This window comes from Eulemur rufifrons, chromosome 11 (assembly GCF_041146395.1).
Source record: "Eulemur rufifrons isolate Redbay chromosome 11, OSU_ERuf_1, whole genome shotgun sequence".
Taxonomy (NCBI): Eukaryota; Metazoa; Chordata; class Mammalia; order Primates; family Lemuridae; genus Eulemur; species Eulemur rufifrons.
Genome location: NC_090993.1, coordinates 13,980,741 through 14,051,345, shown reverse-complemented (window position 1 = coordinate 14,051,345; position 70,605 = coordinate 13,980,741). Strand labels below are relative to the sequence as shown.

Below are 70,605 nucleotides of genomic sequence, written 5' to 3'. Positions count from 1 at the left end.
TGGGAGGGACGCCGGGTGGTGGCTCATGCCTGTAATCCTAGCACTCTGGGAGGTGGAGGCGGGAGGATCGTTTGGGCTCAGGACTTGGAGACCAGCCTGAGCAGGAGTCAGACCCCGTCTCTACTAAATTAGAAAGAAATTAGCTGGACAACTAAAAATATATATAGAAAAAGCTGGCCAGGCATAGTGGCACATGCCTGTATTCCCAGCTACTCAGGAGGCTGAGGCAGTAGGATCGCTTGAGCCCAGGAGTTTGAGGTTGCTGTGAGCTAGGCTGACGCCACTGCACTCACTCTAGCCCAGGCAATAGACCGAGAATCTGTCTCACAAAAAAAAAAAAAAAAAAAAAAAACTCAGGGAAGGAGGCGGCCCTGCCTGCTTCATTGCGGGCCCGGCCTGCTGGCAGGTTCTCCACAGCAAGGAAGGTAACTAGAGGAAAGGAAAGTTCACGTCAAGAAGGCACAGCACCTAGGCCCACGATGCCCCGGATATAAACCTGCCTTTGCAGACATTTCAGAAAAACCGCTGCACATTCAGCAAACGTGTTGCAGGATCCGTTGAAGAGCTGCCTGGGGCCGTAGTCACAGCGTCTCTTTCAAAGTCCTTCCCTGTCCTTGTCCCCTTTCCACTCTGACGCTTCCCTTCCACCCACCTTAGGAAACATCTCGTCCTGCTTCAGGACCAGGCGCGAGAGCTGACCCGGCTTTGCCAGAAGCTTCGGGACGGGAGAGAGGCCTCCTCCTCCCTCAGTCAGCCCCTCCAGGCCCTCCTCACCCAGGAGGACGGTGACAACCACCAGGAGGGGCTGGAGGAGGGGTTGGAGGAGGGGCGCAGGCTGGCAGAGCATCTCACCCTTGCCATCAGCCCAGGTGAGGCGGCTGCAGGCCCTGGTCACACACAGTCCCAGGGAAGGGGAGACTGCAGACCTCCACCGGCAACATGGGGACCAGCGTGTCCTTTCACGTCACATCTGGGACCGTGAACAGCTCAGGACTTCCTGGCTGGGAAGATAGGACAAAGGCCCTGCTGAGAGCCCAAGGTAGGAGGACAGGAGGCAGCTTGTCAGAGTGAAACGCTCTGGACTTCATGAGAGTGTCCCAGGCTGTGTCCCAGTGCTGTCCTCACTGCACACGAGCAAGTGTTTGATTTCTCCTTCTGGGAAATTGGCTTCTTCACCTGTAAAATGGTGACCGAGCCTTGCATGGCAGCCGTAGCGATGCAAAGTGGGAACATTTACAACTGCTCTTCCGAGAAGGGTAAAGCCCTTAGCGTGTGGGGTTGGATGAGGCCCGTGGGGCAGAGGAACTTGCTGCGGGACTGTAGGTTGACACTGAAATCCTCTCCGAACAGAGAATGTTCTGGCATAGAACAGCAGAAGCCGACTCGGCAGTCCCTGTGGGGTCCCCGGGTGCACAGAGGGACTTGGGACAGGGGTGTCTGTCCTCTCCGGAGAGAAAGGAGCTGGTTCTAGAACACAGCTGTGCTGGGACCAGCCCTGTGGCAGGAGGGTGGGTAGAGGCCAGAAGAACCTGGACAAGCATCTGGTCACCTGGGGAACAGAAGAGGTTTTTAACCCTTCCCCCAACGTCAGACAGTACATGCCACGGAGGTGACACATCGGATCAAAGAGACTTTGTGTGCTGGGTCATAAAACCCAGCCAGGCCATTTCTTCATAAAAAGACAAGAACTTTCAGTGTGTCAAAAAATCAGACATAGATGTTTATGTCCCCACGCCCAGACAGGCCACTGTGTCGGTAATGAGTGACAAAGAACTGTGTTATGTCTCACTGGACATTTCTGAATTTGCAGAAAATCCTGAAGATGAGGAGGGTAAGGAAGGACAAGGACCACTGCCCAGAACTGACCACCAGGGCAGGTAAATATGGAGAGGGTTCTAGAAAGAGCCAAGGGGACTGTAGCCACATACACGACGCCAGGGGAAATACAAACGCTGATTGTACCGACTCCATTCACCCAGCCGGCAGTGCCGCAGCCCCGAACACACGGCCGTGGATTCTGGTTCTGGAGCTTTGAGTTTAGTCTGAGCCGAGGTGAACGAGCCAGGTAGGGCCTTCCTGTCCCCACAGACGCCACCTGGTCCCCGTGTACGGCGGACGGGCAGGTGCGGGTCCCACTCGCTGTCCACTCAGTGCATCTTAGGTCACCGCAGGGATGTCACAGCAGGAAAGGTCAGGAGACAGCAGACATGGCCTGTCACTGTATTGATACGAGAGGACGTAGAAAGTTCCGAACCTGGGAGTCCACAGTTTCTCAGCAGCCGCAATGGCCTCCGTAGCTAACAGTTTAAAACATTGTGCACAGTTGCCAAAAATGTTCCAGAATTCTCTTTGGAAGTCTTTAAAGGCATATCTGCAATGAAATCATTGTCAAATCCCTAATAACTTATCATTCACTGACTTCTCATTATACGTTTTTCTTTTTGTCCCCCCTTAGTGACTTGGACTTCCTCCTGGAAGTGCAGGCGCGGGAGGCGACCCAGCTCTGCCGCCTGCTACGGAAAGGGAGAGCGGCTTCCTGCGTCCTCAGGGGGCATCTCCAGGCCCCCCTCACCCGCCATCGCCCTGAGGACGCCCAGGGGCAGGGCCCCCGAGAGCGCCTGGCAGAGGGGCGCAGGCTGGCAGAGGCTCGCCCGCTGGCTCAGCCCAGGTGAGTGGCCACAGCCCTGGGGACTCTGAGCTGCTCCCAGGTGCCGGGTCGCCAGAGACTCCAACCATCCTGGGTTCCATGTCAAATGTGTGGCCGTGTCAGGGTCCGTAGGGCCTGGGGGGGGGACAGAGGAGAGAAACTCACTGGGCGGGAGGTCGTGGCCTTCCAACTGCCACTGTCGTCCCTGCGGAATGTGGCCGCTGGGGCAGGAGGCAGAGTGGTAGAGAGCAACGAGCCCTGCACTAGAGTGACAGTCCCTCGAGCTCTTGCCTGTGCACTGGCCGTCACAGCTGCAGGGGAGGGTGGCTTTATCCTGCGGGGACGTCCCTTCCCGCATCTGTGATGGTCACACAATGTGCCGCTTGGTAGCTGTGACTGTTGGATGAGCAGATGCCCAGGGACGCACTTGCAGAGGGGAGAGAAGCTCTCACTGCCTGGGGCTGATCTAGTCAGAGCCGGGTCCCTGTGAGAGTTGTGAGGGGACAGAGAGCCCCAGCCTCCTTGTAGAGAGACCAGGCAGGTAGCTGGAGAAATCCGGAAGAAACCGTGCAAGTATCTAGTGATCTTGAGACCAAAATACGTTTTAACCTTTCCCAGTTAAATTCAGAGCTCACCATGACAATGACCTGCCACGTTGGGGACACTGACAGGACGGATCAGCATGTGGTCCCTCCCCACTGTGTCAACATCTGCAGACGAGACGGGCACAGCTCTCTAAGGGTGTCCGAGGTCACTCGGGTCATCTGTCTCCAGGCCCAGATGGGCCCAGCGTGCGTCATGGTGGGAATGGCACTATTTAATGTCTGGACATTTCTGAATTTGTTTGCAGAGAACTATGAAGATGAGGAAGATGAGGAAGATCTAGAATCACTGGCCTCCTGATGACAATGAATTCTCAGGGGCTAGAAGCAAGGGTACGGCCTGGCAGGTCAGGGTGGTGTCTAAGGACAGAATGTGAGGCCAAAGTCACCAAGATTTCACACTCGAGGCAAACCCAGCCCACTGGTTGTACTGACGCATTCACTGCCCGGAGCTGGCAGGGCCCTGCAGCAAGGGCGTCACCTCCCCGTGGTCCGTCTCCTTTGTGGCACTAGTAGCGCGAGTCTGACCAAGGGAACTGACCAGTCTCAGGGGCGTCTTGCCCTTGGATAGATCCTGTGGTCTCCTGTGTGAGGCTGTGACCAGCACGGTGTGCGTGTCTGCTGTCTACACTGTGGCCTTGGTCATTGACAGGAATGTCCTCGCAGGCAATGTCACCAGCGCAGTCTCCCATGGCACAATGTGGAAACACGTGACCTAGAACACACAAGATCTCAGGGAGTCTATAGCGCCGCAGGCCCCGTGTTCCCTGCACTGCTGCGTGTGAAATTCACCGTCATCTGTCCCCAGGGGTGACGCAGGGTTATGGGTCCCTGTGTGCTGTGTGTCCTGCCTGCACCTGACAGGGCGTCTGGGGTCTCTTCCTCCTTAGCTCCTCATCTTGTCAGTGCACTTTGCACTGCTGTGTGGCCTCTGTGTCTCTCTCTGACTCTCTCTGTGTCTCTGTCTCTCTCTGTCTGTCACCCCCATGCCCAAGGCAGCCGAGCTGTGCCCAAGGCAGAGGAGGGGGTGTCCTGTGTCCTTTGCGAAGGGAGGCCACACGCCATTGGACCCCACCCTTCTGCTTCCTGTCAGGCCCCGCGGGGTGCCCAGGGGTCTCATCCGTCCTGCCTTCATCTTTGGTTCTTCCTCTCCCCAGTGTGCCCAGTGGGCTGCAGGAGGACGCAGGGACTGCAGAACTGTCACAGGCACTGATGGAGCAGGATTTCCCTCCCGGTGGTGCTGACCTGTCTGACTGCCAAGAGCTGATCAGAAGCGCCGCCTCCCGGTCTGCTGAGCATGAGGTCGGCTCTGTTCTGGATGGAGCGGGTGAGTCCTCCTGCGATAAAGCTGGTCAGTCTCACTGGCGTCCCAGGTGGCCTCGCTGTGCTCAGTCCTCTGCCTGGGCTGAGCGATGTCCCTGTAGGGCGACCCAGGAGACGTCGTTGGTTCCTGTCAGGTGCTTGGGCAGAGTTTTCCGCACAGAGGGGAGGTGGGTCTGGGAGCTTTGCCGTCTGCCCAGCGCCTGGCCATGTTTCTGCCAGCCTGGGCACCCGGGATCTCTGCTTCCCCAGGCACACACCTGAGAAGTGACATCTCCTTCATGTACTCGATGTCTGTCTGTGTTGCCACGGTCACTGGGTGGTCTCACTGACCCGCAGGGACATCAGAGATGGGTGTTCTAGGAGGACGTAGCAAAGAGAGCACTAGGATTGTTCCCACTGAAGCCTCTTCTCCTTTCAGCCCCCACGCAGGAGGCCTGTCCCCAAGGGCCTTGGAATGGAGACTTGAGCCCCTGCGTGTCACAGGTGCAAGCTGCAAACACACAGCTGCAGCCAAGCGCCCTGGTGACCGACTGTCTGCGGCTGCAGCTGGACCAGCAGTGGAGTCGTGGCTGTGGCTTTGCCACGTGGAGCCTCCCCTGCGCCCCCTGGATCCTCGCAGCCAGCGCTGACTCTGGGCACCAGTGGCTGCTCCTCCCAGGTGGGCAGGACAGGGGAGCAGGAGGCTCTGATGTGGGGGTTGCTGTCACCATGCAGAGGGTGGAGGGGACAGTGGGGCCCAATTGTTCAATGAAAGCTGTGACCATGTCATGTCTAGTCCTTATATCTTTCGGTGATTTATCACTTACATAGCGATTTCACAGGGATTTTTTTAACAATGTTGATCCTGGGCCCACAGGTCAGTCTCCTGACATATCCGGCTTTTATTCCTGTTCTTTAATCTTCTTTTTGAAATAAAGGGCAGGCTTTTTTTGTAAACTGTCCAAATCAGTCTCCCCTGTGACCGTCCCTCTTGTTCATCACCTGCAGGCATGGCAGGGCCATGTCCTCAGTTTCCTTCTCAGAAGGACCCACTTCTGCTCAGACTGTCTTACCACAGAGCTCCCAGCCCCCACATCCTGTCCTGCCCCTCCTTCCCCTCTGTCCCTCTCCATCTCCTCCTGGAGCCTGTGGGGCTGCCTGGGGCTCCTCTGTCGGGCGATGCCGTCATCGGAGAGGTGACAAGCCCCAGGAACCCAGGACGAGATGAGGGTCACGAGAGGTCAGGAGCCCCAGTCTGGCCCCATAGGGAGGGCTCGTGGAAATTTCTCAGTGCTCACAGGATGCGAATCCCAGACTCGTGTCCTGGTAACTTGTATCATCTAAGCCTCTGCCCTTCCCTCTGGTCTGTCTTCTAGTTCTTGGATTCCCAGGAGCCCAGCCAAGACTCCCCCCACTGGCGCAGGCAGTCTGCCCCCTGCTCGCTGGCCCGAGTGCCCTGAAGCCGAGGAGGAGCGAGAGAAAGTTGCTGTTGAGCAAGTGGAGAGTGGCGTGCAGTGTCCCAGGCCTGCGGCTGCGGGTGCAGAGGTAACCCCACCTGCGGTCGGTCCCACACACACGCACCCCTGCTGCTCTCTGTGCGAGGGGACAGCTCCTCTCCCGCTGCTCGTTCTCTGCCACATGTGTTCCCTCCAACAGCCACTGTAACCTCCGTCTGGCCTCGATGGTCAAGTTGATCATTGACTTGCAAGGCCGGCCAGGTGCCTGGAATGCGCCTGCCAGGACTCAAGAGTTTTCCTTCATTCCCAACCTTGGGAACCTGTAGCTCCCTAGGAGCGGTCCCTGCTGTGACTCACTGGTACCTCTGAATGAGAACAGTTAAAAGTGAGCACATTTTTTGCTCATGGCAAAAACTAACGTAGAACCTGGTCCCAGGCAGGAGACCTGCAGTGGCCTTGTCAGCTTTGTGTCCAGCCCCAGAGGTGCAGGGCTGTGTGACGGGGGTGGCGTTTCCAGGGACTCAGTGTCCAGGTACTGTGGACTCATTTGAGCTGACACTAGCTGAAGGACACTCAAGGGACCCTAAAGTGACGTCAGTGCAGAAGTAGTTGCACAGGGCAGGACATCAGTCCTCACAGACCATGGGGTGCTGAGGCATCTGCTCTCTGTCCATTTCATTCCCGTTTCTGCCTCCACAAGTCCAGGCAAGAGTCCCTGCTCTCTCTGTGCAATTCCACTTGGAATCTCTCCTTCTTCCTTTCTTTGCCGACCCTCTCTAGGAAAATACTTTTACTGTTTCTAAATCCTGATCCCTGTCCCAGCCAGGGTGACCCACAGCCTCCAGTGGCTTGTTCGTTTCTCCATTGGACCCTTTCTCTCCTCCTCTAAACAGTGTGGAAAGGGCCTGAGGCCTGGGTTCTAGTGCAGGGGTTGTTAGCAACAGGTCACATGGCTTTAGCGGAGTCTCAGCCCTTTGGCACCACGCTCTCCCAGTCAGTCCAAGGGGGACTGGACGTGGATGAGTCCGAGGTCCCTGCTGGCTCTCGCAGCCAGGGCTCTGCCCACAGCCGCCCACCCCTCCCTGAAAGTCTGGGACGTGGGGTTATAAGAGGGCCTGTTTCTCTGCAAAGGGCCTCTCCCCTGCAGGTGTCTGTCTCTGAGTGTGGTGGTTGACACAGAGCTTGTCCCTCACCAGCAGGTGTGAAAAGCCATCACTTTTCTGCAAACAAAGGTGGAAAGTGGCTGCTAGAACCAGGTCCTGGTTGGACAGGGACAGGGTCCCTACATCCTGTCCCTCAGGGTGACCTTAAGTTCAGGGAGGTTTTCTTCTCCCCTGTGGCTGTCACTGTCCACTTCAGCCCAGCCTCCCACAGGAGCCCAGTGTGGCCCTGGGTCCGTCCCTCTCAGCCACCCCTCCCGACTCAGCTACCAGCAGGACTGACAGACTCTCATTGGATATTTTTTCTTTTTTCAGATACCAAGTTCTGCTGGAACCATGAATAAGCTAAAAGTGTTTCACAAAAAGTAGCATTTCTACTTGGAAAAAAAAAAACTACAACAGTTGACATGGATATAATTCAGAATAAATATTTTTATTTCCCTATTTATTTCTATACAGTACCCTTTCCCATATTTTACCCTGTATTTATCATAAAGAGAAAGCATAATATTTTATGTTAAAACATTTTCTTTGGCCTAAAATAAAGTTATTTAAAATACATTACAATGTGCCTGTGAGCCGACCGTGCCCGTCCCTGTGGCCCCGGCCTAGCTCATTCCGGCTCCTGCGACAAAATACCATGAACCAGGGGCTCATGATCAACAGAAATTCGTTCTCTCCCAGGTCGGAGGCTGACAGGTCCAAGAGGGACCAGCAGGCTCGCTGTCTGGCAAGGACCCCTTTCCTGATTCGTCCATGGCCCTTCCTCTCTCTGTCCCCACGTGTTAGAAGGCAGCTCTCTGGGGTCTTCTATGCGGGCACTCGTCCCATTCAAGAGGGCTCTGCCCTTAAGAACGAATCATTTCCCAAAGGTCCCACCTTCTATTAACATTACCATCACATTGTGGGTTAGGATTTCAACATAAGATTGGGGGGACCTGGGCCTTCAGACCATGGCACCCCCGTGTGGCATCCTGAGATGGAGGGGGAGCCAGAGGGGGATGGGCAGGGAGGGTTTGGGCATAGGAGGCGGAGGGGGCGAGGCAGAGGAGGACGGGCCAGGAGTTTGGGATCAGCCCGTGCAATACAGCAAGATCCTACTGCTACAAAAACAAAATTTTTTTTTAATTAGCTGGGTTTGGTGGCATGTGCCTGTAGTCCCAGTTCCTCTGGAAAGGGAAGCAGGAAGATCATCACGTGAGCCGAGGTGAGCTATGATCACACCACTGCACCTGCACTCCAGCCTGGGCAACAGAACAAGACCTCATGTCTAAACAAACAAACAAAAACTTACCTTATAAACCCTAAAACTCACAAGAAGTTATTTCTAAAAAGTAACAAAGAATATAAAACAGAACCACAAAAATGCCTCTGTCCACTGAAAAGGCCTAGAAACAGTGGCACCCCATAGCAGCAAAGTATACACATATATTAACAATTGTCAAAGTGTATGCTTTAAATACCTGCACTTCTGTGTACAAAGTTTTTCCATTAAAAGCAGACTGAGCTGCCTGGACAGGTGCAAACTCTGGCAGTAGCCGAAATGTCTTTTCACATATGTTCTCTTCTCTTTCTTTTAGGGACCAAATATCACACTTCTTGTCCCCTTTGAAATGTGGCCACATGACTTGCTTTGGCCCATGAAATGGAAATGGAAATGATGCTACCAATTCCTGGTGAGATCTTCCCTAGATAAAGCAAAATTGGTCCTATATCCTTCTACCTGAGTGATCCTGGGAGATGTGTTGAGATAAAAGTTTGGTCAGCCTGGTCCATGAGGGTCCCTGATGAGCTGAAGTCTTTCTGCCAGCGGGAGAGGGCAGCTAGTCTGAGAGGAATGACCTTGCTTTGCAAATCACAGGTGTGCTGGGAGCTCTTTATCACTGTAGCTAATCTAGCCCATTCTGACTAAATATTCCCTGATCACAGATGGGTCCCATCATAGTACTTTTGTTTGCCAGGGGAAGGCAAACTGGCCCAGTGGCCTCTGAGGCCTCTTCCAACTTGAAGATGTGAGCTATAAGACATAGGCTTCACCAGCTTGGGTCACTAATTGAGTTTACATTTTCAAGCCTCCACCTGTATGTGCGGAACGTGGCTCCTTCTCAAGGTAAACTCAGGTATTTCTGAGTCCCCAAGAGCTCAGATATCAGTCTACGCATGTTCTTCAACTCCAGCTACCAAGGAAAGTCACCATGCCACCGAGGCTGTGAGCAGTGCCCTCTGCCAAGCCCCACTCCATGGATCCAAGTTGCCAAGCCCCAAGTCTCCTCCTTGGTCATGGAATGTAAGGTCCTGCCACATCCTTAAGCGTTGTCAGGGACCAGGGAGCAAAGCACCCAATACTTGAAGGACTCATTGACTTGGGAAGGAATGGGTAGGACCCAATTTCAGCTGAAATAAATCCTTCTCCCTTTATTTTTTCCTTAGACAAATCTCCAGCGTGCCTAGATTTCTGGATACCTATCTTCACTTTGCCACAAACCTCCCCAAAAAGAGAAAGAAGGTAACGGGAGAAAACAAATTAATTTTGCAACAAGTTTTCCTTACATGCAATCAGCAATACCTCAGGATCAAAGCAGTCTCTAAGAATATTTAAAAGAAATGTATTTTTTTCCAAAGAGCCAAAGTTACTGGCATGCAATGAATCTTTCACAGCATTATATAATACTATGTTCGGCTCCTTCAAACCTTAGCTCTTTCTTTTTCCGTTTCTGATATTGACTTTACAATTGCAAACTAAATGCATGATCTCTTTGGGTGGTTTTCCTAAAACAGTCTTTCCCAAAGGCCTATCTAAGTCTTCATTTTCCACAAAATAGAAAACTGCTCACAGCTTTGAAATGGCAGTGTACTTTTTATTGCTACCACGCTGTCTGGTTTCAGGGAGCTCAGTCCGTTTTCAGTCAGTAATGCCAACTACCACTGCACCCCAGTGGCTTCCTCTTATCCACAGCAGTTTCTGGCAGGAAGAAAACTTCGATCTACAGAATGGGAACAGTCTTCAGGTGATGCCGTTTTTCTCCCCCTCTCCTGGGATCACTGTCTTTCCTCTGAAATGGTTTCAGTCAGAATCAATCTGCTACACTCGGGAACCTAAATCAAACGGAACATACAGAAAGCCATAAAGAAGGCAACAACGTGTCTGAGCCATTGAACAAAAAACATATACAAAATAATTCCAGGAAATTTCAACTCTCACAGTATTTCAGCATGGGGCCTTCTCTGTGATTTAGAAGCAAGGACTTCTTTTTGTTATTAGGATCAGAGAAAAGACCACAGTGTGGAGCCAAGGAGCCCCTGGGGAAGAGGGAAGGTCTCGTGGAAAATGGAGCCGAATGGACTCAGCAAAAACAATGTATGTACTGGCATTTTCCACACAGTCCAGGCCTCTCGGGAGCTTAGCCAAGGATATTTTTAGCATTGTACTAGGTATTATGAACAAGGTTGGGTCCTGTCAGATGCGACGTGGCCCTGGTCATGCTCAGGTGGACCAAACTTCCAATCCAAATCCTCTTTCCCATGAATGTTTATCTCTGTGTTTCCCACAGAAGGGGATTCTGAACTTGGTCCCGATTCCTAACCTGGGGAAACACATCCCCAGCTCCGGGCCGGGAAATGCTTCTCGCCCACAAGCCACATGGCCCTAAAAGGGGATAGAGAGAGACCGTGTCTACGTCTTGCCAGGACTCTCCATTACCTTGCCATCTTACGTTTCTGTCATTTTGTCCCAGACACCCGCCCAGCCCCACCGAGGGCCTGGCAGGTGTGCGGTGGAAGCTCGGCGGCCCCGCAGGGAGGGGGCCTCGGCGGGCGCCCGGGCCTACGCAGTCGCCCATTAGCCGAGTTCTGGCGTGGAGCCCAACAGCGTAAAGGAAGGTTTTTCCTGGCTTAGGGCCACAAATGACCACCGAAGACAAGGTCTTTACCGAGGCGGGCCGATGTGGCAAGAGGACTGCCTTCCTCCCAGGTGCAGGCACTTGGTCTCCTCTTTCCGAGGGCGGACCCCACTGTTCGCTGTCCTCCGTCACCCCCAAACCTGACGCCCGCCCGCCTCGCTGCGCCCCGGATATCCTGGCTTGGCCAGCCGCGCCCTGCGGCTCTCTGCGGCGCGCCCCCGCCCCGGCTTCCCGTGCGCGTGCGCGCCTCCCCTCCCCGGCTTCCCGTGCGCGCGCGCGCGCCCCCGCCCCGGCTTCCCCGTGCCCCGGCCCCGGCTTCCCGTGCGCACGCGCGCGCCCCCCGCCCCGGCTTCCCCGTGCCCCCACCCCGGCTTCCCGTGCGCACGCGCGGCCGCGGGCTGCCGGGCCTCCTGGGCACCGTCTCCGCCTCCCGGCCGGCCGGACGGGGGGCGGAGGGCCGTGCGCCTGCGCGGAGCCGGAGTCCGGCGGGGCCGCAGCCGCGGGAGGCCGGCGGTTGCCGTGGGGACCGGCTGGATCCCTCCCTCCTCCGGTCCCCCGCCCCACGCCTTTCCCCACGGAGACGCGGCTCGCGGTGCCGGGCCGAGCTGCAGCCGGTGCCCGGCGAGAGGCGGCCGCTCCCAAGATGTCGCAGACGGCCATGTCCGAAACCTACGGTAGGGGCCCGGCGGGCGGGGTCGCGAGGGTGTCGGGGACGCGGGCCGGAGCGGGGGGGCGTCTCGGCGCGGGGGTCGCGGGGTCCGGGGACGGGACGGGACGCGGAGTGCGCGGGCCGGGCCGTGCGCGGCCCGTCGCCGTGATCTGCTTTTGCAAGTTTCCTCCTGCTTTTTCTCCGCGCTTGCATTCTTGGCGTTTCTCCTTTCTGAGTTTAATTTAAATAGCTCAAGGTGGGGAAGCCGGAGTGATGCTCGGTTTCAGCTGCGATATATCCGCCCCCCACTCCCCCCCGGGCGATGTGAAGGGCTCAGGGCGACGCCTGTATTTCAGTGTGTTCTGCAAATATTCGGGCTTGACCTTTCCTGGTTTGGAATTCCTTTCTTTGCACTGGGATTACAATAAGGAGTTACCGACAGACTAATCCGTCTCTTCCTCGAGACCTCTTGTTTCGTTTATTTCTCTCTCTTTCAGGGGTGTTCAGCCTTTTCTAGGTTGCATTGTGGCTCTTTATAACGGTGTCTTTTCTCTTTGTAAGACCGTAAACACCTTGAAAGCAGAGCCCGGTCTGTTTAATCTTTGTTTCCCTTACAGCACCCAGACCTGGAGGGGCTGAACTATTTTTTGCATAAATGAAAGCTTTTCCACCCAATTCATATACGGTGTTGCCTTTTTTTTTTTTTTTTTTTTTTTTACCTGCGTGGTAAAAATAAACAACTTGTACTTTGTTATTTGTTATCAGGGTTGAGTAGATGTTTGCGTACCAGCCCGTAATCACTCTTTGGAATCCGATTTGGAGTTTTATAGTCCCAGAGAGAGGCTCAAGTTCAAAAGTATATAGCTCCAGCCAAATCAATCTTGTCTCCATCTGTCCTGGCGTGCTGCTTTCTTCCCTTCAACAAACAGTGGCATGGCATTAGGAGAGCAGGCACCATGCTAGCAGGGCTTTAAATACTGCAGGAACACAACAGCTGTGTCTCTGGTCTCCAGTGGGGAATACAGGATTAACCCAATTATGACACTAATGAATGAATAGTTAAAGACCAGGCAAGAGTTCTGAAGGAATGTGGTCTGTGAGAGTATGTAGAAAGAAAGTTGATTGGGTGCTTAGGGAGGCACAAACAAGGCAGCACGCGAACAGCTCAGGCCTGTGGAAAAGGCAGTTCAAGAAAGGGAGTGTGGTTGAGCACCAGGCTGGGGGGGGGGAGGCAGGGAGGAGAGGGCCTTCAGGAGGGTGTCAGCGTGTCTCCTGAGAAAAATGGGAGCTCTTGGAAGGGTTGGCCCGTGTTCAGGGACTCCTGTGACTGGTACTGCCCTGTTCTTGGTGACACTGGGCATGTCTGTTCCTAGAAGGCTTAGGAAACCCTCCAGTAAGTCACTGGCTTTGTCAGGACAAGTGTTGCAAATGCTCCTGTGAGATGCTAATGCTCTGGTTCTTCCTGTAGAGAACCACAGTCAGAAATGTTGTAAAGAAAATATGTTCGTTAGTAATTTTTGTCAGTTTTGCACTTCATTTCCAGGTGCCCCTTAGTCCACGCTTACTTCCTTTAACCTAGGCAGGAGCACAAGGGAGGGACGAAAAATCCAAATAAGAAAACCAAGTGGAGGTCGTGAATTAGGAAGAAAGGACTGGAAGAGTTCGGGAGAGAGGGCTTTTACATCTCATTTTTCTTATATGAAATTATAACAGCTGATAGAATAAAGCATACCTTTGGTATCGCCAAGTCAGTTTAGACACAGTTAATTGAACTTTTGAGCATCAAAGATTAATTCACTAAACTCTGGTCATAAGGCTTTGGCCATTAGTATTCTTATTTCATGGTACCTTCCAACTGTGTTTTTACTTTTTATTAACTGAGAATTTAGTCTTTTCTTTCAACAAAGGAAATTAGAGGAAACTTATTGAAAACTAAGGAACTAATAAATTAAAAAATTAGTTTTAGAAGGAGCAAGTGTGGCAGTTGAAGTTGCCAACCTAAAATCAAAATCACCAAAAACCAACTTCTAGGCTGTCACCTTCACTTATCACTGGGCTACTTGCACAGCATTGCTTCCTAAAAGTCAAACAATCAGGTTCCCTCCTCTGGACACTTGCCTCTTAGCTGGGGAAGGAGTGTTTGTCTAACCTTTAAACTTTTTTGTACTCTGTGCTCATTTTCTCTTCTGTAAAAGGAGGCTCTGTGTATCGTGCCAGAAGTATGATGAGAAATAGAGCCAGTGCATAAAACGTGCTGTTGATGAGCTACATCTACCTGCCTTTTAGCATATGAGGCGTTATTTCATCTGCCCGAGACTGAGTAGTGTTCATCATTTCGTGCTCCACTAACCACATGAATACTATATGTAATAATGTAATTCAAAATTGAAATCTTAAGCAGATAGATTTCTGATTGAAACCCTTAATCTAAATATTAGTAACCTGAAACAAGGTTCTCCCAAATGTTATTAAATTCAGAACATTCTTAAAGCCCTGGCCAGTTAGTACGGCATGGCACTTGCCAAGGAACTCATTTCAGCCCTCTGAGACCTGGGAGATCACAAACTGGCTGTAATTCTTCATGCCAGGCAACAGTGTTGAGAGAGGAGCTAAAAAGTGTATGTGATAGAGAAATGCCAGAAATTGTTTAAAAATGTAAGTGCCTAGGCAGTTTGAGAGTGAGAAAAAAATCTAAAACAAATCTTTACACATTAGAGTTTATGCCATCCACGATGGGAACAATGTACAAAACCGAAGAACACAACTCAAATTGCTAATTTTTATTACAATGTACTCTTTTTCAATGTTGACTTTGTGCTTCGTTTTGAAAACAGCACAGTATTATGGTATTTATCATATAATTTTGAGGATTATCACAGTATTTTCTTTTAAAAATATATTGTAAGCTGTGAGTGCCAGCCTCCACCTGCCCCTCATTTAGAAATAGCATCCTTGCAGATGTAATCAAGGTAAGATGAGGGCATGCTGGATTAAGGTGGGCCTCATCAGTGACTGGCATCCTTACAAGATGAGGGAAGCTCGGACACAGAAATGCAGGGAGAATGGGATATGAAGGTGGAAGCCAAGATTGGAGCGGAATGCCAAGGATGGCTGGCAACCACCAGGAACGAGGAAGAGGCAGGGAAGGACCCTTCCCTAGAGCCTTCAGAGAGAGCTTGACACTGCCAACACCTTGATTTTGTACTTCAAGCCTTCAGAACTATGAGACAATCAACGTTGTTTTGATCCACCTAGTTTGTGGTCCTTTGGGATGCCAGTCGTAGGAAACTAATACATAAGCTTTGATCATCAAAATACAATTCATGGAGAAATTTAGGCTTGATAAGGCAAGATGGAGTAAGGAGGTAGGTAAAGGAAATAACATTTTCAAAGTCACTTGGTTCCAATAAAGTGTGAAATAACTTGCTGTTAGGGAAATCACCCAAATTGCCTTTACCTTAATTTCATCAAAGACTGGACATGTAAACAGTGTCAGCAAAGGAAGTGTATAACAGCAAAATAAAAGACATTTCTTTAACTTGAATAAATTTTCGATTGTAAATGTTTGTATTTTTCTTTTTCTCCTTCACCAAAAACTGGTGAACATTTCAAGGACCAAAGTTTGGGAAACACTGTACCAGTGCTTCTCAAACTAATGTGCACACAAGTCCCCTGGTGTGTTAAGATACGGATCCTAATCCAGTGGGGGTGTGGAAGGGGGTTCTGTATGTGACCAGCTCCCAGGCCATGTGGGTGCTGTTACCGTAAGAGCTCCAGGCTCCTGGTCCATCCTCCCCCCTCCTTTCCAGGCGGTGAGCTGCTCCCTCTCCAGGTATGACAGCCACGACCTTTCCTCCACCTCTCTCTTCTGTGTCCTTCAACTGCACACACTTTGCCCGGCCCCAGCCCAGCTACCCTGCCTTGCCCGCTGCTATGCAGACAGAGCTCTTTGTAAATTGAGATCACTACAGATACATGGTCTCAGCTTCCAGCCGGGTGCACAGTGGTCTGCACTTAGCCATCCCTTTTCTGATCCTGGCCGCCTGTGCCTTTCTCCACATCAGCTGTTTTAAACCTTCACACATCTCCTCAGTCCCGTTATCTCACTCTCAGTAGATGACTCCCCAGGAGATAGAAGAAAAAGATGCCATGATAAGGAGACTGCTCTCTTCCTGTCCCCTCTCCAGCCTGCAAACTTGCTTATGTGCACACTCATCCTTGGCCCTTTCCCTGTTGCCCGAGAAGAACGCAGGTCTCTGTTCTTGTTTGAGTCTAACCCCATCCCTGGAATGTCGTGCCCTTCCCCCTGCTGCCCCTTTCTGCTGGCGTCTCCCCAGCCGTGCCTTCCGCTCGCACCCTCTCTTCACCCTGCCTCTCCCTGGAGGCCAGGCTGCTTGTGAGAGCTGTCAGTACTTTCTGTCTCACGCCTCCATTCCTGGCAGACTGTAACAAGGATTTTGCCCCTACCTCGAGTGGCATCGATGTCACCAGGGATGCTGGTGGTCAGGCCCAGGGGACACTTTGTGACCGTTATGTTACTTAGCTTCTCTTTTCATATTCAACCCTCATGAGAACTTCCTGCAAACAACGTGCTAGTTTAGATTCAGTTTAATGTGTGAATCTGCAATTCGTTATTTTGCCCTAAAATGTACTCCTCCGAACCTCCAGCATTTCTGATCTCAGCTCCTGCAATCGCAAACCTGAGCCAGAAACCAAGGAACCCTTCTCAGAGTGACTGCATTCTGCCCACCCCGCCCCCCAGCGCTGGCCTGGTCTGGGGGAAGCGGGACACGTGGAACGGATCCCGCAGCCAGGGGCCCCGCGTCCTCGCTTCCTTGCTTAGTTTTGGAAATCTCACAGGCAAAACCTTTGCTCGTGGGGCTGGGGGACTAGGAGGGCGGAGGTCGTCTTGTATACAGAGTATGACTTAATTTTCCTGAAGACTCACGGCCATCATCAGCCATCAACTGCTGAGCAGACGTGCTGTGCTGTCCCCAATGCCTCTGTGCTTGCGGCTCCCAGCCCTGCTTGAGGACATGCTTTGGGCTGCTGTGGTCCAGGAACTGGGTGACAGAGGCTGCTCCAGTGAATGTGGAACAGGTCGGTCAATTCCAAACAAGCTTTCTCCTCTGAAGCTGATCCTTTGGCTTTGCGGTCGCTGTTTCAGTGGCGTGGAGGCCATTTTCCCCTGATGTATATTGTGTCTGTGTTCCTGAATGGCTGATTGATGGCCCAAGACTGATTTCTAATTATTTGATAATCTTTCCCGTGATCTCACTTAACATTTTTCATATGAAAAGTTAAAAGTACATCAGTAGGATGTATCTCAGATTGTCTGTGGTGGAATGTGGTCTCTGCCCTGCCTTCGAGCTTCTCCGGTTCCCGAGGAACCCTCATCGAGTGACTGTAATTATCATAAACTGGATGAGAACATTTTTTTGTGATTTTGAGCCAAGTTAACACTCATTATGATAAACATCGAGTCTAATGAAAACGGACATAATTATTTAACTAGTTCACATTTAGTTATCTTATATAACCTACCTAGGCACTCTCTTCCATTAATTACTCATTGATTACATTAATTACTTCCTTAAATGTGGTTATTTAATTGCTCCTGTTAAGCCTTTTTGTAGTTGCAAAGCATCATGCACTTAACATATAAAACATTTACGTGATATGCAGCATTTATATCATCTACCCTCAAGCAAGGAAAAAGAAAAAGAAAAAAAATCGCCTTATAAATACAAGATAAATCCATAAAACCAATGCAAATTCTACCATACTCTGGTATGGGGGCATGATGTGTGAGCCTGTCATTGCTGTAAACCAGCGAACCTTGGAGAGAGCAGAGAATATGATGCTGTACACTTGGCCAGAATGATGTGTGCGAAATCCAGGTTGTTCTGCATTAACTGAAACTTCTGATAAAGTTGCATTCTTATCACCTACTGAGGAATAATTCATTGCTCCTTGTGATACTTAGTTTTATCTCTATTAGCCAAAAACATACATCTTTAGACAGAAAGTAAACTGTTAGACAACTTGGCTTCTTACCTGCCTGCCTTCTGGCACTTTCCTTCTTAAAGCACATCCTTTGGTAGTTCTTTCAGTTTGGGGACTGTGCGTAGTAAACTCACAGAGTCATTGTCTGATAATATCACCTATTCTTTTGTTTTTTATTAAAGTTTCTATTTTGAGATCATTATAAATTCATGTACAGTTTTAAGAAAAAATACAGAGATCTCCTTTACCCTTTACCCGGTTTTCCCCCATAGGGACAATGTGCAAAACTATTGCACAATATGGCAACCAGGATATTGTTCGTACCGATACAGGACATTTTCATCACCACAAAGATCTCTCCTGTTGCCCTTTTCTAGGCACACACTCTTCCCTCCTGCCACCACCCCCTCCCTTGCCCCTGGCAACCATTAATTTGTTCTCCATTTCTATAATTTTCTCATTCTGAGGATGTTATATAAATGGAATTTTGTAATTGTAATTTTGGGGGATTGACTTTTTCACAGTATAATTCTTTGGAGAGTCATCCAGATTATTGCATGTATTAAAAGTTCAGTACTTTTTTTATTGCTAAGTAGTCCTTGGTATGAATGTACCACAGATTGCTTAACCATTTACCTGTTAAAGAACATCTGGGTTGTTTCCAGTTTGGGGCTATTACAAATAAAGCTGCCAGAAACATTCATATACAGGGTTTTATACGAATTTAAGTCTGTATTTCTCTGGGATGGATAAATGCCTGCGAGTGCCCTTGCTGAGTGATGCGGTAAACATTTTGTTTTATGAGAAGCTGCCAAATATACAGCTAACATTTTACTTAGTGGTGACATCTCCAGCTAAAATTGTGGGTTTGTCCGTTTGTCCTTTTATCTCTGTTTTTGCTTAACATTTTATAGCTGTTTGGTGTGCACACATTTAGGATTCCTATATCTTATTGGTGGATTTGCCCTTTTGTTGTTACATAATGGTCCTTTCTGTCTCTTTGCTCTGAAGTCTATTTTATCTGATGTTAATATAGCCAGTCCTACTTTCCTTTGATTATTGTTTGCATGGTATATCTTTTTCCATCCTTTCACTTTCAACCTGCCTATATTATTACAATTGAAGTGGGTTTCTTGTAGACAGCATATTGTTGGGTCATATTTTCTAGTCCAGTCTGCCAATCTGTTTTATTTCTGCCCTTATGAGCAAAAGTCTGCCAATCTTTATCATTTAATTGGTATATTTATTCAAGTTATGCAATTTTTGATGTAGTAAGACTGAGGTTCATCATTTCATTTCTTTGTTTTCTGTTCTGTTTTTTATTTCTCTGTTTTCTTTTTCTAGCCTGCCTTGATTGGCCCTTTTTTTTTTTTTTAAAGAATTCCATTTGATTTACCTAGAGTGTTTTTGAATGTATCTCTGATAATAACTTTTTTTAGTGGTTGCTCTAGGTATTACATTGTGTATACATAACTTATCGCAGTTTACTATTGTCATTATTTTACCAGTGAAATATAGAAACCTTGATTTCTTTTACAACTCTTTACCCTCCCTCATTTATAATTGTCTTAAATATTTTCTTGACATATTTTAGAATCATATCAGGTAATGAAATAATTTTTTCTTAAACAGCTAAACATAATTTAGAAAACTCAAGAGACGAAATCCTAGTGTATTTACCCATATTTTTGCTTTGCATGTTTTTTTTGCCTTCCTAATATTCCAAGATTCCTCTTTTGTCATTTCCTTTCTGTTTAGAGAACTTCTTTTAGCCATTCTTTTGGGGTTGGTGATAAATTCTTTTAATTTTTTTTATCTGAGAATTTCTTGGTTTACCCTTTATTCCAGAAGGATATTTTTATTGGATGGAGGATCCTGGGTTGAGAGGGTTTTTTTGGTTTTTGGTTTTTGTTTTTCTTTCAGCACTTGAAAAATACTGCATCACTCCCTTCTGGCCTCCATGGTTTCTGATGAGAAATCTGCCATCATTTGGATTCTTTTTCCCCTATAGATAGGGCATCTATCATTTTTCTCTGGCTGCTTATCCCATTTAGTGTTGATTCAGTTTTTTAAATCTGTAGTTTTATATCTCTTACCAAATTTAAGAAGTTTTCAGCTGTTATTAGTTTGAATGCTTTCTTCAGCCCCATTCTCTTTCTCCTCTCCTTCTAGGACTCCAATGACACACATGTTAGATCTTTTGTAACTGTTCCATAGGTCCCTAAGGCTATGTTTATTTATTTCAATCTTCTTTCTAAATTGTTCAGACTGGATACTTTCTATCATTTTGTCATCTAGTTCACTGATTCTTTCCTCTGTCCCTTTCATTCTGCTGTCGAGCCTATCCACTGGGCTTTTTATTTTGATTGTTTTATTTTTCAATTCTAAAATTTCTATTTGGTTCCTCCTCAAATCTTCTGTTTCTTTGCTGAAGATTTCTAATTTTTCATTTGTTTCAAGCATGTTTGTATTGATTGTTGATGCATTTTTATGATAGCTGTTTTAAAATCTTTGTCAGGTAATTCTAACATTTCTGTCAACTGATGTTGGAATCTGTTGATTATCTTTTTTCTTTCATTTTGAGATCTTCCTAGTTCTTGGTATAGTGAGGGATTTTCAACCGAAACGCGGACATTTTTGTATTACATTACAAGACTTGGATCTTTTTTAGCTTTTAATTGGCTTCCTTTCTTGGGTACTACCTCATCACCAGCAGGTGGGGGTAGAAGTCCAGATTCCTCACTCGGCCTCCGCTGACACATGAGAGGGATTCTTGTTACTGCTGGGTGGGGATGAAAATGTCTAGTGCCCCTTCCCCCTGATCTCCCCTGACACAGCAGCAGGGGCAGGAGAAGAGCTCATTACCCGTCAGCAGAAAGCCCCAGCGCCCTACTTGGTCTTCTCTGACACCACCTCTGTGGGGGATTCGTGTGCCTTGTTAAAGCCTTGCCAGGGTGGAAGTTTAGGCTCCCCATTTGGCCTTTACTGGTGTGGGCCATGGTTTTTGCTGTGGTGCTTGGGTAGAGGAGAGTGGTTATTGTGTAAGAGTTTTCTCTCTTGTTCAGCTGCCCCTTTCCTGGTCCTGTAGCTTCCAGAGAGAGCAGGCTGTTGGGACTTTGTTGGGACTTTTTTCATCCGTACCCATTGGCATTTCTCAGTTACCAGCTTGTTCTCCTTCAAGTCTGAGATATATGAGGCAAAAGGAAAACCCAGGGAACTCAGCATCATAGCATCCCTCAGGCTGTGAAGTCCCCGGCCCGTCTGCCTTTTTCTCTCTCCCGCGCAGGGTCGTCTTTTTATGTATATGTGCAATCCGCCACGTCTCTTACGCTCTCTTTCACATGTTCTGTCTTCAACTCTCTATAATATATAAACACACACACATATATAGTGTCTAGGGTTTCTAGTTGTACTTAATGAGCGAACCAGGGAAAAGTACTTCTCCATCGTCCTGGAAGCAGAGTCCACCTTGGCTTTAAGGGTAGTTTTGGTGCATCAAATGCTCCATTAGGTTGTTTTCGTGCCCCCACCCCCCAGCCTGTGCATATAGGACCCCACTGCTTCTGACCTTTGGAGTCTACACACCGAGTTTCTTTGTGGGGAATTTTTCCTTTCTTTTTAATTGCTTTTACAGCCTTTGTCTTTGGTCTGCAGTTTCACAATTACGTGTTTATGTATGGATTCTTATGTATTCACATGGTTCAAAGTTATTGTTTATTCTAATAATCCTTTAATTTTCATTCTATAAAATTCTCAGCCATTAATTCTTTTAATGTTGTCTCTCTACCCCCATTCTCCTATTTTTTTTTTTAATTCCAAAATGCCTTTTAGACCTATGTTAGACCCTTCCCTTCAATCCTCCACATCTCTTAAGTTCTCTTTCATATGTTCTGTCTTCAGCTCTCTAAACTGCTGGTTGGTAATTTCCTCCAGTTTCTACTCTAGTTCACTAATTCTCTCCTCAGTCTTGCCCACTTTGCTTTCTAACCTATCCATTGAGTAATTTTAATTACTATAATTTTTATTTCTGGATATTATAGATTCTATTAATAGAAATCTATTAATTCTTTCAAGACATCCTATTTTTTTTTTTAAGGATTCACTTCTTTTTTATGGTATTGATCATATTGAAGATACTTTATCAGGTTGTTCTTTTTTGTGTGTTTTGCTTTGTTTTGAGGCAAGGTCTTTGTCACCCAAGCTGAAGTGTGGTGCCACTATTGTAGCTCACTACAGCCCCCAATGCCTGGTCTCGAGCAGTCCTCCTGCCTCAGCCTCCCAAATTGCTGACATTACAGGTGTGAACCAGCACACCCAACCTGTGGATTTGTTCTTTTATTGAAATCTTGAAGGTCTAAAGTACTGTCTGGCTGATTCACTCCTGGTGGCTTGTTTCCTTGAGTGTTTTGTGATCTTACGTTTATTTTTGAAGCAGCTGTGCGTGGGGGGATCGTGTGTGTGCTGGGTGAGGATGTGTCCTTCCAGAGTGATCTGCGTTTGCTTCTTCTGGGCATCTCAGTGATGCTCCTTTCTAGAGCCGCCTTTGTTTTTGCTAATTTCCTAACTTGGGGGTTCATTGTCCACATGGTTGTTTAAATTTGAATCCCAAGCCTACTTGTGGTGCCAGCCCATAATTAATTTTCAAAGGGGAATGTTTATCCCATTCTGCTGAGAGAGCAGGCAGAGTCAGGGAAGATTCCGTGCCTGCCTGAGCTAGTGAGTGTGCTTTTGTTTTTCATCTTACCCTTTCACTTGGGCCTAGCCCTGAAGAAAACTCGGATTCAGTTCCGTGCTCTCTCCGTCACGTGGACACCAGCTCTTGTCCCGTCCCACACTGACACTAAAGCCAATCCCAGACTAGCAGCCCCCACCCAAGGCCCTCATTGCTTTTCTCAGTTTCTTCTCTGTTCTAAGCATCTGAAGATTTCCTAAAAGCTCAGCGATGCATTTTTAAAGTGTGATATACTTTATCTAGCATTTTTATGTATTAATATTTGATCCCAAAAGGTTTTCAAAGAAAAAGATTTTATATTTACTATAAATAATCTTTTTGTTTGCTTATTAGTTTTTATTTTTAATTATTACGGATATATAATAAGAAGTTGCACATATTTATGGGGTACATGTGATGGTTTGATACAAACATATGATGTGTAACATTTGAGCTACAACTGCAGTCTCCACCCCCTGGGCCACGGACTGGCGCTGGAATGTGGCCTGTCACTAACCAGGCTACACGGCAGGAGGTGATGGGCCGGAGGGTGAGCGAGCAAAGCTCCCTCTGTATTTGCAGCAGCAAACCATCACTCCCCAGTGCCCGCGTCACCGCCTGGGCTCTGCCTCCTGTCAGATCACTGGGACGTTAGAGTCCTACAGGAGCACAAACTCTAGTGTAAACTGCGCGTGCGAGGGATCTGGGTTGCACACTCCTTGTGAGAATCTGATGCCTGGTGATCTGAGGTGGAGCTGAGGCAGCGATGCTGGCACTGGGGAGTGGCTGCGAATACAGATTACCATTAGCAGAGAGAGGTTGCATTGTGGTGAGTTGTGTAATTGTTATATATTACAGTGTAATAATAATAGGAATAAAGTACACAATGAATGTAATGCTCTTGAATCATCCGAAACCATACCCACCCCATCCATGGAAAAATTGTCTTCCATGAAACTGTTCCTTGCTAACAAAAAGGTTGGGAACCACTGAGCTACAAGATTCAGAATATGAAATATTTGTTGGAGTCATGACATATTTGTAAATATGGAAATTATGTATCTTTTGTCCAGCAAGTTGCAGTGCTTCACTGCAACCTCAAATCCCTGGGCTCAAGTGATCCTCCTGCATCAGCCTCCTACAGTTCAATAGATATATTACCCTTTGGCTAGTTGAGACTATGATGCAATCTAGATAGTAATAATAATAGAGTATATTTAAGCAAAATTACCATAGCAGAAAATGATGATGATTTGATTTTTTTTTTTTTTTTTTTATGAGACAGAGTTTTGCTCTGTCACCCAGGCTAGAGTGCCGTGGCATCAGCCTAGCTCACAGCAACCTCAAACTCCTGGGCTCAAGCAATCCTTCTGCCTCAGCCTCCCAAGTAGCTGGGACTACAGGCATGTGCCACCATGCCTGGCTAATTTTTTTCTCTATATTTTTAGCTGTCTAGATAATTTCTTTCTATTTTTAGTAGAGATGGGGTCTCGCTCTTGCTCAGGCTGGTCTCGAACTCCTGACCTCGAGCGATCCTCCTGCCTTGGCCTCCCAGAGTGCTAGGATTACAGGCATGAGCCACCGCACCCGGCTCAAATATTGGAATTTCTGAGTCTTGTTCAATATCCTCTTCTATTTAAGAAATAAAGCCCAATACGTTGTATAAGTTGTAAAGAGAAGAAGAAAACCAGGTAAAGAAGCTGGCAATGTGTAGGCAATGGTAAGTCTTAAGAGAGAAAAAGAATGTATAACACAGTTTAAAGATTCAAATGTTTCTGTACATAGGTACATAGAAAAACGAATTTCACAAATCCGTGTAATCCTGGAACTTAAACTATTCATATAGCTAAGCATGGACTTTAAGAAATATTTGTTCCAGGCCAGGTGTGGTAGCTCATGCCTGTAAATCCTAGCACTCTGGGAGGCTGAGGTGGGAGGATTGCTGGAGCTCAGGAGTTGGAGACCAGCCTGAGCAAGAGTGAGACCCCATCTCTACTAAAAATAGAAAAAATAAGCCAAGTGTCATGGTACAAGCCTGTAGTCCCAGCTACCTGGGAGGCTGAGGCAGGAGGATCGCTTAGGCCCAGGAGTTTGAGGTTGCTGTGAGCTAGGCTGACGCCATGGCACTCTAACACAGGCAACAGAGAGAGACTCTGTCTCAAAAAAAAAAAAAAAAAAAAATTCCAATATTCTTTTTAGCCTGGTGAGCTTAACCATTTTCTCTTCAATTTCTTGGGTTGTAAAAGTATTCAATGAAAATGATTAAGCCTGGCATGCATTATTTATTTGTTTGTTTATTTTTATTATGGCAAAATACAGGTAACATAAAGTATACATTTTATGTGTGCAGTTCATTGGCATTAAGTACAGTCGCTTTGTTGTGCAGACGTCACCACCGTCCACTCTAGAGCTTTTTCATCTGCCAAACTGCTGCTCATCCCCATTGGGCAACAGTTTTCCACTCTCCCTCCTCCTGCTCCTGGCAACCACAGTTCTTCTTTGTGTCTCTGTGAATTTGACTCTCATTTAAGTATTTGTCCTTTTGTGACTGGCTTATTTCACTTAGCACAGTGTCTTCAGGGTTCATCCATGTTGTAGCATGTGTCAGAATTTCCTTTTTAGAGCTGAATAATACTCTGTGGTGTGTATGTACCACATATTGTTTATCCATTCATCCCTCGGTGGACCTTCTGCCTATTGTGAATAATGCTGCTGTGAACACCGGTGTGGCATGCAGTGAGAAACTAAAACCATTGGCATTTTTAACTGCCCACATAATCTAATAGCGCTATTCTTTGAGTTCAGTTGTGTGTAACCATCTGAATATCATGAGAAGTTGAATAGGCTTCACCTCTGAGTGATGATGAATATAGTTCTTAAGAAACAGGCAGGGCACAGTGGCTTACGCCTGAAATCTCAGCACTTTGGGAGGCCAAGGCAGGAGGATTGCTTGAGGTCAGGAGTTCAAGAACAGCCTGAACATCATAGCAAGACCCCACCCCCATCCCCTACAAAAAATAAAAAAAATTAGCCAGGTGCGATGACATGCACCTGTAATCCCAGCTTCTCAGGAGGCTGAGTGAGGCAGGAAGATCACTTGAGCCCAGGAATTTGAGGTTGCAGTGAACCACTGCATTCTAGCCTGGGCAGCAGAGCCAGACACTGTCCCAGAGTGACAGGACTAGGCCAAATGTCAGGAAAGAAACAGACTATTGGAGCTTAATGTGGGGAGGGAAGGTAGCCAAGGTTAGGGAGTGTTTGATCTGGAAAAGGAGGTGCGAACAAGGGAGCCAGGACTACGGAGCAGGATGTTCCAGGCCACACGATGAGCTGGGCAGCAGTGGGGCTTGGTGGTGGTGAGTCAGGACCGTGGGTGAGGGGTGGGCTCGGCAGTGGAGTGAAAGGGAGAGGGAGTTGGTGTCCTCCTAAACTCTTAGGTTACTGTGCTAAGCAGAACTCAAGTTCTTTGCTAACCAGAAAAAGGGAAGTGACTCACCAAGGGCAGTATGGGGCCACTGATGCTACATCGGGCTAATTAACAAATTCCATTTTGGAAATCCTGTAAGTCCACTTCATAGAAAATAATACCCCAAATTAAATATATTACTCTGTGTAAGGAAGAAATGAAGAGCACTCTCTACCTTGAACCAGACAGATTTTACCCTTGAAGTACTGACCCAAACGTGGGTTAAGCTGTCCTTCTCACGAGCCGCAAATTACAGGTGAAGGAATAGAAATAAGACCATACAAATCTGCAAGTGCAGGTGAAACTTATACCTATTAGTTTTTTTAAGAGACAGGATCTTGCTCTGTCACCCAAGGTTAGAAATACCCATTTTTAAAAAGAAAGAAGTGGACTCCTCTGATTCTACCAGGCTTATTGTTTTGTACAAAAAAAAAAAAACACTTAAAATTTCTAGACAAATTTTCTTACAACTGAGTATGCATATTTCTTTGAATAGCGCTAGCAAAGGAACAAGTTTCATTCATTACAAGAATTTTTAAACTTCCAACTTCAAAAGAAATTGTCCAGAAAGCAGAGTTTGGAAACCCACTGAATTAGCATGTAAGCCAAATATCAAAATGCTCAAGTGTAAAAAAGGTAAGTCAAAATTTTATTGTCATTTCACAAGATACTTAGTTACCTCTTTTTTTGTTATATTAACAGCTAAGATTTCATTAAATTTTATGATCATAGCCTAAGAATAAATTCACAGTACCCATTTTGAGGTTATTTTTCATAGTATCTTTTTGTCTTGCAGATTTTTTGTTTAAGTTCTTGGTTATTGGAAATGCCGGAACTGGCAAATCTTGCTTACTTCATCAGTTTATTGAAAAAAAATGTAAGTGACATCAGTCATTCTTTTGTGCATGTCTTCTGAGAGTGCTCTCTTGCTCAGATTCCTTTACAGCTAGAAACTCTGATTTTGTTTTCCAGAGGAAAAAAGCCATAATTTAAAAGTACTTTAAGAGATTGTATTATTAAATTTTTAGTAATGTGACTGAGTTTTTATTGTGAGCATTTCTACTTAGTAATGGTTCAGTGTACAGTTACTCATGCTGTAAGTTTTCCTGATGCCAACAGATAACATGGTGACGGGGAAAGTAGCAGAGAGATTCTCTGGCAGGGACCCTGTTCCTGACGGAGTAGCTAAAGACGCCCTGGGCGTACACTGTAGATAAAATACTAGCATTGGGTCCTCACTGTGGCCAGCAGTGAAGGGAGTGACTGTCATCAGCACTGCTTTGCAGGCCAGGAAACAGGTTCAGAGAGGCTGGTGTGTGCTCTGGGGCAGTCACCTTGTGACCGCAGGCTCTTGACCACACTGCTGTCCTTTGCCATCGACTCTCACTGCTTTGCTGAAGGAAGTTGAATTTTTTATTCCAAACTCTGGAGGCCTTGAAAGATTGTAGAAGACTGTAGGTTTGAAAGGCCCTTAAAATAAATAGTGCTTTTATAATGAAAGAATTGTGGAGAAAGACCTGTTTATTTAATGGCAGTCTGGTGAAGGTCCAAAAATAGAAGTAATTTAATGAAGTGCATCTTAAGCAAATATGCACGAGCTACTATAAGTAGAGGGTGAAGAGGGGAGAGAGCCGGTATGAGATGTCTTGGCGGAGAGCTTTGAAGAAGAATAAAATTCTAAGAACTTACTCTGCTACTTCCTTTTCACCAATCTAGAGCTTGTTGGAGCCTGTGTTTAGTGACATGGACGCAGCGTGGGTTAGTCACAGATCCTGTCCTTACTGAATTTAACAAGTATTCATTCCCCGGGGGTTCCAGGTTTCTGTGCAGGTTGCCAAGATTTCGCATTGTACGGCCTTAGAAAAGAATATCCCAGAAGGTATTGGGCCACGTACCAAGTTTATGTAATCATTCTCTCCTGGGAGGAGAGCTCCCCCGAAGGTCCTTCCCAGCTCCTCACACGGAGTGATTCCGGGAAGGTCTGATATTATTTCTCTCATGGCCGTGTTGGAATCAGGGTGCTCCTGGCCTTTATTTGTGGCCTTCTGAAGGCTCCTGCCCGGTGTCCTGCCTGGGAGCTTACTCCTGGTGGGATGCCCACGCTCGCTCTGTGCCGTGTGGGCGTGAGACAGGCTGGCAGCGTGCAGCCAGCCACCCCCTCCTCCAGGAAACAACACATCCAATTGCCAAGTGGCGTCCCTGATTTCTGGAACAATTAGATTTTGTTCTATAGTTAAAAAATATAAATTAGTCAATGGACTGCATAGCCCTGATATTTGATTGTAGTTTATCCTTTCATCATCACCAAAATCTTCTTTTACAGGCAGTGTATTCCAGTTGGGTTTAGCGAAATACTTATTTTGCCTGTCTCCTGCCCATTCAAACAGTTAGTATTGATTTCACCAGCAAATTCTTTCCAAATTATTGCCCTGTAAGAGTAAAATTAATGAAAATTCTAACATCTGTAATATGCATAGAGTTTTGGTTTTTAGGTTTGTTTAAGAGATTTTTTTTGGTTCAACTTGTTCCTTAATCTTTGGTGTCTTCTCACATTTCCTTTGTGGGCTACGGTGCTTTTCCTTCCTTTGACTTTTATTTTTTTTAGAATATCTGTCTATTCAAATACAGTAGTTGAAACTATCACCACCTCATTACCAACTGAGTTCCAGACCTGACCCTGGGCAGAACACCCTTCTGAACAGCATGCTGGTGTTCAGACAGGCACCGTCTGTGAGCACCTTGATGGTGCCCAGCTGGGTATGATTCTGATATGGCATGGCCACCTCTAAGCCTAAGCTTGCAAATGTGTGATTTGTTTAGGGATTTCCAGAAAAAGCTTTATCATCTCTTTGAGAGTAGGGACTGTATGTATTGTATTTAAAACAGTGAATGCTTCTTATCAGTGACCTATCTGAGGAATGAATGGCTAAAGTAATTTCCATTTTCCATTGACAGATTAACCGTTGACTTTAGTGTTACTTGTTTCAATCTATAAGCCTATTACCTTAATGTTCTAAAATTAAATATCTTGTTTTTGTTTTTCTTTTTTAGTCAAAGATGACTCAAATCATACAATAGGAGTGGAATTTGGTTCAAAGATAATAAATGTTGGTGGTAAATATGTAAAGTTACAAATATGGGATACAGCAGGACAAGAACGATTCAGGTAGCTTTTTCTCTAACTTAAAAAAATATTTGAATATTGGATTTGAAATAATTATATTTTCTCAATATATAAGGTTAAGACCCTCTCCTAACCCCCCACCTTCCTTGTGCTGATTTCAGAAACGTCACCTCTGGAAACTGATTGATGAGATAGCTAAAATTCAGTTTAGCTCCATACACCATTGATTTACTAAAGCACATAGTAGAATCTCAGAGTGCATCGTAGTTTAGAACATCATTCTCAGGAGGATGTGGCACTGTGTGTTCTGCAGTATGCTTTTAAGTTAAAATCAAGGCAAACTAATGGTGCAATTTTTTTCTGTATTTCACTTTTAAAGGAGAATTTTTAAAAGCCTCTTGTGAGGGTTTTGTTTTGTTTTATATTAACTAGAGCATGTTCTCGTGGTTGATATACACAACCCACAAAATATTCGTTCCTCCACTCTTTTATTACAATACAATCACAATAGATGCTCAGAATGATGACTTCAGATCACTGCAAATGAGGTTATCTATTTAGTATTTTAATTGTTTTTTGCACAGATGCACAAAGTCAGAACAGATATCCACCATTTCAAAATTCAGTGAAATAAAACTCAACCCACTGTAAACATTTCACTTAATTAAAGTTGGGTATATATTATATACTAAATGCTCAATAATTGCTTATAAAATATTTTAACCATCATTAATCCCAGTCATTCTTCTGGAAGCACTGATTAAACATGGTGGATTCAATCAGACATTTATGTCTTTCCCTCTCTGAACCCCCCTGAAATGACTATAAAACAACTGAAATAGCATGTACTCAAATAGGCCAAAATGGGGAGAGTACACAACTATGATTGACAGGTTTCTAACAAAACAGTAAACATAGGAAGTGGCTGGTACACAGCAAGATGGAGGGAGCTCCGTCTTAACCACTGGGATGGAGGAAACCATTTCTCCCTGCTGAGTCCCAGAAAAGGTCAGGATTTGGAAGCATCAAGTTCTGGGGTGGGGGTGGGGGTAAAAGTGCTCATGCACACGCAGAATAAAAGGTTCAGTCTCTAAGTTGAAATACGGTCTAGACTCAAGGTCATACGACAGCGCAGGGTGGGGGCGGGGTGAGATCTGAAAAGAGGGAAGCTAAGTGAAAGTCTCTGAATCCTAACCCTCTGCTCCCACCTCTCCCCTAGTTGCTGGTAGCCAGGTGTATCCATCCCAGGCAGGAGACAGGATTCTTATCTGTAGAAAAATGAATAGCCCAAAAGGAAAGGCTTGAAGATACTGACATTTTGGTTTCCCAGTGAAACAGTCTCCATCCAGTCATCTGACAGTGAAGCCCTCCAAGCCCACCAGCTCCACCCAGACATAAAGAGCTTGTTTTAGGCTTTTTCATTCCTTGCTCTTAATATAAGTGATCAGACAGAAATTTGAAGGAAAGTTTCTATAATAAAGAGAAGGCCCAAAGTAAAGAAAGCTGGAACTTTCAGAAAACAGGAAAAAATACACTAAAAAAACTACAATATTCTCAGAAATAAGAGCAGAGATTGCATTCAAGTACATAATAAGAACAAAATGATATTTTAAAAGATCAACCAGAATAATATTTTAAGCAGGGTAGTGATCTCCCAGAAAGTAAAACAAGAAACTCAAGGTGACAAGTGAAAGAGACAACACAAAGAATCCGACAGAATTAATCCAGGAGCTGTAAAGCCTGCATGTTAGGAGTTCCAGAAGAGAGGAGAGCAGAGGAAACAATAGAGGAAAAAAACTATTCCCTGAAGGAATGAGATTCCAGATGGATTGGCAAATGCAAATGAGTGGGAAGGTCCAGACCAGGGCATGTCATGTGAAATTTCAGAATGCCAGGGATGAAGTAAAGATCCAAAAAGGCTCCAGGAGGGAAAGCAGTCACATATAAAGTACTGGAAATTGGGATTGCGTTGGCATTTCCATTGAGCACCAATGTTGGAAGCTGACACAGATTGGCACATTGCCTTCAAAACTCAGTGCAAAAAATTTTTTTCAACCTAAAATTCTAATCTTAGCTGAACTATAAGTGTGAGAATAAAATCTGAATGCCTTCAAATATGCAAGAATGGGGAGGAAACAAAGGTTACCTTTCTCAGAAGTGTACTTTCTTAGAAAGTTCAGAAGGGTATGCTTCACCGGTGTGAGTGCAGATAGGGGACCGTGAGGCCAGCAGGGGGCCAGCCCAGGAGGACAGCACAGGTCTGGGGACAGTGGAGGCAGAGCGAGAGGGCACTCAGGGTGTGGCAGTGCTGCCTTCCTGGGAGACGAGAGTGACAGGAAAGGAAGGCTGGTTGGCTGTAAGTGGGCTAACCCTGTTAGCGAATCAGAGAAGCAATAAGCTCTAATATTAAAAACTCCAATAGTTGCCGAAGCATTCTGTAGAAATAAGGACGCAAATACCAGAAGAAAGAAAACTGTAAGAGAGTAGAGGTTTTTGTGGCTTTTGTTCGTTTTTTTCTATGCTCAAAATAGTGTCTAGCATGTTATGGGCTCAATATGTTTTCTTTAAATGACTTGGTCAATTGAAGAGGAAAAATCACACACCTGAAGGAGGTGCTCACCTCGGGAGAGGCCTCGGGAGGAACGAAGCAGGTGGCTGTGTTTTGTTTCAAGACTTTTAGTAACATTTTACTTTAAAACTATCTACATGTGTTACATTGGTTGAAATTACTTTTGCAAAAAAAATTTAACACCTCAAGGAAGTATTCTTAAATTTTTAAATTTATATACCTGAATAACTTATACAAGAATCCTTATGTCAAGACAGTTGTGAGGACATTGGTACTTTAAGACAGGAGTCTGCCAACCTCCTCATTTGCCGGCAAATTAATAAAATTCTGCTTTCTGTCCTCAAAAAAAAAAAAAAAAAAGTAGTGTTGTAAAATAAATTCTAGAATAAATTTTTAAGCAGGAGCTGTGATACAGCTCACCTGGGTGCCTGCTGAGCTGGAAGAGCAGAGCTGGCTCTTCCCGTGTGCGGGACGCGCGGCCTCCCCCTGCCCTCGCGGCCACGGCCGGGCTGCGGTTCCTGAGACGGGCGCCCCGGGCAGCAGTCGCGAGGTGGGAAGGGCAAGCTCCCCGGCCTACCTGCCTGGGAGTCTAAGGGCGGGGCCCTTCCCAAGGAGCAAAGCAAGGATGGGTAGTTTTGTTTGTTTTCTGCAAGCCCACAGTTTTCTTTATTGCCCGAGGAGAGGCACTGTTCCTTTCTGTGGCGGCGTCTTTTCCTGCCACCAAGCCTGAGGGGCTTTCTTCACACCAGCCACCCTGACTCTCTGACGCCAGCTGGGCGTCCAAGCACTAAACTCAATTCTGATGCCACCAGAGTTAACAGAGACCCTACAGGTCAAGGACGCGGTCCCACAAGACTGTCCCCTGCTACAGATGCTGGTCACAAATGGGGAGCCCGGACACCTGCACTTCTGCCTGGCCATCTCCAAACTGGGCGGTTCCCACAGCCCCCCCACACCCCCTCTTCAGGTTTGAGGGTTCACTGCGATGACTCACAGACCTCAGGGAGACACTTCCACTGCCCGGTGTGTTACGTGGGAGTCAGTGCAGGGACAGCCAGGGAAGAGATGCACGGGGCAGGGGGCGGGGGGGCGTCCACAGAGCTGCCGTGCCCTCTCGGGGCACTGCCTTCCAGGACCCCCGTGTGTTCACCAACCCAGAGGCGCTCTGACCACCTCCTTGTGGCTTTTGTGGCGGCCTCATGACGCAGGCCTGGTTGTCAACTCAGCCTCCAGCTCCTTGTCCCTCCCCAGAGTTTGGGGGGCGGGGGCCAGAAGTTCTACCCTCTGATCACAGGTTGGTTCCCTGGACACCATCCCCCAGTCAACTCATTAGCTACAAAAAACATTCTTATCTCTGAGAAAATCACCGAAGTTCTAGGAGCTCTGTGCCCAGAACCTGGGACAAAGACCCCAAATATGTTTCTTGTTTTATGATTATTATGCTGTAGTTATTTTTTGTTCTGCCAACATTGTGGGGTGTTTACTGGTTACCTAGTGGTGCCCTGGGCCCTGTGCCAGCACCAGGATACTCCGGTGAGCGGCCGCGGAGCCTGCCTGCTGGAAGGGCAGACGGCCGGTGCGGAAACACACAAAACCACGTGTTACCAAGTGGGACGGGTGCAGCAGAGGGGACAGCACAGGAGTTGGAGGGTGGGATCCTGCTCGGATGACCTCACTGAGGATATGGTGTTTGATGGGACCCAAAGGACAAGGAAAACCAGCCTTGTGACAAGGCCAGACGGGTGGAGGGGCTGGGAGCAGGGAAGAGTGGGACCGGGGGCCTGGGACAGTGGGCGGGGGGACGGCCTGAGCACAGGGCTGGCTTTGAGGACTTGGGCTGCCCTGGAGAAGGACTGAGGCCCTCGTGGCAGCGGGGTGGCTGCCAGGTGACCGCAGCGTGGGGGCAGAGGGTGACAGGGGACTGCAGGTGACAGGGGAAGGCGTGCCTGGAGCAGGACGTGTGGGGTGCGAGGGATAGGACTTGGCCGGAGGATCGAACGTGGAGGTGGACGAAAAGGAGTCGAGGATACACGTGGAGGTGATTTGCTTTGGAGCCTGGGTGGGGAGTGATGCCCCTTCCGAGGCCAGCGTGGGCCTGGGGGAGGGACCAAAAGGAATTCTATCTTGTAACTGTGAAGTTTGCCGTGTTATGAGGCAGTCTCATGGCCCTGTGGGGGCATCAGTGGGGTCTCAGTGAAGCAGTCTGAGCTGGAGATACAATGTGAGTCGAATGTCACCAGGAAAGAGAGCCCAGGACCCACGCGGGGGAGCTGCAGTCCCCGCAGGGCAGATTGAAGAGGGTCCGGCGCTGGGGCGACCGTGGCCGGCGACAGGAGCGAGACCCGAGACGGCGGGCCGCAGAGGCAGGGGTGGACGAGGACAGAAGTGCCCACTAGTTTTGGGTGCACGGAGCTGGGGGACCTCGGCAGGCTGCTGCGGGGAGTGTCGGAGACACACGCCAGGGCGGGCGCAGCAGAGAAGGCGGCGAAGGCAGGCTGAGGACTCCGGGAGGCCCGAGGGAGAGTGGCCGACAGGACCGCCAGCATGTTTTTGGTTTGGTGTGTTAGGATGGGAGGTGCCAGGGCCACCTTTATTTTGCTAGTAGAAAAAAGATACAGCAAAGGGGGAGAGGTTGATAATGCGGGGGAGAAAGTGTGTTACTGAGAGAGAACAGTCCCGAGAATGTGCGCAGGGCGCGGGACGGGGCTCGGTCTCCTGTCTGGTGACGGGCAGCGGTGACTGGATCCTGGCTGGGAGATGAGGCTGTTCCCATCTGAGGACATCCCTGTTCCCTAGAGGAGGGGGAGGGGACCCTGGGGAGCCCGCCTGGGCTTGGCGGTGGCTCTCTTCTGCCTGCAGACGCCTCGCCCTCCCCAGGAGTCAGGGGCGACGTCCACTCAGAGCTGCTTCTGCCCTGAGAGAACGTCCCCCTGTCCCAGGCCGGCCTCCCCACCTCCCTGTCATTCCTGTGACCTGGTTTCAGGCAGCATAACCCCCACACGTATGTTCAGTGTCTTTGAATCATTTCTGTTTTAGAATGATGTCTGCCCTGAGTTGTGGTTCCCAAAGCAAACGTGGGTGTTTTCGTGGGAAGATGGTATTTAGCAGTGAGGGTCTCAGCTGGTTGGAAGTAAAGCCAGTGTCACTCTTCCAGGTCTGTGACAAGAAGTTACTACAGAGGCGCAGCCGGGGCGCTCCTGGTCTACGACATCACCAGGTAATGCCAGCTCCCAGGGTGGAGGAGGCCGCCCGGCGCTGCGTCCGCAGCCCGGCCCTGGCAAGGCGCCCTCTGTGCCGTGTGTGTCCGGGGCAGGCAGCGCGGCTGTCACCCAGGAAGCCCCTTGCCCTTCCATCTGGGTCTTCAAGGTCTCGGAACGAGCCCCCACCACTACTTGACCACGTAGAGAAACATGTTTGTAAGGTTTTAGGCAGATAAAGCAATTCTTCATGTTTCATTACATTTCTTAGCATGATGCGTGGACACTCTCCTTAGGGTTCACGAAGCTTTCTGTGTGGTGAGTTCTTAGAAGTGAGTTACTCTGGGCTGAGATTGCCTGGATTCCAGTCCTGGTCCCGTTACTAGCTGGGTGGCCTCCCCAGGCAAGGTGCTCCAGCCGCCTGGACCTTGGCTCCCTGGTCCGTAGATGAAGGTGTTAATAATCATGTCATCCTCGTGAGGTTTTTGGAGGTTTAAATTAACGTGAAACATTCATATTGTAGCTGTTAGCTACATATGGCAATTTAAACGAAATTAAATAAAGTAAAAGATTTAGTTCCTCAGTTGCACTGGCCACATTTCAAGTGCTCGGTGGCCATATGTGGCTGGTGCCTACTGTGTTGGACAGTGCAGGTTGTAGAACATTCCTGCCCTGAAGAAATTCCATCAGATAACACTGATCTCAGTGTTGCTAGCACGGATCTAGAAAGGTGTCATCTAAACGGTATCCTCAGGGTTCCTTCTAGGTGGGAACCAGTGCAGTGAGGGGACGTCACCCACTGCTTCCCTGTTCCAGGCTGTGTCCTCAGAGCTGGGTGCTCTGCGAGAAGGCAGGCAGCTCCGGGCCCAGCCTGCACTGTGCTTGCCCGGTGAGAGGCTCAGCTTGCTAAAGTGTGAAGTCATCAATCAGGGTATCAGAGTGTCACGGTCAGAAATTTGTCCTTAGACACATGAGAGCTGAAAACAGCAGGTCTGAGAGTTGGTTCTGGAGTCGGTAAGGTCCTGGCTTTACCACTGACTGCTGTGTGACTTTAGGCAACTTAATTAACCTCTCTGGGCCTCAGGTTTCTCATGGAAAACGGGGAATAACAGCAGTCCGTCACAGAGTCCTTATAAAGCGTCAGTGCGATAAATTCCTACAAAACAAGGTGCCAGCACGTTGCAGGGTTGACTCGTGGGAGCCATCAGTGGTCGTCTTGCTCACCAGTCATTGTCTGAACCGTGCCTGGCACATACTAAGAGCTCAACAGATATTCGTAAAACGAAGGAAGGAAATTCTGTTTCCTTTTGCTTGAGCAAACAAAAACCAACAAACTATCTGGCTTATTGTCTCATTTTTCTGGAAACAAAACGAAACAGACCCTGGGGGTGTGTCATATACTTGGTGCATTCAGGTTGAGTTACCTTAAAGGTGTGGTTGCCATTACCCCAAAATGTTGAAAAGCAGTGTGAGTAGTGAGAATGACTGGAAAGAGTTGCTGGTTTTATAAAATACATGTATTATTTTCACAATCTTATGTTACGCAGCCGAGAAACCTACAATGCGCTTACTAATTGGTTAACAGATGCCAGAATGCTAGCGAGTCAGAACATTGTGATCATCCTCTGTGGGAACAAGAAGGACCTGGATGCAGATCGCGAAGTTACCTTCTTAGAAGCCTCCAGATTTGCTCAAGAAAATGGCAAGTGACCTTTTATCTCTTACTGTTTTTCAAATGGCAGATTTAGGGGGTAACAACATTTCTTTGAGTTTAAAACATCTCTTGGAGTTTCAAGGTTGTATTTAGGAAATGTAGAATTTGAGATTGTTTTCACTATAAATTTAGACTTATTTAGTGTATTTTCAGTATATTGCATTCTGCCTACAAAAGTTACTATGATGATAAAAGCAAATCTTTTAACATTCTGTAATGACTTTTTAGTATTGAATCTTTGATTAGAGATCTTGGGTTAAAGCGAAATTTATTTATTTATATATATGTGGAGGGGGGGTGGAGAGAGAGAGAGAGAGAGAGAGAGACACACACACACAGGGTCTCGCTCTGTTGCCCAGGCTGGAGTGCAGTGGCGTAATCATAGCTCACTGCAACCTCAAACTCCTGGGCTCAAGCGATCCTCCTGCCTCAGTCTCCCGAGTCACTGCGACTACAGGCATGCGCCACCACACCTGGCTAATTTTTTGTTTCTATTTTTAGTTGTTCAGGTAATTTCTTTCTATTTTTAGTAGAGACGGAGTCTCACTCTTGCTCAGGCTGGTTTCGAACTCCTGAGCTCAAGCAATCCTCCCGCCTCGGCCTCCTAGAGTGCTAGGATTACAGGTGTGAGCCACCTCGCCCAGCCAAAATTCAGACATTTTAAATAACTTTAAGTTTTAGAACCAATCAAGAACTACGATATCCTAATATCGGTGTTTGATGGGATTCTAGGACTACCAGATTACATTCTTCGAAACTGACTAGTTTCTTGCCACAAAATAAACATGAGAGAAACACATAAGCCAGAATCATGATAGTTTTCAAAGATCTGTTTAGAAATACGGAAGCTAAGAATGTTAAAAGCTCAAAAGGAATTTTCATGTGACCTAAATGTCCACATCTTTACAAGTGAGGGCACAAGAATCTGGAGAGGTCGTGGTTTGCCTGGAGAGCAGCAGAACAGGCCTGTCTGTGAGGACCGGCAGCCCCTCTGCTGGGTAAAAGGAGCGCTCATTCCTATAAGGCCTCTCCACGGGCGGAGTGACAGATTGCGATACAGTCCCCTAGAAAGCACAAAGACGTGTAGCTTGTACTTGTGGTAACATACAGATCGTTTGAAGAAGGATGAAATGGGTGGCCGGGCCGCGTGGCCGGCGCCTTCTCGCCCGCTGGGCAGGCGTTCCAGCTGCGGAAGCCTCGTTGCTCCTTCCGTCTCTGCAGTGGATTAAGTGCCGGCACAAGATGGCAGCTGCTTTTCAGAAAAGGTTCGAATGCTTCTAACATTTTAAAAAACATAATTGACACATGCTGATTTTGTATTTACAGAATTATATAGTTTTATGTCATATTTTTGTCTGCTCTTCTAAGAATGCTAAATGGGCTTCTAGTAAGTGAAAATTATGATTCGTCTTCTAAATGTGGTGTTGTATTTTGTTTGATGTCAATTTCAGAGCTGATGTTTTTGGAGACAAGTGCGCTAACAGGGGAGAATGTGGAAGAGGCTTTTGTACAGTGTGCACGAAAAATACTTAACAAAATTGAATCAGGTAAAAGCCTGTCCATTAATAAACTTTTCATCTGCATGCTTTACTCTCTAGCTCAGTAATATCACCTTTTAATATTTTCAGGAGCAATTTGGTCAAAGAATATTCTCTCTGCACCTGCCAACCTAAAACTGCCACTTACGGGTTTGCAGGTCACAGGTCACGTCCCGTGGCTGCGGTGAACGCCGCCCTCTGGCCAGGATGGTTTCCGCGGTGATGAAAGGGACGAGAGACCAGCTCGACTGGGGGTGGGGGACAGTCAAGGTTTCAGCCAGTGTTTGCTCTTAGCGCCACAGTCTCCGTGGGGTCCTTCGCTTAAAGGAGGAGGAATAGGCCTTTGTCCACTGTCCGAGACATGCCGGTTCTCTTGGGCCCGTGGCCACGTGTAACGGCATGATCGGCGCATCGTGGAACGTTGGCGGTTGCAGCTCCATGCATCATGGAGCTGTGTAGTCAGGAGTCATTTTATTTCTGAAGCTAACTGGGCATGCCTCGTTTTTATATTTGTTGCTTCGGTAAAAATAACTTGAAATAACTATAATGTGGGCAACTGATGAAATACTATGTAGTTGTCCCTTACTAGAGTTTTTATTTAAATATTACCAAACATGTGGGTATTCACTTTTTAATTAATTCATTCAAATATCTGAGGGCCTATTCTTTGCCAAGTGCTGGGATACAAAAATTAGTCACAATTCTTGCCCTCAAGAAACCATCTTTCAAGGAAGACAATCAAAAGATAATGACAATCCCGTGAGGCTGATGCAGCGATTGAGAGATGCGCAGGCCCCTGGCGTAACGGAGAAGGGGAAACTGCCCCACCCAGAGGATGGAGGTAGTAGGGGGGGGGGCCTCCAGGAGGAGGTGATGGCTGAGCTCAAACTTTCAACGTATAAGGAAGAGTGAGCCAGCAGGGGAGTGAGGGGGAGGGAGTGACAGGAGGGAAGGTTGAAGAAAGGCAGGAGCCAGCCAGTGGCCCTCATCGAGGATCTAGAACTTTTTCCTGTAGGTTACGGATTCTCAGTGCTGGCTGGGTGCTAGAGTCGCTGGGATGCATGGGAAACTGTAATCCCAGGTCCCACCTCTAGGGACGCTAACTTCACTGGGCTGAAGTATGGTTTAGGCATCAGCATTTTTACGTGTTCTCTCGTGTGATTCTAATGCTCAGCCAAGACTGAGAATCACTGCAGTGGCGGGGTGGGGTCAGCTGGCGAGTGACGTGGTCAGGTTGTGACTTGACATCAGTCATGTAGCAGGTGGTTATGTTGAGGACAGATCAAAGGGAGGCCAGGGCTGGAGGCCAGGATATCAGTTAAGGCATTTTTGAGTAATGCGAGTAAAAAATGACTGATTAAAGCTCGACGGGGGCCGGGCGCGGTGGCTCCTGCCTATAATCCCAGCACTCTGGGAGGCCGAGGCGGGAGGATCGTTTGAGCTCAGGAGTTCGAGACCAGCCTGAGCAAAAGCGAGACCCCATCTCTACTAAAAAAAAAAAAAAAAAAAAAAAAAATAGAAATTAGCTGGCCAACTAAAAATATAGAGAAACAACGATTAGCCAGGCATGGTGGCACATGCCTGTAGTCCCAGCTACTCAGGAGGCTGAGGCAGGAGGATCGCTTGAGCCCAGGAGTTTGAGGTTGCTGTGAGCTAGGCTGATGCACGGCACTCTAGCCCGGGGAACAGAGCGAGACTCTGTCTCAAAAAAAAGAAAAAGAAAACAAAAAAAATTTACTAAGCTTGGTATAAAAAATGTTATTTTTAGAGACTCTAGGATAGAGACTGTAGGATAAATATTTATCGTTACATTGGCTGGATGTTGAGTATTATTAAGCTCAACGTGAGGTTTTATTTAAATATCCTTGCTACCTTAGTGTTGTGTTCATGAATGCAGCAGATACAACTTGCTTCATATAAAACTTTCAAAATGCATTCCTTCTGAGATCACCGAAATTGTAATTATATCTAGGTGAAAAAAATATAAGGGTATAAGTTTGGATTCTTCAGCAGTACTTCTTTATTTTAATTTTTTAAATGGGTATCATATGGTTCAAAAATCATTGTTTCCTCCCCCTCTTTTACACAAAATTTAGCATATCGTAGACTGCTACATCTTGCTTTCTTCCGGTTGTTACAACCTACAAATCATTCCAAATCAACATATAGAGAGTTTCTATATACATATATGATACCTAGTATGTATGTATACATACACACATAATGTATGTGTGTATAATGTATAATGCAGGTTGAGCATCCCTGATCTGAAAATCCAAAATCCGAAATACTCCAAAATGTGAAACTTTTTGAGTGCGGACATGATGTTCACAGGAAATGCTCATTGAAGCATTTTGGACTTCAGATTTTTAGATTAGCAATGCTGAACCTGTACATATAATGCAAATATTCCAAAATCCAAAAAAATCTGAACCACTTCTGGTCCCAAGCATTTCAGATAAGAAATATTCAACCTGTATTACTGTAATTTATGTAACCCGTCTACTTGTGTGAGTCTGAAATAAATTCCCAGAAGTGGATTGCTAGGTCAGAGGACATAAGCGTTGGGATTTAGGTGGAGGCTGTCAAATTTTCTCCTGTCGACAGGATTATTTCTCTAAAGCCACGTCCACAGGGTGCATCACCATACTTGGGTTTTTGGCCAGTCCAATAAGTGAAAAGTGGTATCTCTGTAGTTTAATTTTAAATTCATTTATTTTTGTATACATAATGTATTCACATCATTCCAAACTCAAGAAGTACAAAAGAATATGCAGTGAAAAGTCCCTCTTCATTAGCACCCACTCTGGCCCCTCGCCATCCGGAACTCCTTCCTGCAGTCAGCCATTATCATCAGTTCTTTGTGTATCCTTCTAGAGATACTTCATGCCTGTGCAAGCAATCACGTGTGTATATTTTTTCCCTCTTTATTCAAAGTGGTGGTGTATATACATGGTGTTCTACACTTTGTTTTTTTTTTTTTTGTTTTGTTTTGTTTTCACTTATTTTGGGGATCACAGAAACATAAAAACTTTTTAAAAAGAAGACTTGCTTGGTCCTCAGGTGAGCTGGACCCGGAAAGAATGGGCTCAGGTATTCAGTACGGAGACGCTGCCTTGCGACAGCTGAGGTCACCGCGGCGAGCACAGGCCCCGAATGCTCAGGAGTGTGGTTGTTAGAAGCCGCAGGAGAGCGCTCAGGTGGGTGCGGACGTGTGGCTGCCCTAAGTCCCTAGCGTGCTTGACCCCGGAGGCTCATTACTGCTTTTCACGGCTCCAGTATGAAAAGGAGAGTTAAAGTTAGATGTTCTGACTGGTAGAATTCATGCTCTGGAGGAAATTCTCGTGCTTGGGCTTAGAAAGAAAGAAAGGGCAAGCAGCCATGGCCAGGAGTGGGTGAGATCCTCTTCTCCCTTACATCATTAAGAAGACTTTCTCGGATTGAGTTCTAAATGCTTTAAGTTTTATTTATTTTTACATTTATAATTATGTGGATTTCTAAATTGCTCTTACTGTTTTTTAGGTGTTCATCAGTGGTATCTGAGACAGAGTTGTTGGAACTTGAAGAATCTGAAGTTTTTTACCACCATCTTTTTCTACTTTATACAAAAGTAGATCTTTGCGGGGGAAAAAAGAATTTGGGGTGTTCTGCAGGCTAGTGGACGTGGCACAGGAAATCATAGTAACCCTAATCCGATGGACAACACCACTAGATGTATACATGTATGTAAACATCTTCCTTTCCATACTTCCCTTTCACCTTTAGTTTAAAACATGGTATGTCCTGTATATATGGGGTCTAGCCCAACATGTCTCCACAGCATGGTATCTGATGTATGATATGATAAAATGCTGCACTAAATGCAGTTTAATATTTTATTTTTTTTAATCATATGAACTAAAATGCGTTAATTATAAGGTGTGCTTTTCTCATCATGTCGGTTATATTGCACAATTGGTTATATTTATGACCTGATCTTCAAAGACTGGCATTGATAGCCAGCGCGTTTCTTATTTAATTCAGTTTCCCACATTCTACACGGTGTTTATGTGATCACACTTGAAATCCTAGATCAGTAGTCATTCACAAACATACAAAATAAAACGAAAGATGGAGTTATCCGTGAACTTTACACTGTCCAGCTCTCTGTTGATTTTAAAGCATCGTCATCCAGGCCAGTTCAGGAAGTCGGTCTGGAGGACCTGTGTTGTGTTAGGCTGTGGGATCGGCACTAAGGATTCCGGCCTTTAACCAAACCTCCTAGGCCACTGATTCTACTCTCAGCCACTGGTAAAATGTGACAGCCCGTGTAAGCGGGGCCCTCACCTGTTTCCAGTTTGCTGATCTATCTGGTCTCCCTGCTGGAAATCACAGCGTTTGCCCTGTCCTTTTTCTGGAATTCAGTGTAGTGGCATCACTGCCTGGTTTTCAGATTTTTCATTTAATGTTCATTTTAAGGAAACCCACTAAATCTAGTTACTCTTAAAAGGATACCACTCATTAAGAAATTTCTTTATAGCTTTTGCTGGATACTTAAATGCCTTACTACAGTTAGCAAGTTGACATGTTTTTAGTTCACATAAGGTATACTGGGTATATTGAAGTATAATATATATTGTATTAGAAAGACTTGTTCTTATATTTTAAAGTGTCAATACAAAAAAACATAATGGAACCTTTCCTTAAAGTTGAAATACAGCAGTATTACTTAAGTCTGAAAGGTTAAAAAGCTTTCTTCACCTTGCATATGCTCTTCCACTGTGACTTTCTAGCTGCAGACTGGTAAGTTTAATTAACTTTTACTTAGAAGATGCCTGCTGCTTTTATTCTAATCGACAGAGCACAGAGACACGTACAAACTTTGGAAAGTGACTTGGATAAAAATATCAGTATGTATCTGCTTTTAGATATTTTAAGTTTTGCTTTTTTTATGCCTTGAATATTTTAATTTGGAAAGTCAGAATCGGAAGCAAATTCTCAAACTGAACTACTTCTTAGATCTCACTGTAAGAATGTTTTATTCAATGTCTCATTATGATAGATTTGCAAGCTGCTCATTTCTGAACAGCTTTTTGCATGGGATAGGAGCATGCCCATTCTAACACATCAGTTTATTCAAAAGCAAGAACTTTAAAAATAAGACAAATGTAAAGATGTTTTATAAATGATCCTGTTAATTAAACCACAGATACCATATGTCGTTCCACACCTTCTTCCAATAAAAGTTTCTGGAGAACCAAACCATGGTGGTTCTTAATTAGGCTTTGCCTGTAGGAAAAATGAAGAGGGGAGATAATTTAGTATTGGTCAGTCTAGTAACAAATATTACGGTACATTCCCCACAACTTACTAAGTTTTCAGGAAGCTCTTAATTTAGATTTCCAGAAAAGTAATTTTTCAGTCTTCCTAGAAGGTGGTTATAAAGAGCATTTATATTTGAGATTGTAATTTATTCTTTTATAATCCAGCATTTAAGTGAAAATGAGAACATCACAGTTTGGGAATCTGTAATGGTTTTGTTAAAAACATTACTTGTGGCTTGAGAGTTGTTGAAATGTTTAAGACATTGATTTCTAGCAAATCAATAATATTATTTAAAGAATCTGATTATAAAATTAGAAACCTAAGTGATTTGTAATTCATACTGTGGCACAGGAGATGATGGTTCTTCATTTTTGTCATCTTTGTCCTTTTTATTTTTTTAGAAGGGAGAATTAGAGGTGCTTTAAAACATCTGTGAATTTTTAATAATTTTTTTGTGCCAGTTGTGAAGTATGTCTTTCCTAATCCATATAACTATTCGTGTACATACAATTTGAGTTTGTCCCAATTGTTACTTTGTTGTTTCCTGGTTGTATTTACTTCTATAAAGGGTGTTTTTAGAATTTTAGAGGAATTTTTCTGAGAACACCACTGTCAGTAGGAAAAGTGGCTGAGTTTTTGTCCATCACCCCTAAGATTAGAAAATACTGCTTACTGGTAGAAAATAATGTGATTAGGGAATGTTTGGTTTTTTTCTTTAAACATAGCATTTATCTACTTTTATATGTTTAATTATGGAGATTTTCAAATATACACAAATATAGAGAAAATAGCATAGTGAATCACTACATCAGCCAGCGTCAATAATTATCTACATTATGCTATCCTGTCTTACCTATGTTTAGCCCACTTTTTTATGCTATAGCGTTTGAAAACATCCAAGGCGTCTGTCATTTCACCCCAAAATCAGTATGCATCTCTGACAATATTTTCTAAAAATTTTATGAAATTGGTATACCATTAGGAAGATGTTTATATTTTTCTTATCTTGCAATTATATAATATGAAGTTGGTTTTCTGGTACGTACTGAAAAAGCAAAAATGTGTGTCTTTCGTGAAGTATTGGAGTTGGTGACGTCCCAGCGCATGGCCAGTTACAGCAGAGGTGCTGTTCCCTGGCCTGGGGGCAGCTGTGCCTTCGGCAAGGACAGCAGGCCCGGCAGCCTGGTGCCCAGGGCCAGCACAGCTTCAGGGGGTGGGTGTCCCTCACTGTACCGGTTGCTGAACACACCTCCCGGTGTAGTAACATGAGGCATATTTAATTTAAATCATCTCAACAGTCTGTATTCTATTTTGAAGAACGTATTTCATTATAAGGAAAACATTCAACTTTCACGCGTGTTTGTTTGGACCTTCTGCCAACTAAGCACGAGGTGGGCTGAGCCAGCTCTTAAACTTGCGGCAGTCTCGGTGTGCTCCTTCAGCTAGAGGACATTGTCATTAAACTTACGTGGGAAACTCAATGAAAACTGGGTAAGCCTGTGCTCTGACAACTCCTTTCTCTAACTTTTTCTTGTTTTGTTTTGTTTTGTTTTGTTTTTTGGTTTTTGTTTTAGAGACAGGGTCTTGCTCTGTTGCCCTGGCTAGAGTGCAGTGGTGCGATCATAGCTCACTGCAGCCTCGAGCTCCTAGGCTCAAGGGATCCTGCCTCAGCTTCCTGAGTAGCTGGGACTACAGGTGCACCACCACGCCCAGCTAATTTTTTTGTTGTTGTTGAGACGGAATCTCTCTATGTTGCCCAGTCGGGTCTCAAACTCCTGGCCTCAAGCGATCCTCCCACCTCATTTTCCCAAAGTGAGGGGTTTACAGGCGTAAGCCACAGCACCCAGCCCCTTTTTCTAACTTGATGCAATGTGTAAACTTGATTTTAAAGAAAGCTAGAGTGAAGGAAACTATCTTGCTCAATTTGAATATTTTACATTCCAAAATGTCATGAAAACAATTATGTTCACTAAATATTTAAGGACCAGGTGACCATGTATGATGATAAAAATGCTAATTTCTCTGGTGGGGAGCCCTCAAATCATTTTGAATTGAACAGGAAATATTATAATACAATTAATTCAGGGTAAATCTATCACACTATTCCCTTTTCCAGAAAAGTCATCATATTGGTTTGTGTGGCCGTGAAGGTCCATCCCGTTCCCTCATATTATTTCCACTTTCTGAGGAAAATGGTGCTTTTATAGGACACTCGTGCGTGTCTCTGGACACCGCTTGCTTTCTCATGGCCTCTGTGCCTTTGTGGGGACACTGTGTCCTTCCCCCATAGTGTTCCCCAGCCAGATGTCCAAGTCTGCTGAGCGGCAGCGCGGTAGTCCTTTCGGGCACAGCACAGGGCTTTGCTGGGCAGCTTTCTCTGCCCTCGGCACGTGCGGGTACACCGGCTCTCGCGGTTCTGTCCTGACCGCCCTTTCGGTATTGATCGCGCTGATCTGTACGTTGTCCCTGCTGGTCTTCTCTGCTGGGCTGAGACCTCCCCAGGAGAGGGCTGCTTCTGTGTGCCCAGTGCCTGGCCCGTGGGAGGGACTGCAGTGCGGACGGAAAAGGCAAATGACCATGGAGTCGGCTGTGTCCCCACGGCTCTCCAGTGTGTCCGGATATCTCCAGTGCAGCCTGTCCACTGCAAGATCCCTCTTTGCAAAATCTCCAGAAAGAGGCTGCGAAAACCATTCCTTCCTGGGGCAGCTCGTTCCCTATTTGAACGTTGGCTGTGGTGCTTCGGTACCAGCGATCTTACTTTACGTTCTGGGCTTGAGTGCTCTGAATGTTTAGACTGCAGGTTTGTTGTTAGGATTAGTATTTCCTGGGAATTAGGTCCGTGTGCGCTTAGCTGGCTCTTAGCACCTCTCTCGGCTCAGCCCGAGAGCAAGCGCATGACTGCTGTGTTCCCCGCCTCCGGTGGGGTTTGTCACCGTGAGAACGGGCTCTGTAAGATGCGGTTGAGGACGTAATCGGCCACAAACCTTCAGGCTGAGGCCTGGGCATCATCAGTTGTTGCCGTGTTTTATCATGAGTCCCAAATGCTTCATTTGGGGTGAAATGTGTTGCATTTCTCAATTCTGTTAATTATGCATTCTCGGTCACAGTGGACAAGTCCCCGTGTTGAAGCAGAAGCCAGAGCTGTAATGAGATCTTGAAAACCTAGTGACTCTGCCCCCCTTTCAAAGGAATAAAAAAGAATGACAAATAGTATTCCTGCCCTAACTTTTGTATGTATGTTCATCTGACTTTCCCAACTCCGGCCCGTCCGAGCCGTGAGGACCGTGCTCGCGCCCGGCGCGTCTCGCTGTCGCTGTGCGGGTCACAGCTACGCCCTGTGCCGTTGGCTGCTCTTTCATCCCTTGTCCAAGTGTGGAACTTAATACCCACCTTCCTTTTCTTCTTTAAAAAACATGGTGTATTGGGAAAATTACTAGATAATTTAGTTCAACAAGAATCTCATTTTTAATACCATTAATTAAACATCTGGAAATATATTTATATATTTCATAACTTAAAAGTATCCTCACATTTAGCGTCTAATGTAAGCTTCAGAACACCGCTCTGCGGGGGTCACGGCAGACATTAGGGGCCTCTCTCAACCGCGGGGCCTGAGCCGGACGGGCTGGGGCTGGGGCTGGGGCTGGGGCTGGGGCTGGCCCAAAGCCACACCCGGGCGCGGGCAGCGGGCCAGGGGCGGGGTCCCTACCTCGCGGCACAGGGGTGGAGATCTAGGACTTCGGTTGACTGCAGCCTTTTTTCTCGGCATTTTATTATGAAAATCTCAAACATGTTTGTTTTCAGAATTATAAGTAGTTCTGATTTTAACCGGTAGGAGTATTTTCCATTTTAAAATATTTGTAGTACTAAGTTTTCGGGAGTTGGAAGTCAGTTGATGTTATCACTGTGAAACCATGTTTTGATTTAAAAAAAAAAAACTTGTAAGTTTGATAACTTGCTTTTTTAACTTTGCCTGCAGTAAACTGAATTCAGTAAATTGAAATGAGTACAAATGGGAAGCGCGTGAATGAAAACACACGCTGCTGGTGTTCAGGGTGCTTGTCACGGGCTGCTTGTCCCCGCGCTCAGAGCTGTCTGGTGCTGAAGCTGCTGTGAGTGAAACCTGCCCCTTGTCGGGTCAGGGCGTGCCAGGGAGCCCACGCCGGGGAGGCGGCTCTCCAGCGGGCACGGCTGGACCTGCCTTCCCGGCCACGGTGTCCTGCGCGTGTGCTCTGGCGTCCTGCGCTGTGCGCCAGGCAGATGGTGGCCCGGGCTAGGCCTCGTCTGTGCCACTTCTCATCTCTGTTTATTTAGCTTGGTCCTTGAGCGAGAGTGGAAGAAAAATTTCATACTCACGAATTTTTCTTTAATCTCTAAATATCCAATAATTTACTACAGCTAGCCTCTTTTCCCCTTTTTATTTCCAGGAGTAATTTTTGGTTTTAAATGCTAGCCTGCTGCTCCAGATTTTCTGCCTTGTGTAGTTACATCTTAGGAACCACCCAGCGACCTGACATTTAGGCACAAGGTCTGGTGTTTGTTCGCGGGGATCTTGTGTGGAGAGGATGCTTTGCTCTGGCTGTCAGCTTTGTTCCATGGCTGGGGGACACTGCTCAGCAAAGGAGCCTCAAGGAAACGTTGAGCTAAGTGGCCTTGTGGAAAGCACAGACGGCAGCTGGGGGCTGCGTGTCGCGATCACAGTGAGCACAAAGGCCTGGGGTGGCACAGAGTCAGGCCGGTCGGCCCCCGCCCCTCACGGAGCAGCAGGGGAGGCTGCTCTCGGAGGCTCTGGGTGGGAAGGGTGGGCTTGGTCCAGACTTCCCAGGTTCTTCTCAAAGACCAGACAGCAACCCAGAGACAGGGAACCCCTAATTCTTCTGAAATCTAGAAGCTCTAAAATAATGAAACTGAAACTGATAAAGCAGCCGCCACAGGGATTAGTCATGACTTAAAGGCAATGTTAACTTTCACAAAATAAACACTCCTAACTAGTCGAGGCCGTGTCTCTTAGTAAGATCGAAAGCACATATGTACCCCGCCGGGTCCCGAGCCGCAGGTCCGAGTCTCTCTCACCGCGGGCAGCCCGTTGGCTTGCTGAAACGCTGCACAGGACCACAGGGGCGCGTCTCTGAGCACCCGTCCTCGCATGGGAAACGCTGGAGCTGGCTGTCCCCCCCTTGTGTTTTGCACGTGCTACACGACTGTTGCACACTGCCCTTTTTTGTATCCCTCCCCCGCCCCCCAGGTCTAGCCCATTACTAGAGAGACGATGTGGACGAGCCACCATCTGGCCCGTGTCCTGCACCACGTGAACACCCGTGTTCAGTACATCTGCACACGTGGATATATCGGAAGACTTTTAGGACTGGAACTGCCAAATCAAAGACATGTTCCTTCTTAATATCAATAAGGCCAAATCATCCTCCAGAGTACTTAGACCAATTTACACTCCCACTGTAGAGCAGGAGGCCCAACCATTGAAATCCACAACAGTTCTTTTTTTTTTTTTTTTTTTTTTGAGACAGTCTCACTCTGTGGCCGGGGCTAGAGTACCATGGCATCAGCCTAGCTCACAGCAACCTCAAACTCCTGGGCTCAAGCGATCCTCCTGCCTCAGCCTCCTGAGTAGCTGGGAATATAGGCATGCGCCACCACGCCTGGTAAATTTTTTCTATTTTTAGTAGAGACGGGGTCTTGCTCTTGCTCAGACTAGTCTCAAACGCCTGACCTCAAGCGATCCTCCCACCTTGGCCTCCCAGAGTGCTGGGATCACAAGTGTGAGCCGCCATGCCTGGCCCCACAACAGTTCTTTAAAGAAATTGAAGTTTGTATTTTGTCTTTATTAAATTTTAACGTTGGCCATCAATTTCACGATCACCGTGAGGAAGATGTCTCACAAAGAGCAGCCACCCGGGGTACGGAGCACCGAGGTACACAGCTGTCACACCACAGGAAACCTGTCCCCCGTCCCTGCTGTGGAGGAAGGTGGAGCAGGGCCTGGCGTCCAGATCAGAACAGGAAAACTGAAGTCAGACCCAAGCCTTTCAAGGGGACTTGGCTGAGCTTTGTGGCCTGAGGATGCTGTGCCGTGTGTTTTCTTGTTGACATCACAGGTGTGTTTTAAAATCTATTTCTAGAGAAGGTTTGTTGCTTTAGTGAAAGTCAGTATTTATCACCTTGCCATTCAGAAATCTCTGAGTTTTGGATCCCATGACATTCGACCAGCAGGAGGCGGGCTGGCCCTGCCCCATTCCACACCTCGGCGGTGGCCTCCTGCGTGGGCTCAGTCCAGGAGCTTTGAGAGCATTCGCTTCAAGGTCCCCTGGGGGGCTCTGTTATTAGTCTGTCATTAAGTCTCACAGCTTAGAGCCTTCACTGGGGGTGGGGAGAATACCTGTGAAGAATGGGTATTTACATTTGTTCCTTTTGTGTTTTCTCTAGGATTTTTTCAATGATCAATGCATTCTTAAGGGTTCAAAAATCAAAGTCACGTGAAAAGGTAAACACTGGCGTCTCCCCCTGCATCTCTGCATTCCTTCCCCAGCCCGGCAGGTGCCGCTGGCTGGCTTATGCATCCCTCCAGGGGTTCTTGATGTCCGTACAGATATTTTTATTACCCTCCCCTTTCTTAAACAAAAGGTAACATATTACATACACTACCTTTTTCCACCGAAGCTATGTCTTGAAGCTCTTTCCACATCTTGGTACACTGAGAGCTTTCTCATCATATTCTGAAGGCTGCATTGTGTTCCGTTGTGTGAATGTTTTCTCTACCCAGTTCCTTACTGATGAACAATTGAGCCATTTCCAATTCTCTTTTGAGGTGATTCCAAAATAATTTGGTTAATGACAGTATTTTTAATTTCTCAGTCTTCACCCATATTCTTTTCTCATTTATCAGAGAAAGTAATAATCTTCCTTCCAATGCAGTCCCTTTCCTGTACGTAGGCAAGAACTATTTAGAAAATTTGATGGAGGGGGAAACAAATCCAGCAAGAAGTGGGAAGACCTTTTTGATGAAAACCTTAAAACCTTACTGAAATAAATATAGGAAGACCAACCTAAATGGAGGTATGCTATATTTGGGGATAAAAAGACTCTATTAGAAAGATGTCAGTCCTCCGAAATTGGCAAATTCAATGTACTTTAATAAAACTCTCGAATGGAATTTTAAAATAGAATTTGTCAAGCTCATTCTAAAGTTCATATAAAGGAGAAAATAACCAAGAAAAGAGAAGAGCAAGGTGGGAGTATAAAGACTTCCCTACCAGATATAAACTAAAGTACAAAGTTATTAATATAATCAAACAGTACTGTGAGCTCAGGTACAGACAAATTGATCCAAAGAAGAGCAGCATCTAGGAACCTTCCCATGTACCTGTGGGAATTTATGAAAAAATATGTAATATTTTATATCAGTAAGGACTGTGCACCAGGTGGCATTAAATCCACCCGCTACTCAGTTGATTAGAAAAGCTGGATTTTTACTTCATACTCACAAAAAATTAACTCCAGTTGGATTAAAAATCTAAAAACAAGGCAAAGTTTTCAAAAAGCATTAGATCATGTAGGATTTTTTTTGATCAAAAGGTAAGTCTTTCTGAAGGTGACAAAAAAAATCCCCCATTTGTAAAGGAAAAGTTTGAGGTTTCATGATACAAATTAATATTTCCTATAAAAAGAAAGGATAAAGTTAAGTAATGGGCTGTAGTAAAGTATTTGCAACGTATTTAACAGAAGGTTGGTCTCAGATATCTAAAGAAATCCTAACAAGTCAGGGAAACTCACTGAGAAAAAGGGAAATATGTTTTCTAAATTTTTTTCCCAAAATAATTTTAAAAGATTGGCAAAGTACATAAACAGGCCATTCATCAAAGAAGTAAAGATGATTGATGAATGTGAAAAAGATGTTCATCTCACTAAAAATCAGTAAAATGCAAATCATTTGGTTCCTGCTCTTGGTAATGTACAGCTTTTTTTTTCGGTCAGTCTTGTCAGAGGTTTATCAATAACAAATTTTTTCAAAGAATTAGCTTTTGGCTTCACTCATTTTCTGGTTTTGTTTATTTTGTTGGTTCCTGCTTTTTACTTTTTCCTCCATTCTGCTAGATGTGTTTTATTTATTTTATTCCTAGTTTCCTGAGGTAGAAGCTCAGATTATTGAAATTATTGATCTGAAACTCTCTTTCCTCACAGAAGCACTCAATGCAATAAATTTGCCTCCAAGCACTGATTTATCTGTGCCCACAAATTTTAATATGTGACAATTTCATTTTTCTTCCATTTAAAATATTTTCTAATTTTTCATAAGAATTCCTCTTTGGCGGTTTATTTATGAGTATGTTTAATTTCAAACTGATTTCACATTTTCCTGTCATATATTGCTGATTTCTAGTTAAAGTCCATTAAGGCCAGAAACATACTTTGTATGATTTCAATTATTTTACATTTGTTAATGTTTATTTATAAACCAGGATATGGTCTGTCTCAGTGAATGTTCTGCGTGCACTTGGAAGAGTATGTATTCTGCTGTTGAGTGGAATGCTCTATAAATGTCAACTAGAGCCATTTGATTAATGGCATTAATGGATTCTTCTGTGTCTTTGAGGATTTTCCAGGTGTCGGTTCTGTTATCCATACGAGTTGATGGCTCCGACTATAATTGTCAGTCTGTCTAGTTCTGTCCTGTCCGATTTCCAGTATATATTTTCCCTCAGCACAGTCCTTGCGGCTGCAGCCTTTTTCTGGAAGTGCAGCTCAGTCTGGGCACCGCAGCGCTCTGCTCCCTGCCATGCCGCTGCCTCCCGGGCTCAGAGAACGCTTGCTCTTGCGCTGTGCCATTCCGTGGGGTGGCGCTTGCCACGCTTCATGTGGGAAGCCAGCGGGTTTTAGGGAGGTTCACCATTCTGTGGGAGCACTGTCGCCACAGAAGCGTAAGTATCTTGAAGCTCTGCTGTGTCTTCTTGGTGAATTGACCCTTTTATTAACATACAATAACCTTCTTTATCCCTGGTAACTTCCTTTGCTCAAAATCAACTTTGCTTTCCTTTTTCGATGTTGTATGGTATATCTTCTTTTCCATCCTTCTCCCATTATCCTACTGATGTTATATTTAAAATGAATTTCTTATACATATCATATAGTTGAATCATGTTTTTTTAAAAAGTCATTCTGACACTTTTAATTGGTGTATTTATATCATTTACATTTAATGCCATTAATTGATATGTTTGGCTTTATTCCCTCTGTTCCTCAGCTTCCCCTTTCCTGTTTCTTTTGAGTTATTTGAACATTTTTAGTGTTCTGTTGTATCTGTTGTGATGTTGACTCTCTCCCCTCTCTCTTTTTCTTTGGAGACAGGGTCTCGCTCTGTTGCCCGGACTAGAGTGCAGTGGCATTATCACAGCTCACTGCAACCTCAAACTCCCAAGTAGCTGGGACCACAGGCATGTACCAACACGCCTGACTTGTTTTTCTACTTTTTGTAGAGATGAGGTCTCGCCATGTTGCTCAGGCTGGTCTCCTGGCCTCAAGTGATCCTCCTGCCTCAGCCTCCCAGAGTGCTAGGATTACAGATGTGAGCCACTGTGCCCAGCCATTTTGACTATATTTTTGTATAGTTTTTAATGGAAAATTGTTAGTCTATTTAGAACCATTTTTTATCATTTTAATTGGAATATGGAGACCTTACCACCATGTAGGTCCCTTTACCTGCCCCACTTCTGGTTATAATTGTCTTATATATTGCATCTACATACATTGAAAATCCTATCAATTATTTTTCTTTCAACCATCAAATATGTTTTATAGAATTCAAGAGGAAAATAGTCTGTTATATTTACCCAGATATTTACAATTTTTGTTGCTCCTCTTCATTCCTAATGTTCCACGTTTCCTTTTGGTACTATTTCTCTTCTAAAACACTTCTTTAGAACAGTCTGCTGGCTGCCAATCTTTAGTTTCCCTTTATCTCAGAGTGTCTTTATTTCACCTTCATTCCTGGGGGATATTTCACTGGATATAGTATTCTGTGTTGACAGTTTTCTTTCAGCACTTTAAGACATGGGCCACTTCCTTCTCAGCGCCAATGGTTTCTGTTGAAAACTTTGCTTTCATTCAAATGATTGTTTCCTTGTAAGTATTATATCGTTGTTCTCTGGATGTTTTCAAGATGTCTTTTAGTTTTCGGCAGTTTGATCACGATGTGTCTGGGCCTGGATTTCTAAGGGTGTATCCTGTTTGGGGTTTACTCGGACTATTGAATGTATGAGGTTTCACCAGTCTTGGGAGTTTTTTTACCCATTAGTTATTCAGATGTTTTTAAAGCACTACACTCTTACCTGCCTGTGACATGACGGCGAGACCTTTTATCATTGTCCTGCAGGTCCCAGCAACTGTTCATTTGTTTTCTAGTCTCACTTCTGTTGTTCAGATTGGATGATCTTATCAGTCTATCTTTTTGTATCTCCATTCTGCCATTGAATCTAGTGAGTTTTTTAAATTTGTATAGAATTTTTCGGTTCTAATATTTTCATCTGGTTCTTTATATCATGTTTCTTTACTGATAATTTCTATTCTAGTATTTGTTTTGAGAGTGTAATTACTCATTTGAACTTCCTGATATTAGCTACTTTAAAGTCTATCTTTTCATGGTGCTTCATATGCTGAATACTTTGGGATTGCATCCTAGACACTTTGAATATAATATTACATGATGAGACCCAGGCTCTGGTTTAAATCCTATAGAAAATGTTGGTATTTTTCTTTAGGAGGAAACTGATCTGGTGAGGCCACAAATTCCAACCTGTGAGTGTTGGTCCCAATGTCAGTTCGGTTTTCAGAGCTTTTGCAGTGCTCTTTGGATCTAACCCACATGTGCGCCATCTTGTACGCAGTCTGAAACCTGAGCAGGCATTACCTGTTAGCCCAGTTCTCCACTGGTTTTGGTGTGCTCCTTAGGGTTGGCTCCACACGTGAGCAGTGTAAATAGGCCAGGCGGAGCCCAAGTGTTCGTAAATAACTTGTAGAGTCACTGTCCTAAGCTCTTCCCTCTCTCCTCTCTCCCCAGTGCTTTCTGGTTCCCTGGGTCTCCCCTTTTTTGGTCCTCCAGCCCCCAAACCGCCCACTTCCATAACTGAGCCCCGTCTTTCAGAGAAAACAGCACATCCGCTCAGCCCCACCCTCTTGGTGCTGGAGCTCTACCAAATGGAAACGTGTGACATTCCCCTGCCTCAGACGTGTGGCTTCTGCAAGCTCCCGCTGGCAGCCCGGGGATTACCGAAGGAGCTTCAGCATGAAAAACAGAGAAAGGGGAAAAGGGGCATTTCCCTCACTCTCTGAGCTTTAGCTGCTCCTTTCCTTCCTGTTCCTCAGTCCAGGCTTCTGCGTCTCTGCACTTCAGTGCTTGCTTCTGTGGTTGGGCCTGAAGATACTAGAAGGAAAAAAATGGAAAACTTGCCACCACTTCAGTGGTGGCTCAGAGTTCTGGTGTTCTGAATTTGTGTGTTGGTGTTTACTTTTCAGAGTCCTCAAATACCTGTGTTTGGAGAGAACAAAAGTGGGGGGATGTGTGTGCACCCCATCTTACCTGGAACCAGATCCTTCCCTAAGCTATTAAGTGAAAAAAATTATAGAATGTGTAGAGCACTGTCCAATATTTGTGTGAAAAAATGGGCACATGTACCTACAAAGATAAGTGGTTAGGAAAAAGGTCTGCAAATTTGCATACAAAACTTAACACTGGTTTCTTCCAAGAAGGGGAGAATTTTGACAAGTGGGTGGTATCAAAGGGCATTTTTACTCTATACTTCTTTTTAAATTATTCTAGCCATGTGCTATTACTTTTGTAACTTTCAGAACAATTAGATCATGTGAGGGAAGAGATTGGGAAAAAATTATAGCCCAATTCCAAGCATATATTTAGAACTTGTCTTTTCCTGGACATATCTAATGTATCTTGTTAAACATTTATCTAATGAAAAATCCATTTAGGAGTCAATATGATCATACATTTTCTTCAAGCCATTTATGTACAAATCAGAATTATTTCTCATAAAATAGTCTTAGGCTTTCAGCCAAGATAGTTTTGAAAAAATAGAATAGTCTCAGCTTGTAATGTTAATTACCTTTAGTCACATTTTTCCAAGTAAATGCACTATTGACTATAAGCTAAAAATATACCGTTCTTAGAAAATACAACCCAAAATTCCTGTTGCCCGAGCTTTGTAATTATATGTGCCCAGCCTTTGTTTTTTCAGAATTTTAAAGTGAATGTAGTACTGAAAACAAACTTTTTAATATATAAGTGTGCTTAGAAATTTTATGCAGGGAAGTATATATATAGGCCCAGAGGTGCCAAGTATTTTGATATCTAAAGGGCAGTTACAAAGAATAGATTTTTATTTACTTCTCATCTAGTAGATTTAATGTCCAGAGTGCTAGACAGTATTACTTCAATATTCTATTACTTTTATATTAAAAGCAGTAACATAAAACAATTTGTCATAAATATGCTTTAAATACCTAAAACCAAAATTTTAAAATTTCACGATGTCGCCAGATTCTCGGTTTCAGACCTTTTCAACACGAGAGGTAATTTTAAACTGTATCACTGTCTTGCAAGTTGTTCCAAGAATTAGGAACATGATTACAACCACATTAGTTTCTAGAATGAGAAGAAAGAAGTATGGCTGTCAAATTTTAACTTTACACTTTTTTAAAGCAGCTGTCCAAGCGACTGTTTAAGCTCTGGCCAAATAGCACCTCATGTGTCTGTCATCCACGGGTTCGCCAAGGTGGGGGACTTCATCCGTCTGTCCTCTGCACCCACAGAGCGAGCACATTAGCTTTGAGCAGCGAATTTCCTTTTTGCCACCTGTCTTCTGTTCTTGGCTCGTAATGCTGACTCGTGAATCTAAGGAGAGTTCAAAAATAAGAAAGTATAACTTAAGTGGCTTACAAAAGAAAAAAAAAAAAAGACAGAGTCTCACTGTATTGCCCAGGCTGGTGTCAAACTCCTGGCCTCAAGCAGTGCCTTGGCCTCCCACAGTGCAGAGATTACAGGTGTGAGCCACCATGCCCAGTCCTTACGTGGCTTCTGTACTAATTTTCAAGAATGAAACTAGCTACCCCCAGGTCACCTGCAGCAGGGCAGAATCAAGCCCTGTCCTCCTATATATAGTTTTTGTATTATATACAGAAAAGCCATTCCCACTCGATGCTATGGCTTACCCATTATGAGTGATAATAAAACTAAGTGACAGCAAATTCAATGTTAGATACAAACAATAAACAACTAATTTGCACATCCCTCTACTCTTGGCTCTGGAAATTGTTAGAACTGCTTAGTATCAAGCATGAATAAATATTTAATTTAAAAATGTTAAATGTTTTACAGTCATATACTAAAAAAAAAAAAAAAAAACCACCAAGGGATTTTACCACCTAAAATGTTTTGTACTACAGATAAATCCTGTTAAAATTAATCCCATGGACTTGTCAGAGATCTGTGGTTAAACGGCAGCTTTGTTGTCTCAAATCTCTGTCTAAATAAGACCATCTGCTGGGGTCGTGAAGTCTGTTCAGTCAAATTTTCATTCACAGGATTTATCCAGAATGCAGTTTCTCTTTCTGCTTCTTTAAATGCATCCTCTGCTTTCGGCCACGGCAGCAATGTTAATGCTGACACACAACTGTCTGTGACTACGAGCTCGAGGATCCTCTCGTCTGAAATATTTTTGGGGCTGACACAGGGTGGCAGGCCGGGGCCAAGCCGGAGGGGAACTAAGGCTCCTGGGGGTGAAGTGCGTGAGTTAGGGACGAACGGGGCAACAGCAATTCGATTGCGGGCATCTACCGCAGACCCCCTTGCGCTCTTCTGGTTAAATTCAAATGGACAAACCACTAAAAAAGGACTCAAGAAAACGCCAGCTTGTCAGAGCCGGAGGAAGCCGAAACCCACGCGGGGAGCCCAGGTGGGCGTCAGTCCCGGCGCCTCCCGGGGACCGCGGTGTCATCGCGCCCGCGGCTACCGGGACCTTCAGCCCAAATCCCTGGTGTCATCGCGCCCGCGGCTACCCGGGACCTTCAGCCCAAATCCCTGCTGTCCTGGCCCGCCGTGCTACGGTCTCCGTGGCCGCGGATGCGACAGCCACTGACGGCCCGGACCAACTCACCACCTCGGGGAGGCGGGAAGGCGGCCCGGGGCGCACCTCGTGCTCGGGGCCGGACGCGCACACGTTGTGAGTTTTTTGGCTGCCGATAACCATCTTCTTTTCTCCACAGCCATAAAGAGCAAACGGACGCTTTTCTTCTTTTACTTTAATTGATGATCTTTGGGGACTTTTGACAGCTTTCCTGTTTCCTCTGGCAAATAAGGCACTTCGTCGTTGTCGGGCTTTGACACTGGTGGGTAATTTATCAGTCTCTTGTCTGATTTGTTCAGGTGTTTCTTCTACATCGTTCACAGGCAGTGCTTTTGAAAAGAGATACAACAAGATAAAAATACTTTCACATCAGGTTTACATACAATTACAGATGCGGCCTGCAGGCTCGATGCTTACTCAGGTCAGTAACATTCTCACTAATGGCTCCACGCAGGAGTCCACTGAAAGCAGAAACGTAGAAACAAGTGAGCATAACAATTTTCAAACCATGTATCTCATTTTAAAATCAAAGACAAATATACCAGGATTGAACTAAACCTATTCAAAAGCAACTGCTGCCGCAAAGGTTGGTTTTTAAGTCACTCAACTAGAAAACGCTCCTTATGGGCCTCCCCTGCTCCCAAGAGCTCGCTGGCTTCCATGATTTGAGAGGCCCTCCCGCACAACCGGGCGGTCCCCGTGGTCGGTCACCCACACAGCGCCGCACTCCCGGCAGGAGGCGCTAACGGAGAGCGCTCCTGGTTTAAGGAGGCTTCTCCAGCGCTTGCCCCAGAAATGACAGCATGATTCAGGCCCCTGGTCTACACAGCCCTAACGTCTGTCCTCAAGCCAGGGAGACCGGTGGTGAAAGGCCGCCCAGCCTGAGGTGACCATCAGGTATTAAGGACACACTCCGAAAAGTATCTCTCTCTCTTAATACCTTTTACAATTTCACCATCATGTTTATGTGAACCTTTTTTATAAAACATTATTTTGTGTGAACCCTTGTTGAGCCTGTTTCCTTTCAGCCTAAACTTACATTGACTAAGCTCCTTTTGCATCCAGGGCTCCCTCAGTCCCCCCGTTCAGGCCGTAAGGAGACCCCTGGCCTCAGACATGCCAGGCGTTGGCTCTGGGTGATGATTTTCTAAATTGCTATTACAAAGCCTCGTCACCCCTGAGGACAGACTCTTGGTCCTTAACCACTCGCGGTAGCAACTCTTCTCTCGCCTATTTCCAGGTTCCCTTTAAAGTGGAGTGAACCCCTACACGGGGCAGGGCACACACTTGCAAGAAACCTTGATAGGTCACTTGTCATTCCTGCCATAGGTGATGACCTTGACTCTAACAAACCATTTTATTTACTACTAAAATTCTTTTTAAGAGACGGGATCTCACTATATTGCCCAGGCTGGTCTTCAACTCCTGGCCTCAAGCGATCTTCCCGCCTGAGCCTCCCGAAGTGCTGGGATTACAGGCGTGAGCCACTATGCCCAGGTTAACATTTTAAGGAACAGACAATCCACGTCCAGCCCTGGGTTTAGTGTCCCACACTGCTGTGCATCATCTCCTTAAACCCAGCACTCGAGCTGCTCAGGGGTGAAGTGGGACTCCAGCCTTCCATTTTATCACGAGAACCAAAATCCATTCACTGCTCAAACATTTCTCTGAGTGATGTGTCCACGCCGCCTTCTCCTCTCCTTTTCCCTGGGTCTGGCAAGAGGAGGAAAGGAGAGACCATCAGGATTGAGACACAGGGAACAGAAGGGGAGAGGCAAGGACCTGCGCGTGACAACACTGAGGACGAGGGAGCAGCAGGTGCCCAAGTCGTCTTCGTCAGTCATGTCCTTTCTCCTCCTCTCCTCCCGGTGTGTCTGACCAGGTTCCCAGGAACCTGCCCATGGAAGGCAATAATGATTTAGTTAAAAGGACAAGAGGAACTAGCCAGGAAGAGAACCAGAAAGAGAATTTCAGGAAGGGGGAATGCCTTTTCCAAAGGCATGGAGGGAATGAGGGAAGAAGAAAGCGGAAATTATACATAGTTCAAAATGACAAGTCCCTAGTCTATGGATGAAGGCACGGAGCAGGTAGCATGGGGGAAATAAAGGCTTTCTATCCCAAACTCAGGAATTTTTATTTTATCCTAGAGATGATGAAGAATCATTGAAAAAGTTTAAGCTGAAAAGTGATGTGATGCTATTTGTATTTTAGGAATGAGGCCTCCAGCTACACGTGCAGGATGGGTTGGGTCAGAGAGGGGGGGCAGCAAAGCCAGCTGGGAAAGCACGCGGGCAGACAAGCTGGGACGTGGTGCCGAGGACGCTTTTTAACGAGGCCCCTCCAGAGCAGACAGCCCCGCAACACCGGGTCGGACTGACGGGTGGACAGACCCCGAGAGGGCACCAGGAAGCACCGCGGGGCGCTGGGCTCTGTGGCTCCCGCAGGCGCCCTGCGTGCATGCTCGCGCCACATTCCGACAAGGATACAGACAAGGTGCTTGACAGCTTGGGTGGGAGACGCTCCCGGAACAACCGAGCAGGCAGGCAGCTGGACCCCGGAGAGACGATGGCATTAGAGATGAGTCGTGGCTTCCAGTGTGGATCAGACCACCACGAGGAAACGAGCCAGAAGAGAGGAGGGACACTCAGGCCCCTGGGGACACCATGATTTAATGAGCAGGCAGAGAAAGGAGAACCCAAGAGACAGACAGAGGAAAGATAGCTAGAAAAGGAAAAAGTAACGAGGAGAGAAGCTAAGGAAAGAGTTTCAGAAAGGAAAGAGCAGTCGACAGTGCCCAGCATTGCAGAGACAGTGGCATGATGAGCATCAGCACGGACTGCGCCGGGCAGCTCGCTGTCACTGGCTCTGCAGGGCAGGCGTCAGGTGGGAGAACCAGATTGCAGTGGGCTGAGGAGCGAACAGCGTGGAGACCACCAATCCTGGTAACAAGGAGTTCCTGGACCCACCCTCCGCACTAAGGATAACCGTGGGAAAGCGGAATGAAATAGAGAACGTGGTTCCAGACTAACAGTGCCCACAGTAACTGACACAAGAGACCACGATCTTCTCTGGAGATCCTAGGCCTCACTCCTGACTTCAGACACAATTCCCAGTGTGCTGAGGAGACGACCAGGCACCCGAGGAGAGAAGGCAATAAGGGAAGGCCAGCTGGAACGAGAGGCTTGTACTGGAATTATTTACAGACTACAAAATAACCATACTTATTCTCTGTACTTAGAAAGACACACTTGAAAATTATCTCCAGCAAGAGAAATATGGAAAATACACAAGAGGTAGAACTTACATTTATAAAACTCTTAAAATAGTGCTTGGTACAAGATAAGTGTATGTTTTTAAAATCCTATTGGAAAGAATAGAGTTTAAAATATTTTTAGACAAATAACAACAGCATCCCCACACCGGTTATGGTGGGAGATTACAATGCTGCTTTCCCAGTAATTGGCAGAACATTAGAATAAAAATAAATTCGGTCCCAATTTAGAACTGGGCTGAACAATAGCCATGGACCACATGTGGCTATTAAATATTAATATAAGTTCAATTAAAAGTAAATAAGGTTAAAGACTCAGTTTCTCAGTTCAGGTGCTCAATAACCACATGTGGCTAGGGGCTGCCATGCTGGACAGTGCAAACAGAACACGGCCATCATCACAGGACGTTTACTGAGCCAGGTGCGGTGGCGCACGCCTGCAATCCCAGCAACCCTGGAGGCTGAGGCAGGAGTATTGCCTTAGCTCAGGAGTTAGAGGCTGTAGTGAGCTATAATTGCACCACTGCATTCCAGCTTGGGTGACAGAGCAAGACCCTGCCTTAAAAAAAAAAAAAAAAAAAAAAAAAAGTTGTATTGTACAGTGTGATATTTTAAAAATATCTGAACACAACAAATTTGACCTAATGGGTATGGATAGTAACACTGTACTTCAGAATATATATTTTTAACAAGTATATATGGAACATTTATGAGAATTTACATATCCAAGCTATAAAGCAAATCTGAATACATTTACAAAATTGAAATTGTATAGAATGCATTCTCTAACCACAATGTAATTAAGCTGGATACAACAATAACAAGACTTTAATTATTTTTTCTGTGACTATTTTAAAAAATCGTAGTGAAAATTGGAAAATGCACTTAACTAAATAAAAATACTATATGACAAAACTTGCATGATGTAGCTAAAACAGTAATCAGAGGGGAATTTATACCCTTAAATGAATACATCAAAAAAAAAAAGAAAAAAATCAAATCAATGATAGGCAACCCATCTCAAAAAGTTAGAAAAAGACCAAAATAAGCCTAAAGAAAATTAAATGAAATAAAGATCATAGGCTAATAAAAACATACAATAAAGAGAATCCACATAGCCAAGAGTTAGTTTGGGAGAAAACTAAACCAATTCACAAACCTCTGGCAACTCTGATCAAGAAAGAGAAAAAAAGTAAAAATACAGCAAATGGCAGAATTCAGGTTAAATATACACTGAGAAATGTGCTTAGAGTCCTTTCCCCCCAAAACCCCGCTAAAGTGAAGGGAAACAGGTACGAAGCCACAAGGACAAAGAGCAAGGGCGGCAATGACATCAGGCGAAAGGGATCGGTAAAATCTGGGGAGAAGGAAGTAGACGAAGAGGTGGAAATGACCTCGCAGAACTGCCTAAAGGGGAAAGGCCCCCAGGACAGAGGCTGAACCCCAGAAAGAGCCGGACCAGACAGCAGGTTCCTCACAAGGCCAGTACAAAGGATTCTTTTCCAAAGGTTCAGCATCAATCTGCACTGCACTGTCTCTTCTGACGGTACAGTGTGGACCTGCCTCTGCTGAGAATTGGGATCAACGAGGTCTGCCCTTGAACCCCGGCAGACTTTTGTAACTTCCTCGGTGAGGGTGGGGTGGGGAGAGAGAGAAGCTGCCTGGCTCCAAGGCAGAAAGGGCAACACAGAAGCCCCCCCCCCCCCCCACCGGCTGTCTCAGGACGCCGTCTTTAGAATGTCACGAGGAAGGCCAGGCGCAGGAAGAGGTCCTGCCTGCTGCCCCAACTTGCAGCCCCACCGCAGAGGCCACACACACGGCAGGGAGCGGACGAGGCACCCGGATGCCTGGGGCCAGGGCACTAAGAGGAGTACAGTCTCCCCTGCCTGGGGCCAGGGCACTAAGCGGAGTACAGTCTCCCCTGCCTGGGGCCAGGGCACTAAGCGGAGTACAGTCTCCCCTGCCTGGGGCCAGGGCACTAAGAGGAGTACAGTCTCCCCTGCACGGCAGCGCGTTCTGCCTCTGCAGGTTCAACTGACCACAGATGAAAACTATTGGAGAAAAACAATACAACAATAAAAAATACAAGTAAAGAATGCAGCATAACAACTATTGCCATAGCATTTACACTAGGTATATCTAGAGCTAATTTAAAGTATACAAGAGAGGCCGGGCGAGGTGGCTCACGCCTGTAATCCTAGCACTCTGGGAGGCCAAGGCAGGCGGATTGTTTGAGCTCAGGAGTTCGAGACCAGCCTGAGCAAGAGCGAGACCCCGTCTCTACTAAAAATAGAAAAATTAGCCGGGCATGGTGGCGCATGCCTGTAGTCCCAGCTACTCGGGAGGCTGAGGCAGTAGGATCGCTTGAGCCCAGGAGTTTGAGGTTGCTGTGAGCTAGACTGACGCCACGGCACTCTATCTCAAAAAAATAAAAAAATAAACTATACAAGAGGATGTGCATAGATTATACAAAAATATTACACAATTTTATATAAAGGACTTGAGCGGCCATGGATTTTGCTATCTGCAGGGGTGTCCTAGAACCAATCCCCCATGGAGACCAAGAAACTACTGTAGTTTTAAATGACTAATTTTCGCAGTAATTGTATCATGCAGCAATCGCTACTTCTCACATCTTCTTTCCTGCAGCCCATATGTCAGGCGGTCGCTTCTCTCCCACCCTGAACCCACATGGATTACTGTCTGGAGTGGGAGAAGCCAGGCAGGGCTAGACTTGAGACCCCAGGTACAGCAGAAGCTGGGGTGACACCTTCTGGAAAATAGAACCATGTGAAAGGCCTCATGGTAAAGAGGGAGGCCCTCTCCTCAGTGCCTTTCCCCACCTCTGTTCCCGGGACGCTAGCAGCCAGGCTTGTGCCCTGGAGGCCTAAGACTGGAGGCACACTGTCTGGGGAAGCTCCTCCAGCATAAACGGGCAGGTTTAACGTTTGGAGTCCCCAGAGAAACAGCTGGGTCTTTATCCAGTTACAGAAAACGCAACCCCTCCCCGCCCAGGCACAAAGCTCCTAAGAAGCTCTTTCAGGCCTTACTCTTGAGTATGAGCTGACAGGTTAAAGGCAAACATTTGAACACATCCTCTAGTAAGGAAGAGACCAAAATATCCAGGAGAAGACAGCACAGGGAATTGGAGAAAGGTCTCAGAGGATATTTGTGACTTTTTTTTTTTTTTAATAGTTAAATGTAAGAACAGAATGCTATTTAAAAAAAATTAAAGAACATTTGGGGCCAAAATATGTGATCTCTTAGAAATTTAAAGCTAAGGTGGGAAAATTAAAAATTTCAGTAGAAAGGTTGGAAGAAAAAAATTAAAGAGTTCTCCCAGAAAACAGAACCAAAAAATCCAAAACCGAAACATTTTTAGATAAAAATGTTAGAGGTTTGATACAGGAGGTACACCATCCAACTGGGGATAATTATAGAGAGAAGATAAAGCAAATGGAGCAGAGAAAGTTATTTTTAAATAGTACTAGAACATATCACTGAACTGAAAGCAACATCCGGATTGAAAAGGTCCAGCCCAAGGGAAGGTGGGGAAGACACCAGCACATCATAGAAGTTTAGAGGACCCAGGATAAAAAGAATCTTCTAAAAGCTTCCCCCCGCCCCCCACCAAAAAAAGTACAAATATAGGAGGTCACGCACACAAAACAGGTGTCAGAGTGGTGGTAATTCTCAGCACTAAGACCAGAAACTAGGATTCAATGTAATAATAATGCCCTCAAACTCTGTGGTTTCTAATCTGGAATTTTCCAGCTTGCCAAAATATCAATGTAGCCTTTGCATATAATAAAGGCATATTTAGGCATGCCAGGTCACAAAATTCCTACTTCCCAGCAACATTTTACAGGACCCACAGAGGATGTGCTCCAACAAGAGGAGGGAATAGGCCAAGGAGAAGGAAGACTTGAGATGTCTAAGGCAGGGACCAGACAAAGAAAGGAAGTGCAAGTTCTCAGGCAGATGTGAAGGGAAGCCCCAGCTTAGCAGCTGTGCCCGATCTGGACACCATAAAATGTAGATTGGGACGGGAGAATCAAGGGCTCCAAAAAAATGTCTCCAAGGAGAAAATCAAATGAATAGAGCACCTGATGTGTCAGACACATGACAAGTTTATAGTACTATTAGACCATTTCAGGCCGAAGAAGTGAGAAGGAGTATTTAAAAAAAAAAAAAAGTAAACAGGCCGGGTGTGGTGGCTCACGCCTGTAATCCTAGCCCTCTCGGAGACCGAGGCAGGAGGATGCCTTGAGCTCAGGAGTTCGAGACCAGCCTGAGCAAAGAGCGAGACCCCGTCTCTACTAAATATAGAAATAAATTATACGGGCAACTAAAAATATATAGAGAAAAAAAATTAGCCGGGCATGGTGGCACATGCCTGTAGTCCCAGCTACATGGGAGGATGAGGCAGAAGGATTCCTTGAGCCCAGGAGCTTAAGGTTGCTGTGAGCTAGGAGGCTGATGCCATGGCACTCTAGCCTGGGCAACAGAGCAAGACTCTGTCTCAGTAAATAAATAAACAAAAACGTAAAGCAATGATTAACTTTAGGAAAAAAACTGTAACAAAGAAAATGTAACCAAATATATTATGTGGCTCACCTGCAAATAATTTACATAGCCACATAATTCAAACACAGAAGAGAGATCAAACAAAACAGCCATATAGTTAACACTGTGGGGATAAAGGGTGTTGGTATATGTCTGGGGGTGAAATGGGGGTGATGGGCTAAGATTTTGAGCTAAACCTTCATCTCCCATAACAGGAAGTCAATTTATAATGTTTACAATCAAAAGCCAATGGATAAGTCTGAATGAGAACAGGGTGGTCAAATGCTGAAAGGACAGCTACACAGAGTTGGAAAGAGCAAGGGGTGTGGCTGGGAAACAGTGCAGGATTGGTTATTCTCATTTTACTCAAGTTTTTAAAAAGTTATGAACATGTAAACCTTAAAAATAAAATTTAATTTTAAAAGAAATGTGACTATCAAGTAAGGAATTGGAGACAATCCAGACCACTCTTGAAAGCATGTTGGCTATGGGAAGGCAGGAATCCCACCATGAATAAGCACTCCCACACCTAAACCCCAACACACACAGACAACTTCCTAACAACTTTTTAGTATCTGTCTTTTAAATAAGAATGAGATGCCAAAGATCGTTAGACATTTGAGAAAATGTCCCTAACATGAAATAGAGAATTACAAGCAAAAAGAAACAAAGAGGACGAGATGAAATAGAGACTGTGTTGAAGAAACACACAAAGAAGAGAACAAAAACCTTCTAGCAGTATCTTCAGCAAGGTAAGAGAAGACACTATATGCATGAATCAAGAACCAGAGGCTATTTTCTAAAAAAGACTTAAAAAGAAAGTAAGGGAGGGAAGGAAGGAGGAAATGAATACCAGGTCAGAACACAATTTGAGAGCTCTTAAATTAAAAAAATGAATAGGATCCCACAAATGAAAAATGTAATAGAAGACTTGGAAGATACAGTAGAGAATATCACCCAGAAAACAGAACCAAAAAAAGATGAAAATCAGTAAAGAAAAAAATCAGAAAATTAAAGGATAAAATAATGGAGACTAATATCCAACTAAGGACTTCAGAAAGAAAGGAACAGGAAAAAAATTAAAATGAGAAAATAATGCCAGAAAACTTCCAAGGATTAAAAATACGAGTTTAACTGCAAGGACCCACCAAGTGCCCAACACGGTGAAGGAAAACAGACTCGGATCAAGGAAAAACTTAAAGGACAAAGACAAGACCCTAAAAACTTCCTGAGCTGGAACATGTTACCTGCCAAAGGATCAGGACTCATGATAATGCAGGACTGTAACAGCGTTAGTAGTTACAACACAGAAGAGCAATGCCTCCAGACGTTATTTAGAGACAATTCCTTCCAGCCTAGAACTCCATGCCCAGCCACACTCGCCAGATGGTAAGGGTAGCAGAAAGCTATCTATTGACCTGCCAGGTCTCAGAAAATTTACCTCTCACTCATTCTTTCCCAGGAAGCTACTAGAAGATGAGCTCCACCAAGGAGGGGGTGAACCAAGAAAGGAGATGTCATGACAGGCCCACAACAGAGACTCCTACCCAAGAGAGAAGCCAAGGCAGGTGTGGAGGTGACAGCCGAGGGCCCTCCCCAGATGCGGTAACAGCAGCAACCAGGCCAGACGGAAGTAGGTCAGAGGCCGTGGGAGGGATGCTCAGATAAGGAGAGCGATAGTGAACCTGACCTGCCCTTATGTTGCGAAAGAAAGAAAAAGGAATCGAGGGAAACAATGTGGGTCAGCTCTGAGTAAATTTCCCACAGGTACAACAGCGTAGATCCCAATTGTGAACCCAACAGACCGCCAGGGCTCTATGGCGGAGGTGTGAAGGCCAAGTGTAGGGTCAGGAGAGCAGTAAGAAGAAGTAAAGCCAGAAAGGGGGGAAATAACATAAACATAGTTATTATCACTAAACTATACACTTAAAATAGTAAAGATGGTAAATTGTACATATACATACTACCTCAATAAAAAAAGAAAAAATAAAGCCAATAGATAATGCTGAAAGAAACTCAAGAAGTGTCAATAAAAGCCATGTTACTTGGAAATATGGCAATAAAAACCAAAGGAAAAACCAGGCGTTGAAAGTGGCCACCTGAGGGACAGGCAATTCAGGTGTGTGGCGGGGCAGGCCTGCTGTTTTCGTAACAAATCGTGCAGAACTACGTGACTCCATGCGTGCGGCTTCCGGAGAAGAACTCTTGTGTTTTATAGAATCTCAAAGGAGTGCTCATTGCTTTGGTATATACAATCATCCGCTTAAAAACAAGGCTGTTTTTAATCTGGCCCAGCGCGGGAACAGAGTGGAGCAAAAGCTTCTGCAACTGTGTGTCGTGGAGGCAGGAAACCTCCTGTCCTTCTCCTGGTGCCTAAACTTTAGCAGAGAATGAATAACTGGGGGGATTCAACATCTCTAGGAAAATCCTCACGAACCCAGGGGCACTCCTGAACAGGTAAACACACACACCATCCATATCACAATGCTACCTGAGAACGGTTTTCACAGTTTTGCACCGAAACAGCTGACAATGCCATCGCTACCCGCGACGGGGAAGAGCAGAGCGAAGCCCATTCCGACCCATGAAGTACTTCTCGATTTAGCTAGTAGCTCGGTGCCCGCGGGAATCGTCTGGAACGCGTGTTCCCCAGCCCCCCTCCTCCTGTCACTCGCATTTCTAGCAGTGACCCGGAGGCATCAGGAACGCGGGGATTCACGAGCAACACGATGGGAAGCGGCCGCTCTGCCGCGGGCGGACTGAGAACAGCTGGAGATGTTACAACCAAGAGCAAAGTCACCTGCTCCTCGGCTCTTACCGAGAGGCCAGGAAGAGTCTGATTGGCTCACAATGGCGTAAACAAAACTAAGTGATCCTGAGCTTCCATTTCTTTTTCTATAAAATTGATAGAAAAATTATGGTCCTGCCTAAGATTGCTTTGAATGTGAAATAAAATACACATTCGTAGGTCAGTGACTGAATGTATAATGAGCTCCTAACGTTTTAGTTACTTTTCCCGCTAGAGCCTCTAAAATCCAGCGATCTGGTGGCGGTGCCCGGCCGGTCGCCGCCGGCAGCACCGGGCACCAGCCCCGTGCCGAGCCCCCGAGGAAAGGTGGCGACGGCCGCTAACCAGGGCAGACGCGCAGCTCGCAGGAGCCTTTCGGCCACCGCCCTCCTGCGCGCGCGGGGGGCGCCCGGGGCGCGGCGGGGGGAGGGGCGGGACGCCGGGGCGGGGGAGGACCAGCCCCCACGAAGATGCCCCCACGGCCGGGAGTTCTGAACGGTCCGTGCGAACACCTGCGGGACGTTCTTGGGGACAGCGCAGCGAAGGCGGGAGTTAGCACTGAAAACAACGCCCCGTGCGTAAGACAAAGCCGAGCCCGGTGGTTCTCAGCCTTTGGGGTCACCTGAGAGATGAAAGCCGGGGATCCCCTCAGCAAGAACGGGCGCTTAGAAACAAACAGACGGGAGTTAGTGGCCGGCCGAGGCCCGCGAGGAAAGACCCGGGCTTAGCCAGGGCACTGCGGGCGAGTTCACAGCCAGCGCGACCAACAGCCGGTTAATTAAGGAGCGCTCGGAAGAGTAGGAAGGCGGAGGCGGGGCTGACACGGTCCCTATTTTGTCAAGGGAGGCGGAATCCCCGTCTGCCAGGAGAAACGAAAGGAAGCGCGTGCCCCTCCAGGCCCAGTACCTGGCAGAGGCGCGTCCGCGGCCTTCGCGCGCCCGGCTTCCGCGCGCTCCTCCTCCGGGGACCCGCGCACCTGCGGCCCCGTCTCGTCCCGCGCCGCGGGCTCCTCGGACGGCGGGGGCAAGGCCGGGCTGCACCGGGGCGCGGGGCCCCCGGCGCCCGACGACTCCGACGACGCCCAGGGGTGCGAGGCGCCGGCCGGGCCCCCGTCGTCCCAGAGCCAGGGCACGTGCGCCTGCTCCAGCAGCCGGCGGCCCCAGCGGTAGTGCAGCAGCTCGCGGTAGTAGCGCCCGTGCTCCTCCCAGCGCGGCTCCTGGTAGCTCTTCATGTACTCGGTCTTCGCCTTGCCGCCGGGGGACATGACGCCGCGCCGCCCGCGGGCCCGCCACGGGGCGCGCAGGTGAGGCCTCGCCGGCCCGCCGCGCCGTTTAAACTCGGAGCCCCGCCCAGGGGGCGGTCCCGGGCGCGGAGGCCCCGCCCCCGGCGGGAGGCCTCTCGGCCGGGTCTGGGCCCCGCGAGCCGCGGCGGGAGCCCGGGTGGGCTTCAGGTGGGCGCGAACCCGCCTGCTGGGCGTCGGGAGGACGGCTGCGGGGCTGGAGAGCAGAGGCTGGGGCAACAGGGCAGGGGAGGGACACCGGGGGTTGAGCGGGGGGAGGAGTGAGGGCCAGGGAGGTCCGGGGCTCGGGATCGGTGGCCCCCCGGTTCCCGGAGGCGCCCTCCCGAGCGAGGCGTGTGTGCTGGCCGGGCAGCCGCGGCCTTACCTCCTCCTGCCGCGCCGGCCGGGCCTGCGCCCCCAGCCCCGCTGCGCCTGGCGGATCCTCCGCGCCCCGGCCCGCCACGCGCGTGGCGCAGCAGCTAAAGCGTGGCTCGCTCTCCCCCGCGCTTCGCTCCCGAGCGAGATGTCGCCGCCTCAGTCCCGGAGCAGACGCCTCCCCCGCGCACTCCCGGCCCCAGGCCCTCCGACCCGCTCGGCTGGGGCTCCTGCTTTGGTGCAGGAGCGGTGCAGGTGGGCCCGCCCGTCCGAGGGGCCCAGGCCCAGACCCCTGGCCACCATTCGAGGCGCCGGCGCACCCAGGTCCTAGCAGACACGGCCCCAGGCACGCGTCACTGTGCAGGAGGCGTCAGTTAGGGGCAGGAGGTGCTCCCTCTGTCCAGTGAGCTATGCAGCCCCTGAGCGACCCTGTGTCCCCATTCTAAGTCTACGCGTCAACTCCAGTTTCCTTTCTCTCTGTTCACACCTGTTACTCTGACTTTTTTTGTTTCAGTGCAACTCCTTGTCTGTACCCTCCAAACTTTTTAAAAATATTGATTAAAACCATGCCACTCGCTCAGAGACTTGTTTGCACGTAAAACTGAATAAAATAAAATCTTAAGTATCCCAGCTGGCTGAATGGACCCCAGCTTGGCCTAGAAATAATACCCTACAGCTGAGTTGCTGGCCATGAGAAGGGAGAGCGGACCTGTCTCGCCATCCCCCTTCTTGGAGACCTCCGTTGTAACTAACTCCTTAACACGTCCAAGGCTAAACACGTGGCAAACCTTAAGCCACACCTGCAGGCCATCCATTTACTTAACAGATCACTGATTC

The 70,605-nt window shown here is 46.5% G+C and overlaps 2 protein-coding genes across 3 annotated transcripts; one reads left to right on the top strand and one right to left on the bottom strand.

Annotated features, from left to right (window-relative positions):
* The first annotated feature begins 11,523 nt into the window (after positions 1-11,523).
* Positions 11,524-43,308, top strand: RAB4A (RAB4A, member RAS oncogene family). 2 transcript variants are annotated; one of them, XM_069484752.1, is made up of 9 exons: positions 11,524-11,741; positions 16,659-16,816; positions 26,696-26,776; positions 28,951-29,065; positions 34,747-34,809; positions 36,337-36,491; positions 37,955-38,050; positions 41,105-41,241; positions 41,564-43,308. In XM_069484752.1, the coding sequence occupies exons 2-8, from the start codon at positions 16,714-16,716 to the stop codon at positions 41,218-41,220; spliced, it is 729 nt and encodes a 242-aa protein (XP_069340853.1). In that variant the 5' UTR covers positions 11,524-11,741; positions 16,659-16,713; the 3' UTR covers positions 41,221-41,241; positions 41,564-43,308. The 2 variants fall into 2 exon arrangements, with proteins under 2 accessions (XP_069340853.1, XP_069340852.1); XM_069484751.1 differs by lacking the exon at positions 16,659-16,816 and having other exon boundaries at positions 11,649-11,741; positions 41,564-43,300.
* A 12,830-nt stretch (positions 43,309-56,138) lies between these two features.
* On the bottom strand, positions 56,139-69,378 carry CCSAP (centriole, cilia and spindle associated protein). Its single transcript, XM_069484750.1, has 3 exons — positions 69,021-69,378; positions 57,556-57,818; positions 56,139-56,258 (listed from the first exon to the last, which is right to left on the bottom strand). Exons 1-3 carry the CDS (start codon positions 69,376-69,378, stop codon positions 56,187-56,189), a joined length of 693 nt encoding a protein of 230 aa, XP_069340851.1. The 3' UTR covers positions 56,139-56,186.
* Positions 69,379-70,605: the final 1,227 nt, after the last annotated feature.

Coding starts and splice junctions, on each gene's coding strand:
- CCSAP (XM_069484750.1), bottom strand. CDS start 69,378: ATGTCCCCCGGCGGCAAGGCGAAGACCGAGTACATGAAGAGCTACCAG. Junction 57,819..69,020: donor CGCGGACGCGCCTCTGCCAG/GTACTGGGCCTG, acceptor TCTTTTCAAAAG/CACTGCCTGTGAACGATGTA. Junction 56,259..57,555: donor CGTCCGGCCCCGAGCACGAG/GTGCGCCCCGGG, acceptor AACTCTCCTTAG/ATTCACGAGTCAGCATTACG.
- RAB4A (XM_069484752.1), top strand. CDS start 16,714: ATGCCTCTGTGCTTGCGGCTCCCAGCCCTGCTTGAGGACATGCTTTGG. Junction 26,777..28,950: donor TCAGTTTATTGAAAAAAAAT/GTAAGTGACATC, acceptor TTTCTTTTTTAG/TCAAAGATGACTCAAATCAT. Junction 38,051..41,104: donor ACTTAACAAAATTGAATCAG/GTAAAAGCCTGT, acceptor CTTGGTCCTCAG/GTGAGCTGGACCCGGAAAGA.